The sequence below is a fragment of the Schistocerca piceifrons genome, chromosome 7, assembly GCF_021461385.2.
Source record: "Schistocerca piceifrons isolate TAMUIC-IGC-003096 chromosome 7, iqSchPice1.1, whole genome shotgun sequence".
Classification (NCBI taxonomy): Eukaryota; Metazoa; Arthropoda; class Insecta; order Orthoptera; family Acrididae; genus Schistocerca; species Schistocerca piceifrons.
Genome location: NC_060144.1, coordinates 572,529,124 through 572,601,212, shown reverse-complemented (window position 1 = coordinate 572,601,212; position 72,089 = coordinate 572,529,124).

Sequence of the window (72,089 nt, the reverse complement as noted above, 5' to 3'; positions counted from 1 at the left end):
ACGTCGAACAGATGTGCAGAACTATAGACCTATATCACTAACGTCGATCAGTTGTAGAATTCTGGAACACGTATTATGTTCGAGTGTAATGACTTTTCAGGAGACTAGAAATCTACTCTGTAGGAATCACCATGGGTTTCGAAAAAGACGGTCGTGTGAAACCCAGCTCGCGCTATTCGTCCACGAGACTCAGAGGGCCATAGACACGGGCTCCCAGGTAGATGCCATGTTTATTGACTTCCGCAAGGCGTTTGATACAGTTCCCCACAGTCGTTTAATGAACAAAGTAAGAGGATGTGGACTATCAGACAAATTGTGTGGTTGGATTGAAGAGTTCCTAGATAACAGAATGGAGCATGTCATTCTCAATGGAGAGAAGCCTTCCGAAATAAGAGTGATTTCAGGTGTGACGCAGGGGAGTGTCGCAGGACCGTTGCTATTCACAATATCTATAAGTGACCACGTGGATAACATCGGAAGTTCACAGAGGCTTTTGGCGGATGATGCTGTAGTATATCGATAGGTTGCTACGATGGAAAATTGTACTGAAATGCAGGAGGATCTGCAACGAATTGACGCACGGTGCAGGGAATGGCAATTGAATCTCAATGTAGACAAGTGTAATGTGCTGCAAATACACAGAAAGAAAGTTCCCTTATCGTTTAGCTACAATATAGCAGGTCAGCAACTAGAAGCAGTTAATTCCATAAATTATCTAGGAGTAGGCATTAGGAGCGTCCTAAAATAGAATGACCATATAAAATTAATCTTCGGTAAAGCAGATGCCAGACTGAGATTCATTGGAAGAATCCTAATGAAATGCAGGTCGAAAACAAAGGAGGTAGGTTACAGTACACTTTTTCGCCCACTGCTTGAATACGCTCACCGGTGTCGCATCCGTACCAGAAAAGGTCGATGGAAGATATAGAGAAGATCCAACGGAGAGCAGCGCGCTTCGTTACAGGATCATTTAGTAATTGTGAAAGCGTTACAGAGATGATAGATAAACTCCTGTGGAAGACTCTGCAGGAGAGACGTGGGGTAGCTCGGTACGGGCTTTTGTAGAAGTTTCGATAACATACCTTCACTGAGGAGTCAAGCAGTATATTGCTCCCTCCTACAAATATCTCGCGAGGAGACCATGAGGTTAAAATCAGAGAGATTAGAGCCCACACAGAGGCATGCCGACAATCTTTCTTTCCACGAGCAATACGAGACTGTAATAGAAGGAAGAACAGATAGAGGTACTCAAGGTACCCTCCACCACACACCGTCAGGTGGCTTGCGGAGTTTGGATGTAGATGTAGAAGGATAAAGAAGAGCGGAAACCTGGAAGTACTTCCAATGCTTGGCTACTTCAGGAAATACCCACATCAAGGAGAAAAATTTTACGTTCTCGTAATACTGACAAACAGGTTCTGAGGGGGCTGACGGATAAGTGCTATGAGACACGTGGGGGGTATCGATTTCTACCCCCGCTTGTACCTCTTTGGTTTCGTTCGCCGGCTGCGGCCTTCCTGACGCCTCGCCAGGGTGCAGATTTCGGGCTCCTTGAAGAGATTTTAACGGCACACGCGGCTCACTGCGGAGTCTTGTCCACCTGGCTGATCCACACGCTTCGAGGGCACGACGTGGATCAGCATCATTGGCAATCGGGACATGCCCAAATTACGTTTAAAATAGTTGTGAGACGGATCAGATTTTGGTACGCTCTAGTTCTATTATTACTCAACTAAATACGGATATGGTTTTTAAATGTCTATGCTTAGCGTAATGCTGGGTCTTGGTAGTGACGTGTACTGTATGCCTTCCATACTTATTCAGGTGCTAGCCACCGAATGCAATGCCCTTTAGACATGAGATAAACAAATTAATAACGATACTTGCAAATAAATCTGTTTGCGAACTTACACTAACGTTCCGTACAAGCGAGTATAATGCTCATTAGTCATCAATCAACAAATTTATTTATAATCTCTGGCAGTAAATACAAATGTTCTGAAGTATTGACCCTTCATTTGCAACCGAAACACCGTCACATTGAGACAACAAATTATCTGTGGAAACGACTGATTATATTTATCATTTGAAGCACGTGTAATCAGGATCAGTGGCAGGGCAACCAGGTTTGGAAATGTAAAGCAAGTCTGAGATAAACAGTTAAACACAGTATGCGTTTAACAATATTGATTTATTGACTCAATGTTCGACATGAGTCACAATGAAAACTCTTTCGTGCATGAGTGAAAGAGCAGACACTGTTGTCGAATTGCTACTGAACGAAATTCGCTGACAGCAAGCTGCTCGGCATCAGCTGTGCCAGGTAAGATCTACAACACAATTGTCACACATGAAAATTTATGCTGTACTGGGACTCTAAACCTGAATTCCCACTTGTCACTAGCGGTCAGCTGATTGAAAATGACTGAATAAGTTATTAGTGAAACTAACATTAATTGTTGTAAAATTTACAGCAAAGGGTGGCTCCACACAGGCTTAAGTACATAATGAACGTCCATTAACACTTTGAAGGATACGCCAAAACTATCTGAAAGGCTACTTGGGAAACGCGATAAGCTCGCTTAATTTGGGCAGTTTGCAGTTGTAAAGCAAATGGATACAAGATCCATAAAACAATAGAATTAATTAGGGAACACAAGATGCGTGGTAGATCACACAGATTGTGAGCTGTTTGGGAAGTGGACAGCGAAACACAAAGTGTGAAACTTACTACAAAATCATTATGCGCGCCGGATCGAAGCTGAACCAAACCTGGCAGCACCCCTCTCTCACAGCGAATGTACCATAAAACTTCGATTCTCTCCTCTCCAAAATGGAAAAATTACACGGAGAGAAAGACTTCTACCTTTTACCACAGTGATCAGCAAGAATATCCCTCTTGTACCTTCCCATCGGACTGGAAGCAGGGACTCATAAAACCACTACCAAAGAAGCAATCTGCCAAAGAACCCTTCGACTACATACCCATTTGCATTCTGTCAGCACTATCTAAGAATTTAGACAGGGGTTTCCAAACTTTTTAGTCCGCGGGCCACATTGACGAAGTTATAAGAGCCAAGATCTGCCTAGTGGAATTAAAGCACCCTAGCGCTCCATGATCACCGTAATGTAAGGCTAAAGGAAAGATGAAATCGCAAAAATCTAAGGTTGTGGGAATAGCTAGCACTGAAACGAACTACGATGTTTATTTAATTACATAATTTTGATTGGTGGACATACCTGATCGAAATTCTGGTGTATTTTATTCTGGTGGATTTCACCGACAAAAAAGTATGTCACTGCACATTCTTCATGAAAGCGTCCTGCAAAGTTAACGAAATGTCAAAATCATTGTTAGCAACACTATTACTGCAAGATGTAACAGAGCTAGAGTATGTCAACGCATTGTTATTTCAAGCAGCGCAACAATTAAGTTTAGTTATGTAGTGTTGTAGAGAGTAGCAGAGCCAGAGCATATATTTGATAGTTCAGTTGCGTGATTGTGTCTATGTTGCGCATAAAACATTAAAAAACTCTCCAAATTCAAGTTCAAACACTTTCTCATGAAATGAACACTGTTAAAACTTTGTAATTCTGATCAAAGTGCATAAATGCAAGAATGAATGATACGAGGGCTGTTCAGAAAGTAGGGAATGTTTAGGAATTGAAAAGAAAAAACTAAGTACGGGAAATACATTTTATTGTATACATCTGAAAGAGAGACTGACAACTACTTTTCCACATAGACACCAAACACACTGAGGCACTTATCATAGCGGTGGACAAGATTTGAAATATCTGCGTAGTAAAATTCTGCTGCCTGAGACTTCAGCCAGTGAGTCACGCCCGCATGGAGTTCCGCGTCGTCATCAAAGCGCTGCGTTGCAAGCCAGTTCTTCATCTTGAGAGACAAGTGGAAGTCGCTTGGTGCAAGATCGGGGCTGTAGGGCGGATGAGGGAAAATTTCCCGTTTGAATGAATTGTGGATTTCTTTAGTGCGGTTTGCCGTGTGAGGTCGGGCATTGTCGCGCAAAAACAGAATTTTGGACGTCAGCTTTCCTCGGCGTTTGTTTTGGACTGCTCTTCAGAGGCTGTACAAAGTTTGACAGTACCAGACAGAATTTGTGGTTGCTCTATGTTCGAGAAAATCAATAAGAAGCACACTTTGCGTATCCCAAAACACTGACGCCATCAACTTCCTTGCTGACAAGGTTTGCAAACATTTTCTTGGCTTTTTTTTTGGGGGGGGGGGGGGCCTGTGTGCCTCCACTCCATGGACTGTAATTTTGTCTCGCAATTGACGCGTTTCACCCAATTCTCGTCACCCGTTACGATTCGATCCAGTAATGAATCACCATGTTTGTGGTAGGCCTCCAGAAATGTCAACATTGCCCCCATTCGCTGTTCTCAATGGTGCTCTGTAAGCATTATGAGCAGCCATCGTCCACAAAATTTGTGGTAGCCTATCTTTTGAGTGACAATTTCAAACAACAGAGTCCCTGAAACTTGTGGAAAATAAAGCGAAAGTTCCGTTATCGTGAAGCGACGGTTTTCACGAATCGTTTCATCAACTTTTGTGATAAGATCGTCAATCACAATGCTTGGGTGTCCACTGTTCTCTTCGTGAACGTTGGTTCGGCCATTTTTAAACCGAATGCACCATTTCCGCACGGAACATTCGCTCATTACGTTGTTTCTGTGCACTCCGCACAGTTCACGATACATTTCTATAGGTTTTAGGTTTTTTCCCAACAAAACGTATTACAGACCGCACCTAACAATTGGAGGGATTTTCGATTGCAGCGCACATTTCAAATTCGAATATCGAAAAGAAAAAAACAGACGCGCAGAGACGTTCCTGCTGTCACGGATGAACGCCGTCTGAGCTGCCGAGCACGCACATACCGAAATGTACGCGATCGACGCGCGCCTAGCGGCGTCAGACGGAAACGTTCCCTACTTTCTGAATTGCCCTCATATTTTTCACTTCAAATCAATATCATTGATCTTCTAACTAACAATTTCACTGCTTTCAGGCAGCTTTTCAAGTAAGGCAAATTGCTTAAGAAAATTACTGCAGATTGGTTTAAAAATGCCCTGGAAGTGGAGTATTTCTCAAACTATAAAACTGAACGTTAAATACTATAACTCCAGTCATTAGATAGCAACATCTACAGGGTTGGATCCCCTCCTTCGAAAGCGTCAGATTGCAAAGCCTGGGCTACTCTCAGGGTGGAATCTCCGTCTTCGAAGATTGTGTATGTGTGTCTGTCTGTCTGTCTGTCTGCCCGCTGCTGTCGCTGTTCGTTCGTTCGTTCATCCGTCCGTCCGTCCGTCCGCCTGCTGGCTGTCCATCGCCGTCGTCGCAACCGTCGCCGCCGCCGCCGCCGCCGCCGCCTGCTGCTCGTCCGTCTGTTCGCCGCCGACGCCGACGGCGACGCCGCCTGCTGTTCGCCGCTGCCCATCGCCGACGCCGACGCCGCCTGCTGCACGTCCGTCTGTCCGTCGCCGTTCGTCTGCAATGAGTACTCCCACCTCCACCGTCATCTACACCTCCCCCTCCCCCTCTCCCACAGTCACTTCCTGGAGTGCCGCCTCTGCCCTCCCTCCTTCCACCTCCCCTTCCCTTCCTCCACTTACCAACCCCCCTATCTCCTCCCCTGCTGTATACCCACACCTCTACACCCTTCCTCCAGCCTCCACACCCTCAACAACTCCCACTACTACCCCCGCCCTCACGTACGCCTCTGTTGCCGCCTCTGCTGCCGCCCCTCAGGTGGTTGGCTTCCCCTCTCTCACCGACCCCGTCGCTTCGTCTTCTGCATCTCCCGCACGCATCACGTTGCGCCGAGCCACCATCGCCACCACTGAACCAGCTGCTTCTCCCGGTGCCTCCACTACGCCACAGGGATCTGCCACCCGCCACCTCCCTCTCCTCCCCGTCCCTCTCCCCTCCTCCCAGCCTCCAGTCTCCAAAAAACCCCAAAAGCGCGTCCTTACCGACTCTGCTCCCGCCACTTCCCACAAAAAATCAACGCCACCTCCCCCTCCCCCTGCCGTCACCATGGACACCACCCCTCCTCCTGCCACCCCTACCTTGGCTCCCACCCTCCACACCTTTGTCCTGTCCACTCCCGATCCTAAGTTCCTCGACGCTCGTACCCTCACCAAGGAAATACGAAAGTACTTACCTGGTGCTCCCATCTCCCAACTCATTCCCCGCAGGGACTCAGTCCTTATCAAGTCCCCGTCCCCATCATTTCACACAGACCTCCTGCGAAAACTCCCACGAGTTATGTTTGGCCCCCACGCCTCTCTGACACCTTTCCTTTCCGCTTCCACTCCTCGTCAGCCCCAGCCTCCCCGTCGCCCCCCCCCACCTACACCGCTGTGATCACCAAGCTCAGCCCGGTGATCACAGAGGATGAAGTGTTGGTAGAACTGAACTCCCACCCGGACTTGGAAATCCGCTCTGCTCGCCGTATCCACAATGCCTCTGGTCCCACCTACCTCATGCGGGTATTCTCAGAGTCCGCCCCGTCCATAGACCATCTCCTCACCCAGGGTGCCCTGATATACCACCGTCGCCACCCTGTTGAATCCTCCAAATCCCCTCCCCAATCCTACCGTTGCCAACGGTGCCTGATGTACAATGACCACCTGACTCCCAACTGCAAAAACCCCCCCACCTGTCCCCATTGCAAGGCCTCCCACTTTCTCAAGAACTGCCCCAACCTCGCTGCTCCTCCTTCCTGTAATACCTGCAATGGCCCCCATCCCACATACTCCCACAAGTGTAAAGCTAAACCCCCTCCAGCCACCCCTGAACTTACAGTCCCAGTTCGTCCCGTCGATCCTCCTGTCCATCCAAACAATTCCCTCCGTCCACCCCCCACGGCCGAGGACATCATCCAGTTCATTACCGTTGTACTCCAAAACATTCACCCTTTTCAGCGCCCGCACACCTTCCAACAAATATCCCTTGCTGCTCGCTCTGTTTTCCACCTGAACACCTTCGCCACTTACTCCCACAACCAAGCCCACTTCACCTTCACCCGCCTCAACACCCTAGTTTAAGTCTCTTCCCTTCCCTCTCTTCCCCCCCTCCTTCCCGTCATGGCGCGGCACGAGTCTCGCATCCTCTTCCAGAACATTCGCTCCTTCCGCTCCAACAAATACCTCCTCATGCACACCCTCTCCCACCACCAGGTCGACACCTTCCTCTTGAACGAAACCTTTCTCCAGCCCCACCATTCTATCCGCTCCTCCCCCTCTATCCTCCACCGCACTGATGCTCCTGGTCCTCGTGCGCAGGGTGGAGTCGCGATTGGCCACCTTAAGCATATCCCCGTCCGGTCACAACCTCTCCTCAATGACCCCACTGAACACCTTATCCTTAGCGTCTTCTTCCCCTCCCTCACCATTACCTGTGCCACCATCTATGTCCGCTCCACTGCTCCTCTTCCTTATGACTTCATCTCACACATTGACCACACCTTCTCCACCTATGTGATTGCCGCCGACCTCAACGTCCATAGCCGCACTCCTGCTGCCCTTCGGCGGTGGCATCAGTTCCTCTCCACAATCCAGGGTGACCTTGTTCCCATTCCCCAGCACACCCGACCCGAAAGTAACACCACCCCCGATGTTGTCATTGCCTCCGCCAACCTCCTTGGGCGTATCACTGTCGCCGTCCTTGACCCCACAGGTAGCGATCACCTCCCTGTCCTTCTCACCATAACGTCTGCAAACCGCCCCCCTCCAGCTCCGCAACCTGCACCCCCTCCCAAGGTCGTCCATGACTATCGCCGTGCCAACTGGGATGCCTACCGGGACTCCATCTCCGCCCAGGTCGAAAGCCACCCTCTTACCTATCGCCATCCTGACGACATCATCCGCGCCTCGTCCTTCCTTCAGACGGTAATTACTGACGCCGTGGAGGCCCATGTTCCTACTAAAACCATCCACCCACACCGTCCCACTCTCCCTCCGCGGGCTGTCCTCCTCCTCCGTGAATCCCGCCGCCTCTATCGCTCCTTCCTCCGCACTCGTGACAGCGATACACTCCAACGCCACCGGCAAATACAGCGACACGTACGGAACCTTATTACAGCAACGAAACGCCGGGACTGGCGCCGACCTGCACACGACTCAATGCCACCCTCCCTATCAACTCCTCCAAGTACTGGTCTGCCTTCCATCGTCTTACTGGTTCCCTTTCCGCTCCCCACTACCCCCTTCTCCATAACGATCGCCCCCTTCCAGACAACCTCAGTAAGGCCAACCACTTCGCTTCCCACCTTTCTGAGGTCTTCTCCATCCCCGATGATCCCCACTTTGATTATTCTCTTTTCCCCACCGTCATGGAACGTGCTGATACCTCAGTCGCTCCACTTGCTCCTAGTCTCCAGTACTTGGGGCAGTTGCCCCCCTCCGATGTCAACACTCCCGTCACAGCACAAGACATTAAACTTCTCCTCCAGTCCAAACGCAACACGGCCCCTGGTCACGACTGTGTCACCTACCGTCACCTTCGAGAAAGCCCCTATTCCTTCCTAACTGTCCTCGCCCATCTCTATAATGTCATCCTCTCTACTGGCTTCTACCCTGACCTGTGGAAGACCTCCCGCGTCCTCCTCTTCCTCAAACCCAACAAACCCCCTTCTGCCGCCTCTTCCTATCGTCCCATCTGCCTCACCTCCGTCTTCAGTAAGGTCTTTGAATCCATCCTCTCCCACCGTATCCATCGGCACCTTGCTCAACACCACCTCCTCCCCCTTACCCAGTGTGGCTTCCGACCCTCCTTCTCTGCTGACGACCAACTCCTCAACCTTGTTCACCTTCTGTCCCTCCAGCTCAACTCCCGTCGCTCTGCCATTTTTGTTTCCCTTGACCTCCAAAATGCCTATGACCGTGTATGGCATCCCGGTCTCCTCTTTAAACTCCAAACCTACGCCCTGCCTATCAATTTTGTCCGTCTGGTCGCTTCCTTCCTCTCGCACCGTCCTTCCTATGTCACCCTCCACAACACCAACTCCCGTATTTTTTATCCCACGGCTGGCGTCCCCCAGGGTTCTGTCCTCTCCCCTCTCCTTTATCTCTTGTATACAGCTGATATGCCCAAGCCACCCCCACCACTTCACCTTCTCCAATATGCTGATACACCGCCTTCCTGGCTCTCTATCCTACCCTTCAACGGTCTCAACGTACCCTCCAAACCCACCTTAACCAGTTCACCACTTGGTGTAACCAGTGGCTCCTCCGTCTGAACCCCTCCAAAACCCAGGCAATCATCATAGGCCGTACCACTCGCTCCTTTCGCCTCCAAGATTTCTACCTCACCCTTTATGGTCGTCCTATCCAACTCACCCCCACCCTGAAATACCTTGGCCTCACCCTTGACCGACACCTCACCTGGACCCCTCATCTCCTGACCATCCAGCAGAAAGCCCATTCCCGCCTCCGCCTGCTGAAACTCCTGTCCGGCCGGACATGGGGATTGCATCCTTCTACCATCCTCCACACCTACAAATCCCTCATCCGTCCTATCCTCTGTTATGCCAGCGTCGCCTGGATCTCCGCCCCCACCCGCTTTTACAAGGCTCTCCAAATCCTTGAACGCCATGCGCTCCGCCTTGCCTTCCGTATCCGCCTTCCTTCCCCCACACGGCTCCTGTATGAACTGATCCCCTTCCCCCACCTCCTCTTGTTCCTCCAACATCTCCGCATCCTTTACATTGTTCGCAGGGTTGATCCCCCCCACCCTCTGGTTTCCTCCTTCCTCTTCACCCCTCGCCCGTTGCCGCGCCTCTATCGCTGTATCCCTCCCTCTCTCCACCTCCACACCCTCCATCTCCTTCATCAGGGCAATTTCCAACGCCTCCCCCTCCCGGATGACGAACTTCGCCGTGACATATACCCTTCCTTCCAACTATAACCCGGCCTTGTTCCCCCCCCCCCTCCCCAGGGCTCCCTTCTCCTCTTTCCTCCTTCTCCCAGAGCGGATTTTCCTCCATCCCCCCCTCCCCTGAGACCCTGCACCCCATACTTGCCTCTCTTCTTCCCACATCCCTCCCTACCTGGCCCTCTTCCGAGCGCCCCCCATTCCCCTCCCCCATCTCTTCCCCTCCCTCCCTTCTTCAGGTCTCCCTCATCTCCTTGAACCTGGCGGATCCTCTGTATTGATCGTCATCAGTGTGCCACGTCAGTGTTGTGTTTCGTGCTGTTTCTCGTGTGCGTCCAGAGGTGTGATTTTAATTGTGTTCTGCCTTGAGGTTCGCCGTCAGTGTTACGTTGTGTGCTATGCCATCCGTCAACACCTTTATGCTCCAGTCATACTGTGCCTTGTGTTCTTTTAATCGTCGCAGAGTGTGGCTTTTTGTGTGTGCTACTTTTAAACAGTTTTTTTTCTCTCCATTTTACAGTTACCCCGTTATTTGTATATTGCCTTCCATGATGTTCTCCTCTTTTTATATCTCTGTTCGCCTTCTTCTCTCCTTTGCTGTTTTTAAATGTCTTCTATTGTTTTGTTCTATGTCTTTCGGCTGAAGAGCAGGGCATATGCTGCTGCCAGCCCACCCCGATGGGGAATTGAAATACGATAAAGAAAAAAAAAAAAAAATAGATAGCAATCAAAGCCATTTTTACAGCAGCCGAAGAAGTCCTTCCATAATAAATTAGGACACTCGGAATTAAATTCGCTAAGATAGGGCGACATTGTTTTGGGATAGGCAAAGTGTGCATCTTATTGATTTTCTCGAACATAGAGCAACCACAAATTCTGTCTGGTACTGTCAAACTTTGCACATGGAGACCAAGAGATGAATACACTAAACAGGTTCAGAAGGATATAGGCTGCAGTACGTATTGGGAGACGAAGAAGCTTGCACAGGATAGAGTAGCAAAAAAATGGTTCAAATGGCTCTGAGCACTATGGGACTTAACATCTGTGGTCATTAGTCCCCTAGAACGTAGAACTACTTAAAACTAACTAACCTAAGGACATCACACACATCCATGCCCGAGGCAGGATTCGAACCTGCGACCGTAGCAGTCGCGCGGTTCCGGACTGCGCGCCTAGAACCGCTAGACCACGGCGGCCGGCGATAGAGTAGCATGGAGAGCTGCATCAAACCAGTCTCAGGACTGAGGACCACAACAAGAACAAAGGGTTCCTGTCTAGGTTTGTGATTTGAGATAACCGCAGGTGTAAGACAGAGCAACAAAACGATTATTATTAAAATCAAACAAATTTCACAAATACCTGGTCCATTTACACAGTGCCAACTACAAAAAACTTAGCGGAAGGCCGGTGGCTATGGTAACGATATTTGCAGTGGTTGTTAACATCGCGGCTATGCAGTCATGGCGGTTTCATTTCTACAGTACCAAAAACCATGCCATGATAATGGTATCACCAAATCCAGCATCCGAGGTCCATACATACTACTTTTAAGCTCCTGCGCCTCAAAAGTCCAAGAGTATGAGCCACAGTGATCCGCTACTGCTATCGGGATGTTTACCACAGCACTGCTCAGCCCAGACTCTTTACCCGTCACAAAGGACGCGTTGCCACTCGCGCAACGACCACAACTTTATCACTTATCCAGCCACGGGGCTTACCCACAATTTTTACATTCAACCCAACTCTCTCTAACTATGGACCTAGTCATTTACAGTACATTATATAATAGTCATCCCAGTATTTATTTAAATTAACAAGCACAGCTTAAAGAACATTGTTCAAAAAGTTTAGATAACTGAAATATCTATACATAGTTAAAGAATTTCCGAGACAGATACAACACTCCACATAAGCAATAGTACTAACTGACATAGAAATATCGATAAATATACAAAACAGGTCGAAAATAGGTATTACAAAATCATTCACAGTAATTGCAAATATGGGGTTATTCATAAGTAAGTTAGTATCTTTGCACAAGTGCACTCTTACTGCATGATAATTCATTTTCATTAAATATTGTTTAAGTAATTATTTAGAAATGCTTCGTTCCCTGTTCAATTGAGGTGTCCACTAACACATGCGACTGACCACTTTTAAATTAGCACAACTTTTTAGTTGCACTTGCAATCAACAATAAATAAAGCTACTAGCAAAGTAGTAAACTGTTCATTAAATAAATATACAGGTATGAACAAATATGAGGTATTGCTGTGTGAATGTGGAGAGTATGATGATCTGACAAATTTTGTGTAATTAAAATGATATAAAAGGAATAATAAATCAATAAATGAAATACGTGCAAATACAAGGCTTTCAGGGGTGACAGCTACAATGCAATGCTCTCATCTGAGATTTCGTTTGTTGAAATCGCCTGAAGTGATTAAAAGTTGTTAATGAAGAGATTCGTTCTGTCACTGATTATTCGCTGTGAAATATTAATTTCTATAGATCTTGGCTTACTGAAATTATGGTTGTCTCCTTGTGTACGCCTTATTCATCGCTGATGTATGCAGATTTGCATTAATATTTGATAAATTATTACAGATTCTCAAAGAAGTGTGAGAAGCCATCCTTCAGTTAGTCTAACAATCGGAAATTTCTTTGAGCATTGCCTGTTATCTTAAGCATCGAAATTCACTGTGCAAGGAATTTCCCCGTTTCCAGACACGTGCTTCTTGTCTCTGCTCCTGTACTTATCTGGACCCATTGCCTAGCCTCACCTGCCGTGCCCTACCCTGAGCCCTTGGGCTTGATAGGATTCAACCATCAACAATTTCGTATTACGTCATGCCAATACTGGGCAGCCGATAACTAGCCTAAGTATGCATAACGTTACACTCCTCCACATAATGTGCCACATGAGCATTCTAAATTGGCTCATTAAGTAGAACAAAATTTGACACACTTCATGAAATAATGTTTAGATATATAATACAATAAACAGAATCTCTACTTGCATAGCAGGACAATAGTGTATCTTTTTGGTGGTGAATGAAAACTCCTAGGATATGTCACACACACACACACACACACACACACACAGGCCATTAAAATTGCTACACCAAGAAGAAATGCATTGGACAAATATATTAAAGTAGAAATGACATGTGATTACATTTTCACGCAATTTGGGTCCATGGATCCTGAAAAATCAGTACCCTGAACAACCACCTCTGGCCGTAATAACGGCCTTGATACGCCTGGGCGATGAGTCAAACAGAGCTTGGATAGAGTGTACAGGCACAGTTACCCATGCAGCTTCAACACGATACCACAGTTCATCAAGAGTAGTGACCGGCGTATTGTGACGAGCCAGTTGCTCGGCCACCATTGACCAGACGTTTTCAATTGGTGAGAGATCTGGAGAATGTGCTGTCCAGGGCAGCAGTCGAACATTTTCTGTATCCAGATAGGCCCGTACAGGACCTGCAACATGCACTCGTGCGTTATCCTGCTGAAATGTACGGTCTCGCGGGGATCGAATGAAGGATAGGGCCACGGGTCGTAACACCTCTAAAATGTAACGTCCACTGTTCAATGTGCCGTCAATGCGAACAAGAGGTGACCGAGACGTGTAACCAATGGCACCCCATACCATCACGCCGAGGATACGCCAGTATGGCGATGACGAATACACGCTTCCAATGTGCGTTCACCGCGATGTCGCCAGACACCGATGCGACCATTATGATGCTGTAAACAGAACCTGGATTCATCGGAAAAAATGACGTTTTGCCATTCGTGCACCCAGGTTCGTCGTTGAGTACACCATCGCAGGCGCTCCTGTCTGTGATACAGCGTCAAGGGTAAGCGCAGCCATGGTATCCGAGCTGATAGTCCATGTCGTCGAACTGTTCGTGCAGATGGTTGTTGTCTTGCAAACGTCCCCATATGTTGACTCAGGGATCGATACGAGGCTACACGATACGCTACAGTCATGCGGATAAGATACCTGTCATCTCGACTGCTAGTGATACGAGACCGTTGTGATCCAGCACGGCGTTCCGTATTACCCTCCTGATCCCAACGATTCCCTATTCTGCTAACTGTGATTGGATCTCGACCAACGCGAGCAGCAATGTCGCGACTGCTAACAGTCATTGGATCTCGACCAACGCGAGCGGCAATGTCGCGATACGATAAACCGCAATCGCGATAGGCTACAATCCGACCTTTATGAAAGTCGGAAACGTGATGGTACGCATTTCTCCTCCTTACACGAGGCATCACAACAACGTTTCACCAGGCAACGCCGGACAACTGCCGTTTGTGTATGAGAAATTGGTTTTAAACTTCCCTCATGTCAGCATGTTGTAGGTGTCGCCACCGGCGCCAACCTTGTGTGAATGCTCTGAGAAACTGATCATTTGCATATGACAGCATCTTATTCCTGTCGGCTAAATTTCGCGTCTGTAGCACGTCATCTTCGTGGTGTAGCAATTTTAATGGCCAGTAGTGTATTATCAGCGTCTTCTGAATGTAACACTATTTATGAAATTGCGGCATATCAATCAAATTCCAAAATAAAAACATGGATTTAAATGAACTCTCGAGTGATCTCTATCTTTTCAAAAGCTTTTAGCCCTTGTGCGCTCATCTGGCAGCGGTTTTATGCTTTCGCCATATCGTAACACTTCAGTTACCCAAACCCAGTACATGATTGTTGTTTTGGCTTCGAAGTTTACATGATTCACAGTCCAGCCTCCAGCCACCTCTGCGCAAATTAATGACGCCCTTGCCCAAGAACTGCAACGAAATATGCGTCAATGCGCAGTCACGGTCAGTGAAGAAGGACTACAGCTGTCTAAATACGGCTGTGGTTTAGCTACCAATAATCAGATGACTTTCCGAATCTCCGTAGATCAGGTACTGAACACTATCTCCATTGGAATCGATACATTCACAAACATAATGACAAGAAAAAGCTGATTTATAGCATAGGGAACCACTTGATTCAGCTCGTCATTTCAAATACCCTGTCCACGTTCCCACTAGAAAACACGTCCTTCGAGATATTGGCATTAAAAAGCACTCACCCACAGAAACGTTACGCAGTAAATGTCGCAGTAAACGTGTGGAGGAAAGCCAGAATAGAGGGAACATTAACTGGAAGAGATCAGAAGAGAAGAACTATGTATCTCCGCGCAGCAAAAGGTCACAGGGTCAGTCGCTCTGTGCATCTGATCGTACCTCTAGAGGTCGACCAGGGTAGGATGTTGCCGGAATGAGCTGCTTACTACGAGTGAGAGACTGTCTCTTTATTCTTCGGAGGAATATCTCTGACTTGTTGATGTTTTCGATATATGACGAGAAATATAGTTTGTAGTGTATCTAGTACACTCTGTCATTACAACATAACACACGTCGTGAGCCCTTGGCATTGAGATTCCTTTCTTCTGGCAAACCCTGTGAAACTTCCCAGCGTCGCATCAAAAAGTCCTTCCAGAACGACTTTAGAAGTAAGATGGGTTCTTATCAGGCTAAATAATCACAATCCGCATTATCATATTTTTCCAAATCAAGTTATATAAATTCGAGGTCAAAATTTCACAGAGTACGTCTCTTAGAACGGTTTTCCTCACACACTCTCTTCCCGTGCAGAACGTCCTGCACTGTCCACCTACAACTCTGCTGCAATACGCCTACTGAAGACTTTCTACCTCCGTTTCAGTGTTTCATGGAAAAGAGAGTTCTGCCACAGACCAAATGTATGGACAATAGCCCTACGTTTCATGCCATCAACACATGGCCAAAATGTGAACCCCATTTTTCACCGCCCAAGCATATATATTCCCTGCCCAGAGTAATCTCTTGGGGGTTTGTCGTTTCCAGGCCAGCGCTGTGGGGAGAGTGGTGGGGGACAGCTGACTGCTGCCTACAGAAACAGTTGACAGAGGGGTGCCTCAACACCAATCGTGTTGGCGCGGGACTGTGATCAGTTCCCGATCTCTTACACGCCATGACGGTGACCTTGACTACGCCTTGACTCTAGCACACTTACTTATCAGACAGGTGTCAAATTTAACATTCTCACCGACAGTGTACCTTGCTCCAATAAACTTGCTATGATTGTTCAGCACTCGTAATCTGATGGCGGGCCCCACAAGTTACGCGAGTTAACTCTTACTACAACAAAACTCGTAAATGTGCCAAAAAAAAAACAATGGACACACATATAAAACAACACATCCCTTCAAAAGACATGTAAAGTATGTGCAGTAACCACAAAATACTCTGAAGTGACAAAAGTTCAAAAATGGTTCAAATGGCTCTGAGCACTATGGGACTTAACATCTGAGGTCATCAGTCCCCTAGAACTTAGAACTATGTAAACCTAACTAACCTAAGGACATCACACACATCCATGCCCGAGGCAGGATTCGAACCTGCGACCGAAGCGGTCGCGCGGTTCCAGACTGTAGCGCCTAGAACCGCTCGGCCACCCCTTCCGGCTGTGACAAAAGTCATGGAGTACCTTGTAACCTCCCCCTTCCTAATCGGCCTACTGGATTGCGAGATAACTGATCGCGATCACATATGCCTGACGAAATCTTCTGTAAGGCTATCATTACCGAAGGAAAATAACACCGGTTAGTTGGAGGAAAGTGTAAGAACGACCCTTCTGAAGGGAGAACCTATTCTGAACCTAGCCTAAACACTGACGATAATTTTGAAACGGGTGGAATACACCGCAGTCGTTCATGAACCACGAAATATTTACTACAAAAATTACTGATCATACAAAGAATATGAATTGAACGTGTGTGAGTTCCTAAGGGACCAAACTGCTGAGATCATTCGTCCATAGACTTACACACTACTTAAACTAACTCAATCTAACCTATGCTAAGAACAAGACACACACCCATGCCCAAGGTAGGATTCGTACCTCCGGCGGGAGGGGACGCGCAATCCGTGACATGGCGCCTCAAACCGCTCGGCCACTCCGCGCGGCATAATGCAAAGAAAACACCCATTATTTAGATAGGGGGATTATTAAATGGTCGCCAGCCCGTTAGGGTAAATAATTTCCATAATCTTAAGAACGGCAACGGCAAAGTAATTTATGCAAATAATCACTGGCGTGGGAACAGAAGGTTGCCACGCTTTTCCACAGCACAAGAGTTCACGAAAAAATAAAAGAATCAGAAAGCACTGAGTTTGTAGTTACGTTTTCTGAACTACTAAATTTTGAAAATAAAGGTAAATGCATTTACTGGTTAAATAGATGTAACTACAATTTTTTCTGCATAAAAGATTACTTTCAGTAACCTCAGAATAACGTATTGTAAAATTTTGAAAGACGCAAGCAATTTACTTTTGATTATTGAAAAATTGAATTGAATTTACTTCAAGCAAGCGAGCAACTGCTTTAAATTTTAAAATAACAACAATAAAATACGTACCAAGCCAGCAGAAGTCACTCGCTATGCTAGAAACAAAATAAGTGAAATTGCACACTCTTAATTTTTTCTGTATCTTCAGGCATTAGCTTTTCCAGTGAAATTTTACGTTACTTTAAGCGAATGACGTTAATATTCGAAACTGCAAATTAGTTAAACCTCTGTAATGAAGTATAAGAGCCGGCCGGGGTGGCAGAACGGTTCTAGGCGCTACAGTCTGGAACTGCGCGACCGCTCCGGTCGCAAGTTCGAATCCTGCTTCGGGCATGGGTGTGTGTGATGTCCTTAGATTAGTTAGGTTCAAGTGGTTCTAAGTTCTAGGGGACTGATGACCTCAGACGTTAAGTCCCATAGTGCTCAGAGCCATTTGAACCATTTTTGAAAAACAAGACTGAACAGATACTGAAGCAGCAAATTTGTATTGTAACTGACCATCACCAAACAAACAAAAATGGCAGTAAATAGTTAATCAGTTTTCATGTTCTTACGACACTCGGTGATTGCATGGAAAGTAAAGGGGTCCTGCTTGGTAATAATGTCTGAGGACAATGACAACACAGCTGCACTACAAGTTTTCACTACTGCAGGTTCTTATTCAAGTTAGTCATACCCTGTGAAAGAAATGTTACTGGGCAATGCCTCTATAATACTATATCTGTCACTTTACGGTCTTACAATGTTGTAGCTGTGTGGACGACGAGAAAGTAGCCGACGACAATACTGAGCTGCCGCTGGTTGAGAACCCCGAGTCGCCTCCAGAGCCACGGATAGATATGGGACAGGCAACAGTTGGAACTGCAGCTTCCTCCGCCTGTCCACTCCTTCAGTGCTCTCAATACTCGTGGCTTAACGAATCAGGCGCGCCTACACTGGCGCGGGCGTAGCTGCACACCACGTCTTCGGGAGAAGCCAACAAACACTTCCGCACTCTTTCGTGCCTCCTCTCTTCTGGTGGCGCGACAGAGACTCTCCATACGCAAAAGCAAACAACGGCGCAGCTACTGCCATTTCGTCGTTGCTATCGATACATTTAAATAAAGTTCCCTTGGCTATCACACGGTAATTTACACTACTGGCCATTGCTACACCAAGGAAAAAATGCAGATGATAAATGGCTGTTCATTGGACAAATGTATTATACTAGAACTGACATGTGATTACATTTTCACGCTATTTGGGTGAATAGGTCCTCAGAAATGAGTACCCAGAACAACCACCTCTGGTCGTAATAACGGCCTTGATACGCCTGGGCATTGAGTCAAACAGAACTTGGATGGCGTGTACAGGTACAGCTGCCCATGCAGCTTCAACACGATACCACAGTTCATCAAGAGTAGTGACTGGCGTATTGTGACGAGCCAGTTGCTCGGCCACCAATGACCAGATGATTTCATTTGGTGAGAGATCTGCATAATGTGCTGGTCAGGGCAGCTGTCGAACATTTTCTGTATCCGGAAAGGCCCGTACAGGACCTGCAACATGCACTCGTGCGTTATCCTGCTGAAATGTAGGGTCTCGCGGGGATCGAATGAAGGATAGAGGCACGGGTCGTAACACATCTGAAATGTAACGTCCACTGTTCAAAGTGCCGTCAATGCGAACAAAAGGTGACCGAGACGTGTAACCAATGGCACCCCATACCATCACGTCGGGTGATACGCCAGTATGGCGATGACGAATACACGCTTCCAATGAGCGTTCACCGCGATGTCGCCAAACACAGATGCGACCATCGTGATGCTGTAAACAGAAACTGGATTCATCCGAAACAATGACGTTTTGCCATTCGTGCACCCAGGTTCGCCGTCGAGTACACCACCGCAGGCGCTTCTGTCTGTGATGCAGCGTCCAGGGTAACCGCAGCCATGGTCTCCGAGCTGATAGTCCATGCTGCTGCAAATGTCGTCGAAATGTTCGTGCAGATGGTTGTTGTCTTGCAAACGTCCCCATCTGTTGACTCAGGGATCGAGACGTGGCTGCACGATCCGTTACAGCCATGCGGATAAGATGTCTGTCATCTCAACCGCTAGTGATACGAGGCAGTTTTGATCCAGCACGGCGTTCCGTATTACCCCCCTTAACCCACCGATTCCATATTCTGCTAACAGTGATTGGATCTCGACCAACGCGAGCAGCATTGTCACGATAGGATAAACCGCAATCGCGATAGGCTACAATCCGACCTTTAGCAAAGTCGGAAACGTGATGGTACGCATTTCTCCTCCTTGAACGAGGCATCACAACAACGTTTCACCAGGGAACGCCGGTCGACTGCTGTTTGTGTATCAGAAATCGGTTGGAAACTTTCCTCATGTCAGCACGTTGTAGATGTCGTCACCGGCGCGAATCTTGTGTGAATGCTCTGAAAAGCGAATCATCTGCATATCACAGCATCTTCGTCCTGTCAGTTAAATTTCGCGTCTGTAGCACGTCATCTTCTTGGTGTAGCATTTTTGATGGCCAGTAGTGTACAATATTTTCATCATACTTACAATCAGTTATATACGGTCAGAAATAAATACACTACTACATTGATTACGTATTAAATATAGTATCTGTAATAAAGCTTACAGATACACAATCAGAAGTACACTACAAGTTATCAACGGATATTATACGACGAAAAAGTTTGGTTGCTGCAGAAAGTAGTTGATCTGCATTTACAGTGTCACAATCTACTAATATCATGTCGTACCTTCTTTTGTCCGGCACACACAGCAACTCGATGTGCCCCTGACTCAACAAGTCGATGGAAGTTCCCTGCGGAAATACTGGGCCAAGCTGCCTCTATAGTCGTCCATAATTGTGGAAGTATTGCCGGTGAAGGAGTCTGTGCACGAATTGCCCTCGCCATTATGTCCCATAAATGTTCGATGGGTTTCACGCCAGACGCTCGGATAGTCCAGAATGATCTTCAAACCAGTAGCGAACAATAAGGACCCGGTGACATGGCGTATTGTTATGCAAAAGATTCCATCGTTGTTTGTGAACATGAAGACAATGAATGGCTGCAAATAGTCCCGAAGTAACTGAACAATGACGGATTCAATTGGACCGAAGGACACAGTCAATTCCATGCAAATACAGCCCACACGGTTATGGAGGCACCACCAGCTTGCACAGTGTCTTGCTGACCATTCGGGTCCATGGCTTTCTGTGGTCTGTGCTACACTGGAACCCTACCATCAGCTCTTAACAACTGAAATCGCGACTCATCTGAGCAGACTACGGTTCTCCAGTCATCTATTGTCCAACCGATATAGTCACGAGACCAGGAGAGCCGCAGATGGTGATATCGTGCTTTCAGCAAAGGCACTCGCAACGGTCTTCTGTTGCCATAGCCAGTTAACGCCAAATTCGCCGTACCGTCCTAACGGATACGTCCGTCGTACGTCCCACATTGAATCCCGTGCTTATTTCACGCAGTACTCCCTGTCTCTTACCACCGACAGTTCTACGCAAACGCCGCTGCTCTCAGTCGCTAAGTGAAGGCCTTCGACCACTGCGTTGTCCTTGTGGTAATGCCTGATATTTCGCATTCTCGGCACACCCTTGACTCTGGGGCTCTCGAAATACTGAATTCCCTAACGAATTACGAAATGAAATGTCCCAAGCGTGTAGCTCTAACTACCACTCCACGTTCGGAGTCTGTTAATTCCCGTCGTGGGGCCGTAATCACGTCGGAAACCTTTTCACATGAATCACCTGAGTACACATCACAGCTCCACCAAGTCACTGCCGCACTGCCCTATTATAACTTGTGTACGTGGTTCTACCGCCATCTGTACATGTGTATATCACTATTCCATGACTTTTGTCACCGGATTGTAGGTTAAAAGCTAAAGTACTGGTGGTTAATAATAAGACTACGGGATGATAAAGAAATCAGCAGTGCTACTGTAAATTCTGACACATTTCACTGAAACAACATTTATTAAAGAGATAAAATAAACATAATTACAGTCGGAACTGTTTGTCCGTTTTTAATAACTTAGACTCAGGGATAGAGTGCGAGACAGAGACAGTTTCACGTTGTACCTTATCTGTTTGTGGTTGGTCCGATGTGACGTCATTGGCGAATTGCTAGTTTTAGCAGTGTAATTAAAGTGTCTCCATCAATGGTGTTATTACAGCAAATATGTCCTCTTCCTGGGTACATGTTTCCCCTGGCAGTAATTTTATCCTTTATCGCATTCCTTTTATCACAGACTGGTCGAATTATTACCGTATAGATCCATAGTATGACTAAAAGGTTCCAAGCGGACACGTTTCATATACAACTTTGTAAGATGGGCAGACACAGCCACTGTAATTCGTGTAAACTGACCTTGAATAAAACCACAAATAGATGTTAATTGATCATTTATTCACACGACCGGTTTTGGCTGGATTAAACCAGCATCTTCGGGTGGTACTACGTAGAAAGTTAAGCATTATTGCCATCTACGAAATAAAAAATTAGGGACAGCCAATAAAAATACATCTAAATGAAGAGGGGAAGTTCTCAGCAAATAGTAACGGGAAGATCATTGCGACGAAGAATGCATTATGTGAGGCATTATGGCAAAGAGAACCGCACTTGCCGCCCGGGATTAGCCGAGCGGTTTGGGGCGCTGCAGTAGTGGACTGTGCGGCTGGTTCCGGCGGAGGTTCGAGTCCTCCCTCGGCCATGGGTGTGTGTGTTTGTCCATAGGATAATTTAGGTTAAGTAGTGTGTAAGCTTAGGGACTGATAACCTTAGCAGTTAAGTCCCATAAGATTTCACACACATTTGAACATTTTCTGAACCGTACTTATATATAATAAATATGATGGAAATGTAAAACAAGAAGCATAAAATAAGCTCCATGAGTAGTGTGTCTCTGCAAGTATCCTAACTCATTAACAAACCCATTGTACAAAGAAAATAAATCGAGTAGGAAAAAATTATACAACTTTAAAAATCTGGAAGTGACAATTTAATTGAATTTCATAAATTGAATTTAGATCTAGAATTGAAAGTATGATGAAAGACCTCACCTCAAAACAGAACTGTTTCTATGTACCTCCAGACTGCTCATTTTAAATTCTGCCCCAGAGTTTGTAGCCTTACCAATATAGTCTTTCATGAAGTGAAATCGGCTTGTTGGATAAGAGTAGCTGTCACAATAACCCCACTGTGATGTCGTAGCACCTGAAAAGTAATACAGTTTCGTACATTGTTTCAGCATTGTGCTGCTACAGTACAGTGAAGTTGAAACTGTTATCAACATGCATATGCATGATTCAGTTGTTGGAGATAGATGTTCTGAAGCCCAGATTTCGAAATCTATTAATGATAAGCTGGACCACAACCAGACATTAATTGTATAAGCTGATAACGGGAAGGCAGTCGTTATAATTGAGAAGGGTAATGTTGAAAATGTGGAGCAGCTTTTTACATTTAATAACACTGTCAACCGTAGATTTGATGCAGCCTCCAGGTACGTAGCAAGTCTAAATAATGTGTTTGATTTCATTGGTTTTTTAAAATGGATTTAATAAAAAGCAGCAACTACCGATTCACGCAACTATCCCTACATTACAGTTCACTATAAGCCTTCCTACCGATCCCCACCCGATCCGATCCATTGTTAATTCTGGGTAATTGGGTGGGGGTTGGGCAGGGGCAGGGAAGTTGAGTGTCGTGTTGAGAAGGCACTGGATGTGGTTGTTGTTGTGGTCTTCAGTCCTGATACTGGTTTGATGCAGCTCTCCATGCTACTCTATCCTGTGCAAGCTTCTTCATCTCCCACTACCTACTACAACCTACATCCTTCTGAATCTCCTTCCTGTATTCATCTTTTGTTCTCCCTCTACGATTTTTACCCTCCACTCTGCCCTCCAGTAGTAAATTGGTGATCCCTTGATGCCTCAGAAGATGTCCTACCAACCGATCCCTTCTTCTAGTCAAGTTGTGCCACAAACTCCTCTTCTCCCCAATTCTATTCAATACCTCCTCATTAGTTATGTGATCTACGCAGAATTCTTCTGTAGCACCACATTTCGAAAGCTTCTATACTCTTCTTGTCTAAACTATTTATCGTCCATGTTTCACTTCCATACATGGCTACACTCCATACAAATACTTTCAGAAACGACTTCCTGACACTTAAATCTATACTCGATGTTACCAAATTTCTCTTCTTCAGAAACGCTTTCCTTGCCATTGCCAGTCTACATTTTATATCCTCTCTACTTCGACCATTATCATTTCTTTTGCTCCCCAAATAGCAAAACTCCTTCACTACTTTAAGTGTCTCATTTCCTAATCCAATTCCCTCAGCATCATCCGACTTAATTCGACTACATTCCATTATCCTTGTTTTGCTTTTGTTGATATTCATCTTATACCCTCCTTTCAAGACACTGTCCATTCCGTTCAACTGCTCTTCTAAGTCCTTTGTTGTCTCTGACAGAATTACGATGTCATCGGCGAACCTCAAAGTTTTTATGGATTTTAATTCCTACTCCGAATTTTTCTGTTGTTTCTTTTATTGCTTGCTCAAAATACAGATTGAATAACATCAGGGAGAGGCTACAACCCTGTCTCACTCCCTTCCCAACCACTGCTTCCCTTTCATGCCCCTCGACTCTTATAACTGCTATCTGGTTTCTGTACAAATTGTAAATGGATAAGTACTTTAATACATACTACAAATATCCTGTTGTTTTTTGTGTGCGTAACAGGACCGAGCTGTTGCGAAACTACATGTAGTGAAAGTCATGGGCAGTACATGTGTCATGTCGTGTGATGTACAGTAAGTTTTAAGCATCATTTTCAGTAAGTTGTGGATTTATGTGACAGACCAAAAGAATAATTACATGATGTCATCTCCATACTAAGTATAGTATTTCTGTTTAACTATTTCAGGTTTCCGAATTATTCTTACGCAAAAATATGATGTGGAAATAGGATCTCCCTTCGATTTCCTTTGGCTAACATTTTTATGACTAATTCACTGTAAAAAGCTTGTTGTAGTGCAGATACGTTGTAACCTCCCAGCAAAAAATAGTAAAAAGTCAACGATAATAAAAATGTGCCAGAATGTTAACTCCCCACAAAATATCGTTAAGGAATGAAGATTGATCATTAACCCACAATAGAATTAATTAGATAATGAACCATGAATCGTATGTAACATCTCAACAGAGATAATTAAACCTGATAAATTTTTTTAAGGGCAGCAGCGCTGACCTTCGGCCCTGTATTCAGAATTAAAAAAAGCAAAAGAATTGTTACCTCAATAAAAAAAAACTGCCTCTATATCTGCTCTTAATTGTAGCTTCTACTACACAGCTGCGTGCAATGATGGCTTATATTTAATTTGATTCTTGGAGGAAACGCATAAGAAATATTCTTTAAATTGAAATGAATGTTTTTCTTTAAAAGAGTTCCTTTGTAAAAAATTATTATTGGGGCATTTTTTGAACAAATTAATTACAATTAACATACATTATTACATTTGCGCAATGCTGCTTCATTACCTTCTATAACAATATACATCGTCCCGAACCGTGACCAGAGTCGCGACAAGAGCACGCCGCCGACGCATGCCGACGCCTGCTCAGTACAATCGTCCACTCGCTACTACTGTCGACTGACTACTACCTCTCCCGACTCGCTACATACAACTGTTCCTGCCGACTCGCTACGTGCTACTGTTCCTGCCGACTCACTACACGCTATTGTTCCTGCCGACTCACTACACGCTACTGTTGTCGTCTCGCGCGGTCAAGCGCAGACTAGCAACGACAAATAACTCTCTGGTCAGAGATTCTGTCATGCCTCGCCATCGCTGGTAATGAATACATACGTGTTTCATAACCCTCCACTGGGGGGGGGGGGGGGGGGGGGGCAAAAATTTGGCAGCGATGATGAGTCATTTGGACTTGCCATGAGCAACAAATTTTTCTTAACTAACTAACCTTACAATCACAGAATATACAGATATATAGAGGTGTAGAACATGAAGTAAATATAGTGCACATGCACCGAGTACAGGACATATCAGGCAATGACAAAATATATATACAATGAGTACAAAACATATTAACAAATGACATAAGTGCACACGCACTGAAAAATTCTTCAGCATTTCACAACAAATAAACATAATGATCACATTGACAAATGACATAAGTGCACATACACTGTAGTTCAGAACATATGAGCAAATAAACCAAAAGTATCTGCAATGACTAGAAATCATTTTATAAAAATGACAAAAGTGCACACGCACTGTAGTTCACAACATATCAACAAATCACAAAAAATGTATAGGTCATGAATACAAATCATGTTAGCAAAAAAATGATTTTCACTAAGTTACAAGAATTAGGATAGGAAAGGGAAGGATTGCATCATGGTAGTAGCGCTTTAGGTTGCACGCAGCAGCTGCACTGAAAGTCCATATCTTTCTACAGAAGCACAACACCAAGTGAGACAATCTGAAATTCTATTCCCAGAAGTATTAATCAGCGTAGCCAAGACACTGAAATGTCATAGTAATATTCCATGTTATCATTTTGGCAGTACATTAGGTTCACCAAACAGTGGGACCATGATAGCATCTCCATCGTTCAAGGTGGTGGACAGCATGTCATGTCAACACCACGTTCTTGTAAGGTACACCAACGTAGAATTAGTGCACAAACCAAATATAGTGCTCCATGATCATGAGGATATACAGGACAATCGGATATTGCAATAATTCCAGGTAATTAGATCAAAAGGTGAAGGACATTAAGTGACATACTAGTCTTCATTGAGAATTACACTAGTAGTTGGTGGCACTCATTGCCTAGTTATTGAACATTTCTGTACCATGTATGTAGTATTACAGAATAATGTTCATGCGTCGTTGTACAGAGAACATTGGCACTCATTGCCTAATTATAAACCATCAGAAGTCATCATTGAAAACAGGAGCTAATAAATGACATAGTATTACATAATAATATTCATGAATTGTTTTTACAGAGAATATTGGCACTCATTGCCTAATTATAAATCATCAAAAGTCATCATTGAAAACAAGAGGTAATAAATGACATAGTATTACAGAATAATGTTCATAATTAATCTAATTATAGTACTCATTGGCATTCATTGCCCAGTTACAAAGCATTATATATATATATATATATATATATATATATATATATATATATATATATATATTGAATATATATATTGAATATATATATTTGCTAGCAATGCATTGCGTTGGGTAATTACTGGAGAATGAAAATATTTGCTTTTGAGTTGTTGTTGCAAATAAAGATGTGAAACGTCATTTGTCATGAGTCAGCTGTAGCAAGTTTATGAAACAAGTAGAGTATATGTAATCACATTCATAAATGACATAGGTTTAATGAACAACTGCTTATAGCACATTAATTTCATAAATAATTTCTCCTGCAAAATATACAAAAATGGATTATAAAACTGAAAGAAAAAACTCATTTTATGCTGAAAAGTTGTGAACTTCGAATTAACAGTTAGTGAGATGTGTATAAAAAATGTGTTCCCTAGCTGTCCTTTCCAAAACCTTCAGTCATCATACTATGCAATATAACACATACTGTCAAAACGAACTGCAACAAATACTAAAATAACTACATAGCATAAATACATAACTTCAACATTATCCTAATCTGTAAAGAAAAAACTTCATTATCCATCACTTCATTATCTATATTATCATAACTCCATTATTATCATCACCTGTAAAGAAAAACTTCATTATCCATAGTAGCATATTCTTCATCATTATTCATCACCATTTATTATCATCTGCAAAAAAAAAAAAAAAATCACTTCATTACTCATTACACAACTATTCCTTATTTCTAGCATATTTCATCCTTAAAACTAAAATGTATAGTTCTGTTTGACAGCCTGCCTCAATTTTCATCACCATTCATTATCATCTGCAAAGAAAAAAAAAAATTATCACTTCATTACTCATTACACAACTATTCCTTATTTCTAGCATATTTCATCACTAAAACAAAAATGTGTAGTTTTGTTTGACAGCCTGCCTCAATCGCCTTGTATTCTGAAAGAAAAAATTAGTTAAGACTGCTATTCTACGATGTGTATAGTATATTCTTGTCAATGCTTGTTAATCCTGATCCATTTACTCTTCCTCACGAGGTTTTTGCATCTTCTTTCGTTCATTCCGAAGGTGAAATTCCAATTTCTGTTTAATTTATTTCTTTTACACGTTATTTATTTCTGAAAATGATGAACAAAGATTAATGTCTTGCATTTAAATCATATACTCACTAAATTAAAATTGGTTTATAGTAACATAATTGAGCATACAACATAGCATGACAGAAAACGTAATATGTGAAAAACATACATAGTGTTCAGAGGCAAAAATGTACCCAGTGTATCACAATGTAGCAGCAAAAAAAGGTAAAGTAGTCACGATGTTGAGATATCACAAGGCAAAATGTCAAAGTCAACTGGTGTTTGCTATATCTTAACTATTTCATAATGCATACAAACAAAACAGGAAAACAATCGTACATACATAAAAAAATGATGACAAGAAATGTGACCTTTGTGTTTAGCTTGTATGTTGTGTAGTTAATAGAGGCGAGAATTAAAGACTTTAATGGAGAGAGAATTTAATAAAATGAATATGTCACTAGATAAAATCGCATACTTATTCATAAGATACGTAAGTTTATCTGAAAAAATGTGCACGGTCTGATGTGTAACGACAAGAAAAGCGACCTGCTAACCTTACCTTGCCAGGCACTTGCCAAGAAAAAATATGATAATCATCAGTAAGTAGTCATGTGAATATAATTGCATACGTGATCATAAAAATTAGCAAATGGCATTACAGCATGTTAAATCATAAAGTATCTTCATTCAATAAAAGGTCTGATATTCGATAAATGGTGGTTTCCTTTGGATTTTCTGCTTCTCAAAGTTTCGACGTGTACAACACTGGGGTGAGGAAAGCTGCGAATCCGATATGGACCTGCGTATAGGAGTTCATATTTACTGCACCTACCTTTTGCTCTGTTGGATAAATAGTGTGTATGTACTAATATCTTCTGCCCAATATGAAAGTCACGGCGTGTACAAACCCGTTTTTGCTGTCTTCTCCGGCGCTCTGCGGCACGTTTGATGTTGTTCAGCTCAATGTCAATTATTTCACGGTGTCGTAGTCGACGAGATGTAGGAAAGTTTACTAATTCTTTAATTTTGTTAGGTGGTTCAACATTTTTCAGTATAACGGACGGAGATAGCAAAGTGGATTCATTTGGTATGGAATTAATTACATCTTGGAATGAGAGTATGTGTGTGTCCCAATCAATATGTCTTTTATGGCAGTATATTCGACACAGTTTATCAATTTCTTTCATTAATCGTTCACAAGGATTCGAAGAAGCATGGTACCTGGATACATAGATCGGAGAAATGTTTCTAGCTCGTAACATACGTGTCCATATAGCAGATCGAAACTGTGATCCATTGGCGGAAATTACTTTCAATACATGCCCTACATGAAATAGAAAATGTTTTACAAATGCTTTCGAAACAGTTTTAGCAGTAGCTTTGCGTAACAGAGTGAAGGTAACAAATTTTGAAGTTAGTTCAACAGCGACAAAGATGTAGCAAAAACCTCTATTAGTTCAGGGAATCGGACCAAAAATGTCTACAGTGGCCATGTGTCTCAGTTTAACAGGTACAATGGGATGTAATGGAGGAATATGTGAAGTCGTATCTGATTTAGCTTTCTGGCAGATTTTGCATGACGCTAAAACTCGTCGTATACGTTTCTCAATGTTGGTAAAATAACAGTTCTGTCTCAATATAAGAAAATCTGGAATTGTTATCTAATTTTTGATTAAGGTTGTCATGTCTTTCATTAAGTTGTTTGAAATTTTCATTAAGGTTGTCTTGTTTTTCATTAACTTGTTTGATCTGTTCACTAAGTTGTTTGTGATTGTCGTCTTGTCTTTCATTCTGTTGTTTAGAATTTTCATTAAGTTGTTGTTTGAAATCTTCACTCTGTTGTTTGGAATTGTTGTCTAGGTTTTTATTAAGTTGTTTGAATTTTTCATCAAATTGTTGTAGCAATAGTGCCATAATTTGATCCAAGCCAATATTACCTACTCTATTCTCTGTGCTGTTTGATGGCGTACCTGCAAATGTCACGTTTTGTGTGACCATTTGGTCATTCTGTGATTCACAGAAAGGTTTGCCCATCGGACGCGCACTGTTAGTCACTACCTCGGAAATAAATAAATCCGACGCATTCTGATTACACTGTTCGTTTTCATTAAATATATCTGTCCGATCCTCACGTAAATCCAGCAAAACCGGATGTGTTAAGCTGGGCAGCGCTCTTTGCAACAGAACGCCCGCGTCATTAATTGTCATTAAATTAACAAAGGACACAATTGAATTCGTCTGTTCATCACTAGGATCAAAATCATTATTAGTGGTCGGTACGCACTGATTGTCAGTAAACGAAGGATTGTCATCATTGCACTGCGTGTCGCAAGTACTATCGTTCAAGTTATTTAAGTCGGTTATTTCACACACTATACATCGCGATGTACTATTAACAGTTTTTCGCGGCATTTTTTTCTCAAAACAAATTAATCACAAATGAAATAAGCACAATGCAAAAAGCAACAAACACAAATACAACAAAGAGCAACAAATTGCCGATGATCTGTGGAAGAAAGATTGACAAATTAGAAAATGGATTGCGCCAAATGCTAATTATATTAAGTAAATAAGAGCAGTTATATGACTACTTCTCAGAAGATTCACAAAGAAATACGATCCTGGCCGGATGTCGCCAAGTGTAACCTCCCAAAAAAAAATAGTAAAAAGCCAACGATAATAAAAATGTGCCAGAATGTTAACTCCCCACAAAATATCGTTAAGGAACGAAGATTCATCATTAACCCACAATAGAATTAATTTGATAATGAACCATGAACCGTATGTAACATCTCAACAGAAATAATTAAACCTCATAAATTTTATAAGGGCTGCAGCGCTGACCTTCGGCCCTGTATTCAGAATAAAAAAAAGCAAAAGAATTGTTACCTCAATAAAAAAACTGCATCTATATCTGCTCTTAATTGTAGCTTCTACTACACAGCTTCGTGCAATGTGGGCTTATATTTAATTTGATTCTTGGAGGAAATGCATAAGAAATATTCTTTAAATTGAAATGAATGTTTTTGTTTAAAAGAGTTACTTTATAAAAAAATTATTATTGGGGCATTTTTTGAACAAATTAATTACAATTAACATACATTATTACATTTGCGCAATGCTGCTTCATTACCTTCTATAGCAATATACATCGTCCCGAACCGTGACCAGAGTCGCGACAAGAGCACGCCGCCGACGCATGCCGACGCCCGCTCAGTACAATCGTCCACTCGCTACTACTGTCGACTGACTACTACCTCTCCCGACTCGCTACATACAACAACTGTTCCTGCCGACTCGCTACGTGCTACTGTTCCTGCCGACTCACTACACGCAACTGTTGTCGTCTCGCGCGGTCAAGCGCAGACTAGCAACGACAAATAACTCTCTGGTCAGAGATTCAGTCATGCCTCGCCATCGCTGGTAATGAATACATACGTGTTTCAACGTCAATGACGTTTTGCTGGTCGACAACAGCAATAGGGATAACAGCGTCAGGTTTTTGCATGAATTAAACAGCCTGCACCTGAAGATTCAGTTTACCATGTACTACAGTGCGTCAGGTTCACTTCTGTACGGAAACCTGATGATCACATTTTAGGATTCCATTATCACTTTTGAAGAAAACCTACATCCACTCATACAGAAATGCACCACACTTCAAACCATCCTTTCAAGTATAACATTCCCTCATTTAGAGCAATTCTAACAAGGATGTACGTCATGGATGCATGACATGTTCTTATTTCGCTTGCGGCCATTCATTAAGTTGCAAATAATATGAGATCTTTAAGGTATTGTTGCATAGCAAAATAGCATTAGAGACAAGAATAAAATTTCTGAGATTTTTGAAATGACATCCAGGCTTAGTGCGCCGACCTGGTCGCAAGGGCTTTCTAATGTATAAATACACTTGAGACACTGGAACACAAACGAGAAAGGAGCACATTGCCAGAGATTGTGTGTGAGAGAGCGCCAGGAACACCTGATTTTCCACCATGACATTGGAAAACGTGTGTAATGATACTCTGTTAATGGGGTAGTGTCGAGTAACTACCCCTAGAGACTATGGGGGATCATCTTTCAGACTGCAGATCTTCCATAAAAGAACGCTCTGGAAAGAATTATTAGTCCAGCAGAGAACGCTGACTGGCCCGAAAACAGGAGCAGATCTGGTCACTCGCATAGCGGAATCTCGTCACTGACCACGATGTAAGATTCCCCTCCCTTCCACTCAGTGCTCAGAGTCTGATCATCCCATCTGCATCACTGATGCCAAGGGATATCAGGTTGCGCTAGTGGCAGGATGACCTGTTGGTAGATGACAAAGTGTTTCCAACCGCTGCCAGTTTGGAGTCTACCTCTACACGTCCACAGACATCCGACTTGGGGGGAGGAATTTCAACTCTGCGAACTGCCATTCCTGCTTGTCGCAACTTTGACTCACTGAATATGAGGGCCAGGCTGAGATTCTGTGGATGATGAGCTAATCTGACTGCAAGGTATTCGATCAGGGAGCAGGGTGACTGGTACTGACAGTCCTTCTCAGTGTGTGTACTGCCCTTCCAGGCGTACACTGGGACCACCCCTCAGGCTGACCGCCATGTCGCTCTTCAAGCTTCTGCTCAGTTGCCATCAAGTATGCTGGTTTATGGAACATTGGAGGGGGGGGGGGGGGGTTGCTGGATTAAGTGCAACTACGAATTGATTGACGTCCAGTCACGCTAGGCTGTGTCATCACGCCAACTGGCACTCCGTCCTGCTCGAAGCCGCAGAACTGGCCATGGGCAACGCCAGGGGCTATGATCCTATGGTCGTAGATTATATTACGGTAGCTGATGCGCCACTCAGTACGTTCCTGCGACATAGATACAGCTGAGGAGATGACTGAATCACTGTAAAACTCTAATCAGTAAATGATTTCATGCTGTACCATTGACACCTTGGGCATGACGCAGGTCCTCCCCACTGCCTCCCCTCTCGACTGCCCTGAATCCTCGTGGTGGGTCACAAACTGTAAACCCCTACACTACATTAGTTTGTGCAGTTCAGTCAGATGCAAACGGTTTGATTGTAAGAACGACGATCACCCATATGCGCAATCTCACTGCTGTTCTCAACATTCACACACTTAGCAGTATTTCAGCAGTATAACCTTTTCCATCACAAACAATGTAGGAAAAGACAGACTGCTACCGACCGTAAAGCAGATATGCTAAGTTGCAGACAGGCGCGATTAAAAGACATTCACATATAGCTTTCGGCCACAGCCTTCGTCAGTAAAGAGGACACACACAACATTCACACACACACACACAAGCGAGCACACCTAACGAACTCCAGCATCTCGGGCCGGAATCCCCATCATAACGTACATTTGAAAATATAGTTCAATGTCGAAAACCTAAAAGATCTGCCGTAAAGTTTCGTTTGTTTTTGTCCATCGTGGTAGCAGCATGATTCACTACCAACGTTCATATAAGCCACCCCACTGCACACACACTAACAGTCACAGTTCGACTGCCGCTATCGATATCGCTCTCTCCTCACAGGTTATACAACACTCCTGCGTATGAAATTTAATTTTACACAGCGCAGTTAACAAAATCATTTCAGAGAAGTCAAAGAGAACTTAAAATTTTGCGCACAGGCAGTTCCATTTCCTTTCGAACAGCAGAAAAATCTTGTTTTTTCTTATGGGGATTCAATTTTCTGTTATCTTTATTAGAGGTTAATTTAATATCTTGTACAAACTCGGAGCTGTGATAATTGAGTACTTCTGGATTTTTGTATCGGACACAATCAATGAAATTTAATAAAATCTGCAATATTGAGACTCATTGCTCAGAAAATATTGAAATTAAAATTCCCAAAATATTAAGACAATATTGCATAGTTCGAGGTGGTATTCATGTGGCATTTTTAGAACTTAAATTTCATATTGATTTGCATGAATTTTCATATTTTTTCTGTAAAGCGCAATATTATATGGAATAAAAGTTATGCCATATTGTTCAGCATTTGATTTAGAAACAAAATTAATTAACTTTTTGTGGTACGTTCAATGGAAAGTTGTAGGAAAAATAAAAAGGTGAATAAAAACAGCGGCAACACCTATAAAGCATGACGATGAGGTTCATAATCATGTGATGTTTGTGTTTCACTGTAATCCATCTCAACCTAAGTACAGCGTGAGCTTAAATACTTATTATCTATTTTTTTTTCTCATTTGAGACAAGAGGCTACATAAAACTTAAAATTGACATCAGTTTGTAATGCAAAGAGGTTGAAGCCTATGTAAGTTTAGTCTTTATGGAAATTGTGTTTAAACTTAATGCATGAATGAAGGTTTTTAAAAGTTGTATTTATTATTTTTATGTTATGGTTATATACCTCCATCAACAACGGATATTCATCTTGAAAATGGCTAGTAGTTCACTGAAATGCAAAGTAAAGTTCAAGAGCTACACGGCAGAAAATTTGTCGTGTTCGGAAATTAACGCAAACTTTATTGAATTGTAATTACAAAACTAGCAAACAATTAAGAGAGAACTTATGAAAGTTGTTTTCTTTTACAGTAACTGTTCACATGTAAAAAATATTAAAGTTTTAAAAAAAATACGAGGTCACGGCATCAATTTTCACATTTTCCCGTCCAGTTTGAAATGGAATAGCCCATATTGAATTAATAAGTGATTCATGTACCGATATAAATAAAGCAATGCATAGTCACATTTTATACGATGGACCAAATAAAAAAACTATCAACGATATCTAAGACATATATACGAGGTGTGACTTTAAGGCAATGAGACTGATGTGAAAAAAAAATGTTGCTTACCGTTTTAGTCAATTTTAGTGTTGTCTCTTTCTAAATAGTTCCCTTCTGATTGCACACACTTTTTCCAGCACTGCTGCCATTGATGGTAACATTTCTAGAACTCATCTTCTGTAATATCCTCCAAGACCCTCGTCGCAGCTTTTTGGACATCTTGTGTTATTTGAAAATGGTATCCTTTGACCGCCGTTTTGACTCTTGGAAATAGAAAAAAGTCGCATTGAGCGATATCTGGTGAATAAGGTGGCTATGGTAGTACTGAAATTTGTTTTGAGGTTAAAAATTGCTGTAATGACAGAGCAGTATGTGATGTCGCGTTATCGTGATGCAGAATCTAATCATCAGCAATGCTGGCAAGGATACGAAGAAGTCTTTTGCAGAGCCTTTCTAAAGTTTCTTTGTAGTAATATTGGTTAACTGTTTGTCCAGGAGGCACCCACTCTTTATGAAAAATTCACTTGGAATCAAAGAAGCACACAAGCATGCATTTCACTTTTGACTTTGACATGCGAGCCTTTTTTGGTCTGGGTTATCTCTTTGAACACCATAGCGAAATTTGGCGTTTTGTCTCTGGATCGTACTGAGAAAAACAACTTTCATCACCAGTGATAGCATGGTTCAAAAAATGGCTCTGAGCACTATGGGACTAAACTGCTGTGGTCATCAGTCCCCTAGAACTTAGAACTACTTAAACCTAACTAACCTAAGGACATCACACACGTCCATGCCCGAGGCAGGATTCGAACCTGCGACCGTAGTGGTCACGCGGTTCCAGACTGTAGCACCTAGAACCACTCGGCCACTCTGGCCGGCAGTGACAACATGGCTCAACAATTCTGGATTGATTTCCGTTTGCTCTAACAGATCGTCTGCCACATTTTTCCGTGTTTCTCGCTGTTGGGGTGTGAGATTTTTGTGGATCATTTTTGCACAAATATTTCTCATTCCAAGATATTCAGTTATTATTAGACCAACCGTTTCTCGATTGATGTTCAGTTCTTCTGCAATCATTTTCATGGATAATCTTTGATCAGGTCGCACAAGTTCAGGCACCATGGCCAAGTTGACATCCGTCCGTGAGATTGATGGTCGTCCACTGCGGACTTCATCTTCAACATTCATTTTGCCTTCACTAAACATTTTATGCCAACGAAAAATTTGAGCTCTTGACATAACCTCCTCCCCAAAAGCCTTCTGAAGCTTACCGTAAGTTGTCGTCGAGTTTTCACCCAATTTAACGCAAAAAGTAATGGCATACCGTTGCACAATACTATGAAGTTCCATTTCCGCGACGAGAGACACAAACACGTGCTAACTTATTACAGCACAACTCACGACTGAGCAGTTGCATCGATGTGCCGCTTGGACTAGAAGCAGCTTATAGACTAAGATCATAGATATGGTGCCTACGCAATCCTGCACGGTTGCCACATCTTGCAAAGAAAATCAGTCTCATTACTTTATTGTCGAACCTCGTACAACGTAAAAGGAAGGAAAAGAAAGAAGAAAAACTTATCCATCAGAATTAACAATATCTTCACAATCGATTTAGCATTTGTTGACACTAAGCCTGTGTTCTTGTAACTGCGAAAGTTCTCGTGATCGTAAGCATTCTGTGGCAATGGGGCTCCTATTTACTGAAAGGCTGTGTTTTTAACGAGCTTACATGGCAGGCGTGTTTGGAAAACTTCTTTGCTGCTTGCCGGGCACGTAGGATCCTAAGTTCCTCTCTCAGTTCAGACATGACGACACAGAACATGTACTGTTCTCAGAAACGAGACGACATTTCAGTGTTTCCAGAAAATGGTTCTAGTTTGATTGGCGGTACCTTGACGGAGCGCGTGTGTGGTGTGCGTGTGGCTACGTGTAGCCTATCGTGTTTGACGGGGTACGTGAAGCGTTGTCTGTTATTCAGACGTGAACTGCGCGAGCGCTCAGAATACTGCGTACAGCTGTAGTCGGATGTAAAATCAGGTTTCTCTGCGGTTAGTATGAGCAACGCTGGTCCTCCGTTAGTGCCAAAGTTGGGCGTCCTGTTGAACCCCCCCCCCCCCCCCCCCCCCCCCCCAGAGCGCGATGACTTTGGGCAACACGCGGGACTGTTTAATTCAGAAAGTTGTTCACCACTTGTTTGTTCGCTGGACTGGACGTGATGGCAGATTCTAACAGCGCTGTCTGCCTGTCCGTGCACTCCCACAGTCGAAGAGAGACGAGAAGAAAAATGGTTCAAATGGCTCTGCGCATTATGGGACTTAACTTCTGAGGTCATCAGTCCCCTAGAACTTTGAACTACTTAAACGTAACTAATGTAGGGACATCACACACATCCATGCCCGAGACAGGATTCGAACCGGCGACCGTAGCGGTCGCCCGTCTCCAGACAGTAGCGCCTAGAACCGCTCGGCCACTCTGGCCGGCAGACGATGAAAGGTGGCTACACCGAGTCACAGCGCCAGAGATTGCGCCAAAGGGTATGACTGCGCCGACTCCACTGGGCAGTAGTAATTCTGCCGCCTCCACTGGCAGTTGTAGTTCTGAGGTTGCCGTGGGCAGTGCTTGTTGAGAGGATGTCGATAGCAGTAGTAATTGAGGTCATGTCGTGTGCAGTTGTTCTGCTAGACGAGACAGCAGATGCTGTTCGATTGGGGATATTGTAATGAATACAGTGTATTTTTCGTCAATATATATGAAGGTAACAAAAAATTTTTTATTTTAAATTTCTTAAATAATAATGCCTCTTGGTCACAGGTTCAGTCAACAAAGCATCTGGCTTGTGTTCGTGTATTAGACTGTAATTCTGGTTTCTATGTGCAATTATAGTATTTCTGGTTTTTTTTAATTACTTCATTGTAAATTGTGTTTAAAATATCTTGTCGTATTGAGGAAGAACCGTGCCAGATGGGTACGCTGAATCACACTTCCACACACAGAACAGTTACACTTGTGCTTTGTTGTTTCGTAGCTTTTGTAGTTGCTAGGGACTTAATTAATCAATTGTGTTAACAGAACTTTCCTTTCATTCTTTATTGTTATTCTATGCAGTCAGATTGCATACTAATACTACTCAGGGGCAACCGGTTACGAGACTTCGTAACCGGACATACAGCTACTAAAAGTTATTTGCATTATATTTAATTAAGCCCCCATGCAACGAGAAGAAATGTTGCAGGGAATATCCACTTGATTTTGCTCGTATGGCGGATTCCAGTACAAAAAAAAACGGTTTAGGCAACATTGAGAACATACTACCATTAAAGCTACGTTGTATTACCTTCAAAGGAAGAGCGTACAAAAGCGTAATACAAATTCAAAAAACTGTATACTAATCACAGTGTTATCACTCACACATCTCTTTTACAGCTCACGTCGCAAATGCTGCGTGGGAACAACGACTACCGGTAATAATCCGTCTGGGCTCGAATCTAATTTTACCGCCGCTGTCGTGATCACAAATGAATGGAATTCTCTGGCTAATAATGTTCCCTTGGCCTCACATCTATCTGCGTCGCTATCGATAAGAACAGAAGGAAACCGCTGACGAACGACAGGGAGCACGAACGGCAGCGCGGTCGATGGCACGTGTATAAGGGGGAGTTAAAGAACGCACGCCACAACGGGGCTATCGAATGATTCCATTAAAAACTAGTAATCACACGCGTGAATGCACTTGTCTCACTGGGAGACTAGACGGTCGTTTTCTCTTACGTATAACACAGTCGGATGCTTCAGGATCCACAACCTCCTCCACTCTCGCACTCCCATGTTCGACGTAAACCGATGTCCACGCAAGTAATTCTTCAGACTGACAAAGGGGTGAAAACTACGCGGTGAAATGTAAGAGCTGTACGGAAGATGAGGCAGTGTTTCCCAACCAAATACCAGCGAGGGGGCGGGGGTTATCCTGCTACAAGATGACTCCGTCCGACAGCTTTTCTGGGAGTTTCGACTTCACGACGCAGCTGCTGCAAAGTGTGTTCATAGTGCTGCGAATCGATTGTGGTTCCATTCCCGAGAAAGTAGACGATCTGAGCGCCTCTGTGGTCGGAGAAGAAGGTCATTATGATCTTACCGGAACATGTGTGAAGAGCTTTCAATTACTTTGGCGGGTGAGATGTTTCCACTGATGACGGTACCGATTTCCCTCGGCCTCGAAATGGTGGTGACCCGAAGAAACGACATGCATGTAAGTCGGTTTCAGTCGGACGAGAAAGTACAGCAGGCGATGCGATTGTGGATCCGTGAGGAGCCGACCGTGTTATGCGCAATAGAAATTGATTGTCTATTCTCCCAGTGGGATCAACGCCGTAAGGGGAACGTACGCGAAAGCGACCAAAATTGTGAACATATTTTATTGGATCTTCCTTCAGTAAATGGTACTGAAATTTCAGTTCCTGAATATTACGTTCCATTTCCACTCCTATGAGTGACAAAAATAATAGATAACAATGGGCACCTTTGAGACTAATTTCAAACTTTTGTGTCACAGTGGGAGGCAATATCGGGTTTCTAATTACCATAATTTCTATTTCAATTTAAATTGTGTTGAATAGTGTGCTTCAAACGCCTTGAGAAAAGCAACACAACTTATATCATTCTCAGAATTACTATAATTTCTATTTCAATTAAAATTGTGTTGCATAGTGTGCTTCAAATGCCTTGAGAAAAGCGACACAACTTATATCATTCTCAGCATCTGTGGTGGAACATGTAAGTTGGATAGCTTAAATAATGTTCATGATACATTTAATCAGCAGGTTTTATTTTGCCCACTCTGTATATTCACACACTCTTAGTGGCCAGAAGTCATAAGAATACACTACGTCGAAAGTCGGTCGTCAGTTCTTGAATATCATGTTGTACGCCTCTCTCCGTACAGTTCTGGTAGAGATGGGATCACACAATAAAATCGGCGACGATCTCGCTCACGTGAGACGTCTATCACGAAGTGTGGTTCCGCGCAGGAAATGTAGCGTCTTTTTTAACAGACATTTGTCTCATGTGCGGCGGTTTACGCTAGTGGGACAGTTGGCTCAGAGACACGGAAGATCCACCCTCGGAACTTGTGGCCTCAGAAACTCAAATTCTTGTGTGCCATGATCTGTGAGTCTTTCACAGATTATCATCCGACGATATGGCGCAATTTGCACCGCACAGTTGTCTGTAGCCGACTGGTCAGGTATCCCGCCCTAGGCAAGGTCTATACGCAACATCCTAGCTTTATGCAGTACATGGTTCGTCTTCAAACCGGACAATCCTCTCAATGGCTTTTGGACATATAATTGACTACGTAAGAGTTTTAGACTTCTTTTTCTTTGCTACAAACTGTTACAATGTGTTTGTCCGAGCTTATGAAGGATGCAGACATGAGTAATGATTGTGGCTGACTCTGTTCGTGTTCTGTATAACTATTTCAGTAGTTTTCAACAGTCACTCTAGCGAATTATTCCTTTTTTCAAATACAGATTCCTGTTAGTTTTGTGTAATATTTGATCCTGTCTGATTCATGTTGTGAGCACATGGCTCCGAAGTGTGTTATGTGCATCAACAAGCCCATACTAACTGATCAGTTCATATTATTTATTACACGTTTAAGGGAACACTCTTTGTACTTCTCGTTCTCTGCCGCTAATGTCACTCACTGAAGCCTCACGGCATTTTCCGCCAATTCATAATTGAGAATTTTGCAATGGTATTTTCCTGTTTCGGTATTTTTCATACAACCAAGGGAATGTTCCAGAACACATTGGTCTGAACAGGGCAGTGGAAGCCATTTTTACGTTATTCCTTACGCCAGGAAAATATCATGTATATAAATCGAAACATATACTTCCACATCACGCTCCACAAGCCACCTAACGGGGTATGGCGGAGGGTAGTTCTGATACCTATAAGTGATCCCTCCCTTCCCTCTCTTCCCTCTGCCAGAAAGCCTGGGGATATATATATCCGCAGCTCGTGGTCCCGCGGTCGAGTTCTCGCTTCCCGAGCACGGGGTTCGGGGTTCGATTCCCGGCGGGGTCAGGGATATTCACCTGCCTCGAGATGACTGGGTGTTTGTGTTTTGCTCATCATTTCATCATCATTCATGCGAGTAGCAAAATTGGGCTGAGAAAAGGTTGGGAATTTGTACGGGCGGTGATAATCGCGCAGTTGAGCTCCCCCACAATCCCAACATCATCATCATCTCGACTAGCACGTTTATGCTTCCCTTTACTACTTATTTCAACAAAAAAATAAGTATTTTCATGATTCTGGTTATTAATAGTCACTCGGGACAAAGACTTACTATGAAATGACAGGGACAGGAGTAAAGCGTGTAACTGCAGATGTACAGCTTTTGGCCATCTCCCACATACAGCTGTCTAACCCTGTTTCTTCGTATATGTTGTTACGAAGTTTTCATGAGGTTTTCTGACGAGTTGTTCTTCATCATTATTTAATTTACATAACATATATCCGTTTAATAGGAGACGAGCTGACACTACATTATTTTTTAATTTGTTACCATAATGTACCGTGTGGACGAGTTGTTTTGAACTTTTATGTATGTGATTTGTTGTTAGCGATGCTTATTGCAATATTCTTCTAATTATATTGTACTTTATATTTGATACTATTGTGAGCGTGGGGTTGATCTGTTATTCTGCGCCAGCTGGAGTGGCCGTGCGGTTCTAGGCGCTACAGTCTGGAACCGAGCGATCGCTACGGTCGCAGGTTCGAATCCTGCCTCGGGCATGGATGTGTGTGATGTCCTTAGGTTAGTTAGGTTTAAGTAGTTCTAAGTTCTAGGGGACTGATGACCTCAGATGTTAAGTCCCATAGTGCTCAGAGCCATTTGAACCATTTTTTGTTATTCTGTCTGACGGATTAATCTGAGATGTACCCTTTACCCTGTGGCTTGTGCAAGATGCAATTTCCACCCCCACACTACTACAGAAGTCAGACAGACGCTCCTAACGTTCTAAAGAGAAATGCCTGAAAAACGTTCAGCAGTAAATATCTTCTGGAGTCGTCCGCTGTAGAGAAATGACACAAAAATTAATAAAAATTCTTACGTAACTAGTGGGATACTTGGCTACTGGAGTTGTGGTAGTTAGTGTAATAAAAACATTAAACTAACGAAAGTTATAATTTATTTTGCAAAAATTCTGAAATATCACAATGGCACTTTTAGTTATGAATTGAACAAGTTATATCCTCATTGTTTTCGGAATGTGAAGTTACCTCTCGAGGATAGGATTCACTGATGTAATTTCTATACAAAGTTTAAGATGGTTGTTGACTTGGCAGAATGGCTGAGAGGCGCGCCTACTCAACTTCAATAATTATCCTTTAGAATGTTGCTAGGTACGGTCGAGGCTGTCGCATGTGAAATTCAGTGAAGTGTACTGTTGTGGAGGAAATATGGGGCTCGCAATAGCTGTAGCGCACAATACCGTAAGCTGCGATGACTGCTGTCTGCGCCACTCGCTGCTAACAAATAAGATAACTCTCGTTCTATCTGGATTGACCTTCGCCAATCAAACTCTCCCTACGCCTTGATGAAGTCAAGGATTTCTATCCGCCCCTACTCTAACTATTGGCGTGGTACACCGGTCAGATAACCAGTCCACCGCGATGCCACTCAAAATTCGTTCGCACGCGTTTAACTATAACTCTGTCCATTTACACCGCACAATAAGTGTGGCGGCCAACACAGTGAACCACACTTAATCGCAAGGACTCAATATAGAGTAGCACTTCGATTCGCTCTTGACAGAGGTGCTCTCCCAGTGAAGTACTGAGGAGAGACTTGTTCCTCGCTCCAAGAGCGACAACAGAACGGCGCCTCTGTACACCAGACGTGAAGGGGTACATCTTTCGGTCTCTTCCATTATTGCTTTAGCTAAAGGAGTCAGAAATATCGTCTGCCAATCAGCATTGCTCTTCTAAAACGGGAGAATGACGTTTCGTTTAAGGCGACCAATCCGGAAACCTGTAGCATTGGCATTTGGCGTTTGCTGTTTCCCTGTTGAAATCTCTGAAACTACATGGTATGTGTAAAGAATGTGTAGGCTGGCCGCTCCCACACGATGTAGCGGAATTTGCTTTTAAGCCGAACATGGGGTTGTTCCCCCCTTTCACTCAGGCCCACGCTGTCTGCTACATAGGCGGTCACTGGCCAACATAGGCTGGGTAATCCTCTGAAAGGACCAGCGTCCCGTGGTGTGGTTTCTCTCCCGAACTATAAGCTTCTGTGACCGTCGTGTCTGGAATGTATGTGTGTATGCCAGCCCCGAGTATTTCAACCACGGTGCGCTTACTTGTTAACTGCATATCGTTTACATGAATTCATACATCATTGACTTTATCTTATCGAGTTTGGGTTCGAATGAAGCGTGTTGATGTGCGGAACATGATTACGAGGGCAGAATATGTAAGCATTGAAGGTCAGGAGACCATGATGTCTTACACTATGTAGATACACTCAGTGGCGGATTTAAAAATTTTGCGCCTAGGCACACCATATTATATGCGCCCCCCCCCCCCAAAAAAAAACATGTTTTAAATAGTAACTATTAACCAACCACTTCACAGTTGACTTTTTGGGTGGGAGTGCTGTGAGGTGCTTCTGTACTCTGCTATTCATTGTCCCGGACAACGCGTCAGCAGTCTAGTCGCACTCAGTTAAAATGTAATATGGTTCCTAAACGGCACTTAGTGTGCGACAGTGGATAAACCGAACTTAAAACCGCATTGTGGTAACACATTCTTCTGTCGAAAGACAACAGAAACGAACACAAGGAAAATAATTTTTCTTTTATGGCCTAAAAATTCAGCAGAGCGTGTAGGAGACAGAGGATTTTTGTTATATATTCACTTTTAATATGTTCTTTTACACGAAACTGTCGAAAATGAAAATAAAAAAGTTGTGTTACGATTTAAAAGATGAAGAGAGGGTGTCATGTATTAGAAATTAAGATGTACTTTCACAGAGATCCATTCAAAATTAAAATTAGGCTGTCGTTTTACAATCTACTAACTTGAGTGTGTAGCAGATAAAACAAAACTCTTTTGGTATTAATACGTGAAACTATAAGGAAGCGTAAGAAATGAAAAAGAGATAGAGATTTCGGTGTACAACCTAATAACTAAATACAGACGAAAAAACAAAGAATTTGTTATTACATAATTTTACAGACTAGTGTGGGAAAATCAAAATTGTTTTATAATCTAATAGTTAACATGTAAAGCAAATAGGGTTTGTGTAGCTAGATGCTGCATAAGTGTACACAACTTTTAATCCATGTAAGGGCTGAACAGTTTTGTACTCCAGCTACTAGTCTCACCATAGCTCTTTCTAACGGTATTAGCAAAGCTTTTACGTATTTATCGACAGAACTGAATACGTTATATATTAACACTTTTTCATCTGAGCGTACTCTCCGATAACGTGTATTTCCGCGATAACTATACATTTCAGCAGACGCCAAGAATACACATCAGTTGTAATACACTACAGTAACACTATGACTTGACTGTACAGCGCCGAGCGGCCTGGGTGAATTGGGTATTGTTTAGTATTGTCGTGAGGCTTCCGTCACGTCTGCCCGTAAACGAGGTTTAGTTCCGTGTTCTGCCATCGGCAATTGCAAAACAAACAGGTAATACGTAGTTTGTAAATCCAATGAATGTGCTCCAAGTTGTAATAAAAATCACAATATAATGTTAAGTTTTGAAAACTAATATGAATAAATAAACAACTCACCAGTCAGCAAATTTTGCGTCTGGTTTGACGGTAGAAAACTCGTTGATTATATCTTCATAGTTCAGAGGTAGTCAGTTAGGAGGTCGGTTTCGATGCGAAGAATGGACAAGGCGTTCGATCTCTCCTCAGACAACGTAGAACGTAGGTGCGATTTCAGTCTTTTAAGAGCGGAAAACTGAAGTGTAACGACGTACGTTTTGTATAAATGATTTTCTTTTGACGTATACCCATGTGCAGACTTCGTCACCTACGTCAGTTACAAAACACTTCAAAATTATTTAAATTATTTTTAAAGTTGTCTCCGAATGGTTCTTGAACGAAACTGTAATTAAAACATCATCATTTGAGTCTTATGCGCAGAATTACGTCACTTAGTCCACTTTGTAGGGAAGCAGCCTACTCACGCTGTAGTAAATTCACATCAGTTTCCATTGTGTGCCAGCAAGTCTGCTGTAACTAGCTCTGACGTCATAAATGTTGCGCAATACCTTAAAAATCAAGCAAATGAACTAAAACTTTTCTAGCATGTCAGAAATAATACTAAATTAATGTGTGTTAAATATCAGTTCGATAACTTCAGCCATTTCCGAGATTTGGACGTTTTTCTGGAAAAATCATTGGCGCAACAGAACAGAGCTAGAGACTTCAAAATTTATATTTAGATTCATCTTTCATAATGATTTAATAAAAACAGTACTTTGGATTTCACATATTAAGATTTTAGTGGAAATTCATGATTTTCTGGTTTTCGTCTCAAAACTGAAGGAAGCAAGATAGATTAAGTAGGCTAGTAAATAAGGCTAGGTTGTTTAGATTTAAATAGGTTGGAGGTCCGCTATGATTATGAAGATGTGTAAAGTTTCTTTTTAATACCTATAAAATTATAGCGATAGCGGATCTCAACAGGGCCAGTTCAGAGCTCATCTAGTGCGTGCAGGGCAATTAAATTAATTCTCTCGCCTAAAGTATTTAACTTAGCCACGTCAAAATTTTATTATCAATACTTACCTGCGTGCTGAATGCACGTTTAAATTAAGAGATTCTTCGGCCATCAGCCAAAGAAGCTATAAATTATTATGTAACTTGAAGTGGTGCGTTACTAGCCCAGCGGCTAGTCGGGAGAGCGGATTTAATCAGGCGTTCCCTCAGCCGTCCGCACCGCGGCTTTATATATAAGAACACTACGCGAGGAAGGAAGGCCCCAGTTCTCTCCAGACGCTGAATGACACGCCATCTGTGTCGGGAGCCGCGTCGCATCAGTGTCACTGCTACAAACAGCCTCGGGTGCCGTATTAAGTTACTAGAGATACGCGGAACCATGAAAACATTTAAAACATTTCATGTGAAGTGTTAATTCTGGAAGGATTTTCATTATCTAGCTTCAGTTTGCGTATTGTCGTATTTTCACGTGCCGTCGCGGGACAGTCATTCTACCAAAAATTTAGCGTGGCGTTTGATGAAATACTCTCATCAAATTATGGCGAGCATTCTTTTTAACATTTGATTCGGACATTTATAGTTGCATCAGCGCATTAGACTCTGAACTGTTCTGTTAGTTAGATTGTAGGGATACTTGTGGTTTTTATTAGTGAATTTCAGAATATACTCAACTATTTTGGAAAACCGTTTTTGATTAGAAATCCCGGACAATCTCCTAATTCCTCAGAGCTATAAGCTGCAGCTATAAGAACATTCTCAGGTAAAGTGGGCACTAGGATATCTATTTACTGGCTCCAAGTTTTATTAAATCACTTTCTGGGGGTCACGGAGTAAATAGAGAGCCAGTGTTGAGAACGGCAAAAGACAGCAATAACAACATTCTAAAAGCTAGAAACTGATTCAACACGCAAGCGTTTATACAACAGTAGATTTATTCTTATTCCAACGCATCCGCCGCCCCACATATGGTGCATCGGCCGGGAAATCAACTAAGTGAAAGTGATTTTTAACTTTTCGGATTCGCGAGTGAAATGCGACACGCAACTGAGTATAGAACAGTGAAAGTGTTACGTGTGCATGTGGACGACGCAATTGGATTAACAACGCATCTGGATTAACGGAGCTGGCACTGAGTCTAGCGGTGCTGCCGGCATCGCGAGAAGCCAGTCTCGCCGCACCGCAGTCGTCCGCTGGAGCAGCCGACGCAGAGCCTGCAATTGCGGGCCACGCTAACACAAAGCAGCCGTCGTAGAGCCGTGTGCAGTTCACCGTGCCACGTCGCATCAGGAATCCTGGTACGCCGCGCCGGCAACGCCATACGTCGTGCAGAAGGAACTAAGTTAAGTGAAAAGCTGTTAAAAATTTTACTAACCTGCACTAAAAGACTGTCGGCGATGGAACCGCCAAAAGAAACTGAGTTTAAACTTAAATTAGAACCTATGTCTGTTGAGGGAACTGTAAATCCAGACAACGGTTCAGGTGTAAATATACATGAAAGTAGTAATGTTAAAGTGAAAAATGAAGTATTGTCTCCTGACAGTAGTGTGCGAAGGGGCAATGATTCAATAATAGAGACCCCTGTAGTAAAGCGGAAAGTAGAAATTGTAAATTTATTGGATGATAGTTTCTCTAATGAATTAATAATGAAACAGTCATCAGGGATGGTAGAGTTTAAGAAGGAGAAGTTAGAGATGACTAATCAATCAGAAGTTTCATTTAATTTTGATGATTCGGGTATTGGAGCTAGTTTTATGTCACCTGAGTGTGATAAAAAGCCAGCTCGTGAGCAACCCAAAGATGCTGGGGCTGTGGATCTAAATGTTATATTACAAGCAATGTCAGCCAGTAATGCTAGAATGAATGCTGAATTAAAGTTTGAATTAACTGAGGTCAAAAACAGTAATGCTGAATTAAAGTCTGAGATTGTGGCCAGCCAAACAAATTTTAATAAACGATTGGAGGTAATGGACGATACCTTCAAGGCTGGTTGCAATAAGTTGAAAGAGGATCTAGACAGTTTGAATTATAAAATTGATTGCAATCATGAGGATATTAAGAAAGAGGTTGCTCAACAATTTTCTGAAATGTATAAGACAATAAAATCCGAAGTCGCTGAGGTTCGCAAAGACTTCCAAATGGAAGATGCGAAGCTGGAGCACAAGTTAACAGAAAAGATCGAGGCGGAGTCTGAACTGTGCTCAGATAGATTTAAAGATGTTAATATAAAAGTAAACATATGTCAAGCAGAAGTAGAAGCAATCAAAACTGACACTACTCATATTGTGCAAAGAGTAGATAATGTTGAAATGAAAGTAGAAAATATAAGTACTAACATTGCTAACATTGAGAGTAAAGTAGCTTCAGTAACTTCTGGTAATGGTAATGTACAACAAGTTGTAGCTGCAAACGCCGCTTTTATCGGGTGTCAGCAGTTCTTGCGGTTCGATCCAGATAAAAATATCCACCCGCTAGATTTCTGGAACGATTTTGAAGATGTGATTCCACCAACTTGGTCTGAGCGAGAGAAAATCTCATTTATTAGAAGCCATTTAGCAGGTGACGCCATGCGTTGGTCAGCTGATGTTATGTTGAAATGTAAAACTTTAGCGGAATTTAAAACAGCTTTTATTAATGAATATTGGTCTAGCAATAAGCAAAATGAAGTGTTGATCGAATTTTGGAGTGGAAAACGCTTCAATGCAGGCAAGGAATCTATTAAAGAGTTTGCTAGGTCATGGATTTCACGTTTGTCACATTTGGCGGAAAAGCTAAAACCAGAAATGATTATACTAGGTCTGGAAGCCAAACTGCCATGGTACTGGCAAACTAGAATTATATCGCCCCTAGAGACAATCTGGATCGTTTCATTTAAAATTTGGAACGTGTAGAACGTGTTGCTGCCAATGAGGAGCAAGCACGTAATAACCGTAATGCCAATAATAATAATAGTAATTTTAGGAACGAGCAAAATGGCAATGTAAACATCAGAACAGTAGGTGTTCGTCATCTTAAGAGAGATAGGAATTGGGGAAATAATTATCAGAACCAACAATGGCGTCCAAGGGATAATAATTTTGTTCCAAACAGAAATATGCATGTAAACAACAGTACGGAAAGTAAGGCTATGCCAGCTAACTATAATGAAAATAAAGGAAACAGTAGTAGACCTAGGCAGGAAAACTAGTTCCCGTCTATGAGGACACTGGCGCTCACCAGGCGGTTACTTTTCCTAAGCCAGTAGTTAAGGGAATTGGTAAGACAGATCAGAATACTCAGACTGAACATGTGGAGGAAGAGTCGGTAGCACCTAAGGATACAACAGAAATATTAGATCACTCACAGTATTTGATAGATACCGTGTTAGAGACGCTTTCTAAGTGGGAAGAGAAAGAGAAGGCGCAGCAGTGTAACAGTAGGGAAGAGCTACAAAATACTGAATGGTCAGGTGAAGAAGCAGAAGAAATTCATGCTTATATTTACGATGAGGATGATGTGCTCTTATCTAAAGTGCCTGTGCAGGATGTTGATAATGTACTAATAGATTTAGAACAGGAGATAAGTGGGAATGTAGAGGGTAGGCAGTTTGGGGTCGATGAGCCCAGTAGCTGTGACCAGTTGTCACTTGAGAAGGAAACCGACGATAATGGTGAAAGTGGTTTAGCTGTAACTAATGTTATGCCCGGTCTGGAGGCGCAGAATCGCTCAGACTACAGTAATTTGGGTCATGTTCAGCAAACTAAATGTAATGAAGTCGTGCGGTGTTTCGATTTAAAATTAATAGACCGACTGGAAAAGGCAGCTGAAAATGTAATTCAGGAAACCCCTACACACTGTGACCTAAATGTAATGAAGACAGATGTTGATCACTTTAGTTGGAGACAAATCCAAAAGGAACTATTAGATGAATTTGAGGAACCACCTCTACAACCTAGAATAAGCCACCCTATAATAATAGTGAATATGTTGGGTATCAATGTACGTTGTCTCTTAGACAGTGGAAGTGAGGTGAGTGCAATATCTCAGTCCTTCTTTGATGCATTACCTGGTAAAGACAAGCTTACAGTAATGAGGGTATCAGGACTAAGAATAATTGGTGCTACTGGCAAGGTGTCAAAAACAGTAAAGCAAGAAGCTTTGCTACCCTTTAACATAAATGGTAATGTAATTGATCATCCATGTTTAATTGTAAACAATCTCAGTATTGAGGTTTTAATTGGCATAGATTTCTTGTCAAAATATCAGAGTGTTGTTGACTTTGAAAGAAGCCAGTTAAAAATGGTCTTGCCAATAACCGGAGTAATTATAGTACCTTTTAGTGATAAATATGTAGTAACTGATCATGAAACTTGGGAGCTGCCTATACGAGTTCTGAAAAACAGGAGGTATTGGGACGAGGATGTTAATCTTAGTACAAGTAAGCTAAACACAGAAGAAGAAGAAGCAATTATTTTGGACAAAATAGAAGCTAAATTGCAGGAAATAGGTAGGATTTCAGGCAATCAAAAGGAAGAACTGAGACAGGTTCTAAAAAGACATCATAAAGTATTTTCAGATCGACCTGGCAGATTCCTAGGTAGCCACTGAATGCTGTAGGGAGGAGGTTGTTCTTTAACCTCTACACAGTGTGGCAGCTGTGCAGTCCCAGCTGTGTGAGATCTTCTTTCCCTTTCAGGTCTCACTCATTCTTCCTCTTTCCTGTCCTCAAAAATTTCGACCTCTACTTTCCAACACACAATTTTCCGGTATGATTATCACGTCAATAATAAGCTAATGAATGCTGTAGGGAGGAGGTTGTTCTGTAACCTCTACACAGTGTGGCAGCTGTGCAGTCCCAGCTGTGTGAGATCTTCTTTCCCATTTCAGATCTCACTCATTCTTCCTCTTTCCTATCCACCTAAAATTTCTAACTCTTCTTTACAGCATTAAGCCAATGAATGCTGTAGGGAGGAGGTTGTTCTGTAACCTCTACACAGTGTGGCAGCTGTGCAGTCCCAGCTGTGTGAGATCTTCTTTCCTTTTCAGGTCTCACTCACTCTTCATCTTTCCTGTCCACCTAAAATTTCTAACTCTTCTTTACAGCATTAAACTAATGAATGCTGTAGGGACGAGGTTGTTCTGTAACCTCTACACAGTGTGGCAGCTGTGCAGTCCCAGCTGTGTGAGATCTTCATTCCCTTTCAGGTCTCACTCATTCTTCATCTTTCCTATCTACAAAAATTTCGACGTCTTCTTCCAACACATAAAATTTTCCGTTATGGTTACCAAGCCAACAATTAAGCTAATGAATGCTGTACGGAGGAGGTTGTTCTGTAACCTCTACACAGTGTGGCAGCTGTGCAGTCCCAGCTGTGTGAGATCTTCTTTCCCATTTCAGATCTCACTCATTCTTCCTCTTTCCTATCCACCTAAAATTTCTAACTCTTCTTTACAGCATTAAGCCAATGAATGCTGTAGGGAGGAGGTTGTTCTGTAACCTCTACACAGTGTGGCAGCTGTGCAGTCCCAGCTGTGTGAGATCTTCTTTCCTTTTCAGATCTCACTCACTCTTCCTCTTTCCTGTCCACAAAAATTTCGACCTCTTCTTTCCAGACATGAAAATTTTCTGTCATGACTATCAAGCCATGAGTTATGTAACCATTCTATCTACCGATTAGTGACAAAAGAAAATACCTAATGTGACAAACCTAATGGTGACAAACAATAGGGAAGTATGAAGTAATTAAGATACCAATGTATTTGAGTAACAATTATGTATAGTACACTGGTAATATAGTAAGTACAAAGTGTTGTTTTATTGGAAATGGTCCACCAACAGTAATTTAAAAAGATATATGAATTCATGTACAAGCAGGATCTGAAGTGGTAGTGAAACCTAGTGTATGCATTAGAGCTAACTAAGAAATAGTAAAAGAGATTGCTTAGTGTTAGGAAAAATTTGCAGATAAGTTGTAAGATTAAACTCACCTGGTGTAGCAAGGAAAGGCAGTGTAATAGAATTGAGCAGTGTTTGTGGTTGAGACGTGAAGGACACGTCCCTGAAGTATTTATAAGGTTGGAGCTGGCCATTATTTTAGTGTAGTGTGTGACAGGATACACCTACACGTATTGAGGTTATGAGTTGGAGGCGTGAATGCGACCATAGGTACCCTTATGTTGGATGAGACAGAGCAGCTCATGGTGTCCTATAGGTTTAAGGAATTTAGCATTACGCTCGTCCATAATTACTTGATGCACTTTAGTGGTAGGTCCGAGAGAGACTACCTGAGGTTTCAGCGTCCGATCGAGTGGAAATGGATTGCCACGTGAGCAAACTAATCAGCTGCAGTACACTATGAATATGAAATAAATGTGCTATCCTATGCTTTAAATATTAATAGAGTGAGTGTTAAATAAGTACATACACTAGCAAAGTAAATAAATAACATACTGACAGACGTGAAATATTAGTTTAGCTCAGCATAAATACACTTCAAAGTAAGTAAGTACGTAATTGCAGATGTGGAACTGACAACAGCAGAGGACCAATAAGTGGATTTAGTAGTCAACTAAACGTAGTGTGTTTTGAACACTCAAAACTGTACTATTACCAAAAGTTACTCACATGTACAAAGAAGCTGAGAAAACAACCACTAATCATACTCATACTATCTCTAAGAATAAGGTAATCAGAGATGAGTCAGTTAAGTGCTTAAAATACAAATGTATCAGGAATGTACCGAGCATTGGTTCAGTGTTCCGGACCAGAAATAATAAATTCAGATTAAATATGATTTATGATTGTATGCCTTAGGAGCATAGATTTTCTCTGGTACGTGACTAACGGCGTTTTGAGCCATTTGTTTACCGATTTTATGACAGTTAAGTAACCGTAAGAGTAAAATTGAGAAAGGTTCTGTTAACTTTGTTCCAGCAACATACTGAAGGATAAAATGTAGATATCCCCATTTCATTGTGACCCACCCTTAGATATTAAGTGAACAGAGTCTGAGGCACTCTTTTTGTTTGTCCTACAGGACAAACCAGATAATGGCAGCCTGGTAGCTGCGTGAAAGCGTGGAGTGACTTGGACACAACTCACAGTGACCCCTCCCCTTTCCCCCATGTAATTTAGAGTGAACGTGAAGGACGCACACCATAGCAACTTCCCCTCCTCTACCCTTATGAATGGAAGTGTAGGACGCCAGCCAAAGCGGCTACAACCACGTGTGTAAAAATTATTTGTGGAATTTTCTTTCAGGTTTAGAAAAGACTGCTAAGAGATAATCATCTGTTTATGTGTCATGTTATTTTCTTTGAATTTGTGTATGTAAAAATGTATTTAATGGATCTAAGATTTTCATAATTTTTCAATTTGTATGTGTTTGTTTGTCTAAGGCAATATGTATGCCAAAATATTTCATTGACTTTGCTTAAAATTTTCAGTAATGACATTGGTTAAAAGGTAGTGAACATGCCTACAATTTAAATAATTAATGTAGGTAATCAGTTTTCTTTAATGTTTCTACAGGTTTATATTTCAATTTAGATTTTTCATAGGGAGTTAAACTGTACTCTTGCTTCCCTTTTTGTAATTAAATTTTTTTTTCATTCATTAACATTCATAAACAAAAAAATTTAAGTAGAGGGTGATGTAGGGAAGCAGCCTACTCACGCTGTAGTAAATTCACATCAGTTTCCATTGTGTGCCAGCAAGTCTGCTGTAACTAGCTCTGACGTCATAAATGTTGCGCAATACCTTAAAAATCAAGCAAATGAACTAAAACTTTTCTAGCATGTCAGAAATAATACTAAATTAATGTGTGTTAAATATCAGTTCGATAACTTCAGCCATTTCCGAGATTTGGACGTTTTTCTGGAAAAATCATTGGCGCAACAGAACAGAGCTAGAGACTTCAAAATTTATATTTAGATTCATCTTTCATAATGATTTAATAAAAACAGTACTTTGGATTTCACATATTAAGATTTTAGTGGAAATTCATGATTTTTCTGGTTTTCGTCTCAAAACTGAAGGAAGCAAGATAGATTAAGTAGGCTAGTAAATAAGGCTAGGTTGTTTAGATTTAAATAGGTTGGAGGTCCGCTATGATTATGAAGATGTGTAAAGTTTCTTTTTAATACCTATAAAATTATAGCGATAGCGGATCTCAACAGGGCCAGTTCAGAGCTCATCTAGTGCGTGCAGGGCAATTAAATTAATTCTCTCGCCTAAAGTATTTAACTTAGCCACGTCAAAATTTTATTATCAATACTTACCTGCGTGCTGAATGCACGTTTAAATTAAGAGATTCTTCGGCCATCAGCCAAAGAAGCTATAAATTATTATGTAACTTGAAGTGGTGCGTTACTAGCCCAGCGGCTAGTCGGGAGAGCGGATTTAATCAGGCGTTCCCTCAGCCGTCCGCACCGCGGCTTTATATATAAGAACACTACGTGAGGAAGGAAGGCCCCAGTTCTCTCCAGACGCTGAATGACACGCCATCTGTGTCGGGAGCCGCGTCGCATCAGTGTCACTGCTACAAACAGCCTCGGGTGCCGTATTAAGTTACTAGAGATACGCGGAACCATGAAAACATTTAAAACATTTCATGTGAAGTGTTAATTCTGGAAGGATTTTCATTATCTAGCTTCAGTTTGCGTATTGTCGTATTTTCACGTGCCGTCGCGGGACAGTCATTCTACCAAAAATTTAGCGTGGCGTTTGATGAAATACTCTCATCAAATTATGGCGAGCATTCTTTTTAACATTTGATTCGGACATTTATAGTTGCATCAGCGCATTAGACTCTGAACTGTTCTGTTAGTTAGATTGTAGGGATACTTGTGGTTTTTATTAGTGAATTTCAGAATATACTCAACTATTTTGGAAAACCGTTTTTGATTAGAAATCCCGGACAATCTCCTAATTCCTCAGAGCTATAAGCTGCAGCTATAAGATCATTCTCAGGTAAAGTGGGCACTAGGATATCTATTTACTGGCTCCAAGTTTTATTAAATCACTTTCTGGGGGTCACGGAGTAAATAGAGAGCCAGTGTTGAGAACGGCAAAAGACAGCAATAACAACATTCTAAAAGCTAGAAACTGATTCAACACGCAAGCGTTTATACAACAGTAGATTTATTCTTATTCCAACGCATCCGCCGCCCCACAACTTGATTTGCGCAAACTTTTTCAATTTAGATGTTGTTTGTTTCTTCACAGAAATTATATTACTGCAAGTTATCTGCTTTAATAAATATTAAAACAACATTGGATAAACTTTTAAGACTCAAACTCGCGGTGAGCGTTGTCAAAAATTAATAATCTTGTCAAATAAATCTTCCTTAATATAATTCTTCGTAAATAAATTCTCGGAACACGTATTTAAACTTTCGTAGTATACGCTAGTTTATTATCTTCATATATACTACATATAGACGTGAACATGAGCCTTGACAAGATAGGACTGAACATTTACTACATGATTAAACTTTCTATGACGTCATTGTTGTAGAAACGTTACAAATTCTAATTTTTTTAGTTATTAGAAGCACGACACAACAACTCGGTTTCAGGATCTTCTGTTGCTCGTTGGCTGTCGACCCGCGACGCATAGTGGCCAGCAATTTTCTCTCTGGTCCCGGCAGTGAAGATGCTGTCTCCGTTCGTTGCGCCGCCCTCTCCGTACATGAAACATAAAAATAAATACAAAACCTTAGATAATTCACAAACATTACAAATATTACAAAATACATATATAAAACACTAAATTAAGCTTATATTCACCTGTAAACTGGGCTGACACTGGTGGATGGGTGACGCTTCAATTTCGCGTCCCACTACAAAAGGAGCGTTCTACTGAACAATTTGTAATTGCCATACATAGAAATATTCTAAGAGCAATGTCAACATTCCGAAACCCGGATTGCAATCTCTCCTTTCGTAAAAATTTACTGATTTCGACTGGTATATCACTAATCACAGAAAATTTCAAAAGTTCTGAGAAATGTACACATTCACTAGGGAAAGAAGGCTCCAAATCTGTGTCATATGACGCTTGTAGTTTTGCTGCACGTTGGCAATATCGGCAGGTGGACTGTTCTTAAGGTTACTGAAAACTGTGAAGGAGTCCAACAGTGTTCTATAGCTTTCCTTCCTCCTCACTAAATCGGCGTACAAGTTGTCGACTACCGCGAAAAATGTTTCGACTCTAAATTTTTCACTCTCAGTCAGAAAAACTTGTTCAGAGTCCGCTTCTTCATCATAAAGTATGCTTTCTCGTGATCTTTTGTAGATGCATTCAGAGTCTATATCAATCACAATCTCCAGGATTTATTTTCATAGTAGTCGTACATGCCACTAATAGATGCTATAAATCCTACAAGTGATTCATATATTTCATGCACTACTTTAATATCAATATTTACACTTTGCAATTTACGATTTACACTGTTAAATCTCTGGAGTATGTCCTTCCAAACTGTCATCATGAATAATGTTTCTAGTCTGGTGAGCTGATTCAATAAAGCTGAAGCCTCATTTCGCACAAGTTGATTTTCAAACGTACTACTGGCAACATGTGTGAGGGACTTGATAATGTCCTCCCAGTTTTCTTATAGTCTTACACACGCTTCCTGTCTAGCTGACCAACATGTTTTTGATGAAATTTTTACCGTTTTGCTTCCTGGTTTCATAAAAGAAAGAAGTTCATCCCATCGTTGAAGCAGTGAAAAAATTATAAAGGTTTTGCACTATATTGAAAGATGAACGTGCTTCCCGACAACAGCTTGCAGCACTGGTGCCGACTAAATTCAAAGAATGAGCTGCACAAGGCACATAATGCGCTTTCGGGTTTCTTTCTTCAATGCGTGCCTGTAGACCAGTGTAGGTTCCTGGCATATTGCTTGCATTGTCATATGACTGGCCTCAGCAGTCAGCAATATCAATGGAACTTGTAGACAGGACTTTTAGTACGGCCTCAGTTAAGTTTTCGGTCTTGTGTCGCAGGTTTGGTAAAAAGAAGGAAACGTTAAACAGGTTCACCCTTCCGCATCTACATCTACATCCATACTCCGCAAGCCACCTGACGGTTAATATGTTAATATGAAAGATAACTGATCAATATTTGAAATGTCCACAGTAGAATCTACAATTACAGAGAAATATTTAGCCTGTTTTATTTCGCTTATAATGATTCTTTTTATTCGTTCAGAAAGAAGCTGTATTATTTCAACACAGGTTGTTGAAGAAAGATAACTTCTATGTACCTACCCTGGATTTCCATATCGTTCAATGTGTTCTGCGAGAAAAGGATCAAACTCGGCTATAAGCTCAAGAGACATCATAAATTGACCATTATGTAATGAATGGAATCTTTCAACGTGCCCACGTAAGGGGAAGCACACGACTTGTTAGCTTCTTCACTACTGCAAACAACCTATTCTACACACTGCGCCAGTACATTTTTTCTGTCTCGACTTGTGACTAGAAATGGTTATCTATTGTTCCAAGCGGATTTTTTCTAGTTAAGAGTGATAACTCAGAATTTTAGTGTTCAAGTGAATTCTCATGATAAGATAAAATATTGGAAACATTTTTTCCAGTCTGCAATAGCATTAGTAGCAGTCCCGGCCTTACCTCCTTACAATTTACATCCTGCACAAAAAACAGCACCGGTGCTGCAGGAGTATACTAGAAAATCACGTAAAGTTTATTCACCATTTGAAAGTTTACGGTAAAATACATTTTTGTTCAAATATCTCGTTTTATCGCCTATTGATCTTTTTTGTAATTAGAGATCACCGTTATAATTTTGATTAGTGCAAGTTTGTAAGAGAATGTCGATTGTTGGTTCGTTGACACACCATTCTGCATGATCATCACTAACGAGGTTACTTCTTTTCGTAACGTCTGACTTTTCTCCATTTCTAACTTTTATTTCATCTGTATTTACTTCTTTTACAACAGCTGCAGTGCCAGAAACATCATCCGTACTACTTGAACTCGAAGTCGAACCAGCAACATTTTTTGCGAAAAATTTATATACTCTGGCAACCGTTTTTAGTACACTGCCTTCCAGTTCTCACCTTTCCATCGATAATTTCCGAAATGTCGCCCCGCTTAATTCTGCACGTTTGCTTTTTTCACCGTTATTCATGTTAAGGCACTTGCAAAATAAATTGTCAACCAACAAGCAAAAAAAAATTTAAAGGAAAGAAAGAAAGACTGTATCCAGTTCCAATCTTATTACACCGCACACGAGCACAAAGATTTTTCCTTTAAACAAAGCGCGATGAACTGACCAACTCGGATTTCTCGACGTAACTGTACTATGAAAGATCGACAATGCAGAACAATTACATTGCTGCCTGTTTCTCTGTTGTCAGTGAACAGCAGAAGCACACCTGCCGGCTGGAATTCGTCTTGCAAAGAAAACGGGACAGTCCCTTTTTAGGTTTCTGTTTGCCGCATCGTCGGAATTTTAGCTATAACGCAAAAATGTTCTGAAAATTCTTGACACTGTCTTACTAATTGAAAAAGCCCATAATTTTTGCAATTTCTTGCAGCGAGGTGTGCTGGATCGACTCTTATCTCTTTTACTCTTATAACATTTATTGCGGTTTCTTTGGGCAGAGAAGACAGACTACAAAGTTTATGTAGTATCATTGGCAGTTGATGCGTTGCGATATCATTTGTGTGAACACTGTTCTTATGTCCACACTCAAATGCACCTTTTGTTCCAACATTGAATAAAAATTACCTTTTCTGCAAGGAAAAAAGTTAGTTACGATATTTAATATAAAATTTGCAATTCCACGTGCTATTTGATACCACAGGGTGGGAACTCTGATACCGTGCAGTCTGCAGCACAATAAATGAGACAAACGAAGGGTGGTTTCTTCTTCTTTTTTCGCCAAAAGAGTAACTAAGTAAATAAATAAATACAATTTTTAAACTGTTGTGAAGTGTATTTCACACATTAATAGATATTCTGATTACGTTATTTTCGTATAAACATGTTTAAAAATCTAAAACATTCCCAATGTCAACATGTTTTGTTAAACAGGTTCCATTAAATCACAGCCCAGATATTGAATACCACAGAGCTTTCACATTACTTACAGTAATGGAGCGCTGACTTAATAGTTCCTCGCAACTTCTACAAGAAATTTAAGAAGTGGAGTCGGGTTCTACATACTGAGGTTCACACACGTTACAGTATTTAAGAAACTGCTGATTAGTTTATCATACACTACTGGCCACTAAAATTGCTGGACCAAGAAGAAATGCATTTGATAAATGGGTATTCATTGGACAAATATATTATACCAGGCTAACATGTGAATACATTTTCACGCAATTTGGGTGCATAGATCCTGAGAAATCAGTACCCAGAACAACCACCTCTCGCCGTAATAACGACCTTGATACGCCTGAGCATTGAGTCAAACAGAACTCGGATGGCGTGTACAGGTACAGCTGCCCATGCAGCTTCAACACGACCCCACAGTTCATGAAGAGTAGTGACTGGCGTATTATGATGAGCCAGTTGCTCGGCCACCATTGAACAGACGTTTTCAATTGGAGGGAGAACTGGAGAATGTACTAGCCAGGGTAGCAGTCGAACATTTTCTGTATCCAGAAAGGCCCGTACAGGACCTGCAACAAGCGATCGTGCATTATCCTGCTCTAGCGTAGGGTTTCGCAGGGATCGAATGAAGGGTAGAGCCACGGGCCGTAACACATGTGAAATGTAACGTCCACTGTTCAAAGTGCCGTCAGTGCGAACAAGAGGTGACCGAAACGTGTAACCAATAGCACCCCGTACCATCACGCTGGGTGATACGCCAGTATGGTGATGACGAATACACGCTTCCAACGTGCATTCACCGCGATGTCGCCGAACACGGATGCGACCATCATTCGTGCACCCAGGTTCGTCGCAGAGTACACCATCGCAGGCGCTCCTGTCTGTGATGCAGCGTCAAGGGTAACCGCAGCCATGGTCTCCGAGCTGATAGTCCATACTGCTGCAAACGTCGTCGAACTGTTGGTGTAGATGGTTGTTGTCTTGCAAACGTCCCCATCTGTTGACTCAGGGATCGAGACGTGGCTGCACGATCCGTTACAGTCGTGCGGATAAGTTGTCTGTCATCTCTACTGCTAGTGATACGGGGCCGTTGGGATCCAGCACGGCCTTACGTATTACCCTCCTGAACCCATATATTCCATATTCTGGGAACAGTGATTTGTTCTCGACCAAGGCGAGCAGCAATGTCGCGATACAACAAACCGCACTCACGATAGGCTACAATCCGACCTTTATCAAAGTCGTATACGTGATGTTACGCATTTCTGCACCTTACACGAGGCATCACAACAACGTTTCACCTGGCAACGCCAGTCAACTGCTGTTTGTGTATGAGAAATCGTTTGAAAACTTTCCTCACGTCAGCATGTTGTAGGTGTCGCCACCGGCGCCAACCTTGTGTGAATGCTCTGACAAGCTAATCATTTGCATATCACAGCATCTTCTTCCTGTTGGTTAAATTTCGCTTCTGTAGCACGTCATCTTCGTGGTGTAGCAAGTTTAATGGCCAATAGAGTAGCTTTTCAGTGATCTTGGTATTTGCACGGTAAAAATAACATAGGTTTAAATGGAAGCCGACAACATTCTGGAAATAATAACGTTCCATACATTGTACTGTAGATTGCTGTCCTGACAGCTTTCTTCAAAATATTTTGCACAGTCATGAAGATGATATCAGACAGAAACCCAATGTTGAATATCCATTCTATCATCAAGGAAAAGCTCTATTTCCAAGCCTGTATTGTCGAATTTCGTTCTTGTGGCTTATTCAAACTAGCAATTTGTTTAACAATATTGAAAATTTTTGGTCGTTTGTAAGCGCTGCTATTTTAAAACGTAAAATGTTAAAATGAGTTTACAGCCATAAATGCCGCCCCCCTTAAGTTGCCACCCCTAGGCCTGTGCCTAGTGGCCCTACGTGTAAATCCGCCACTGGATACACTCGTTAATGGCCTCGTGGACCGAAACTTTCCGTGGTTTAAAATAAAAAGGAAATTGCAGCTAGCGCTGTCATTTTATTACAAACCATTACCGTAACTGCGTAATCGTTATCAAGACGTTCCACATGCCGGACAAGAAATATTAATAGTGCTCCCTTTGTTTTTGATATTACCAATTCGTTCCGTCCCGTTGCATCCACACAGCCGTACGGGACGGTGGGTCGTGTGTTGTGAATCGAATGGCCGTCGATGTGATCACTGGGCATAAGAAATGCATTTCTGTCTTGGCTGCACGAGACAAGTGTGACGCGTAGTCTTCACCAACCGACGACCGACCAGAATTATCCCGCTTGCCCATGACGTTGCCCCACTGAGTGTGTATATGCTAATTTGTTTGGATACAGTATGATGCTGACTCGACAGCACTCTTCAAAATTTTGAAGGTAGCAGGGCGAAACCATCCAACACCGTAATTAACAGAGCAATGAAACTTCTAAAATCATTAAGCTCACGTATTGTTGATAGAATATCAAACACAATTCTGGAAAGTTGTTGCAGCTTGATAAGCAATGTCCTGGCAAAGAAATTTTTTTCAGAGACGTTAAAAGATGCAATTGTTAAACCTCTTGATCAGAAATGTGTCAAGACAGACTTAAACATTTATCATCCAACTTCATTGCTGACATCTATTTCCAAAATACTCGAGAGCTATCCCACACTTAAGTAAAATCGAGTTATTTATCACAAGTGTCGGTTCCAGAAGGGTTGCTGGACTGAGGAAGATATTTATACATTCACTCATCAGATACTACAACTGTTATGAAATAGAATATCCCCAGATGGCATTTTTTGTGATCTTTAAAAGGCAGTGATAGTGTAGATCATGTTACTCTGCAACAGAGTCCCGAGTTTTTGGAATTTATGTTTTTAAACAAAAATGGTTTAACCATAATTAACAAACAAATTTGAAATGATACGCTGAACAATTCAAAAAACGGAAGGCTAGAAAACTTCAGTGACTCGGGAGAAATCACGAATGGGGTCCTAGTGGATTCGATTTTGGGCCCACACCTATTCCATATTTGTGAGTCACCTTCCACTTAACATTCAAGATGCAGAATTGGCACATTTTGGAGATGATTCTAGTGTTACAATAAATCCCAATGCAGATTTTAAGTGATAGTTTCCACGAAATTATGAAGGTTCTCATAAAACGGACTCTTCCTAAATTTGAAATAAAAACATATTATATAGGCTGATTCAGCTGTCCCTAAAGATGTTGTTTTATCCTAACCGCAGGTCAATATCTGGCCTTCAAAACCACGGTGCGAAATTTTCATTTTCGATCGCTCCCCGCAAACTATTAGTCCTGCAGAAAATATTAGCACCATATTTTTGTACGAAATTTAATGTAGTTTACTTTTGTATAGGGATGCGTTGTCGCTGGATGTCATATTTCTCGAGTTATTGAAAAACAACTTTGAAAAGTGATCTTCAAATGCACTTCCACTCGCACATTCACCCGCTACCAGTCAGAATTTCTAATGCACTGTTTGTGGCACTCCATCTATCACTGCAGAGGAATTTCCGACCAATGAACTGTTCCCGATATTCGACCTTTTCTGGGCTCTATTGACGGGGCTATTACGCTATCACCATCCACGGCTGTTGACATTGGTAATTTAATCGTGCCATATGGACAATCACACCAACCGTGTGATTGGATTGAAGAGTTCCTAGATAACAGAACGCAGCATGTCATTCTCAATGGAGAGAAGTCTTCCGTAGTAAGATTGATTTCAGGTGTGCCGCAGGGGAGTGCCGTAGGACCGTTGCTATTCACAATATGTATATAAATGACCTTGTCGATAACATCAGAACTTCACTGAGGCTTTCTGCGGATGATGCTGTAGTATATCGAGAGGTTGTAACAATGGAAAACTGTACTGAAATGCGGGAGGATCTGCAACGAATTGACGCATGGTGCAGGGAATGGCAATTTAATCTCAATGTAGACAAGTGTAATGTGCTGCGAATACATAGAAAGAAAGATCCTTTATCATTTAGCTACAATATAGCAGGTCAGATTCTGGAAGCAGTTAATTCCATAAATTATGTGGGAATAGGCATTAGGAGTGATCTAAAATGCAATGACCATATAAAATTAATTGTCGGTAAAGCAGATGCCAGACTGAGATTCATTGGAAGAATCCTAAGGAAATGCAATCCGAAAACAAAGGAAGTAGGTTACAGGAAGCGTGCTCGCCCACTGCTTGAATACTGCTCAGCAGTGTGGGATCCGTACCAGATAGGGTTGATAGAAGAGATAGAGAAGATCCAACGGAGAGCAGCGCGCTTCGTTACAGGATCATTTAGTAATCGCGAAAGCGTTACGGAGATGATAGATAAACTCCAGTGGAAGACTCTGCAGGAGAGACGCTTAGTAGCTCGCTGCGGGCTTTTGTTAAAGTTTCGAGAACATACCTTCACCGAAGAGTCAAGCAGTATATTGCTCCCTCCTACGTATATCTCGCGAAGAGACCATGAGGATAAAAGCAGAGAGATTAGAGCCCACACGAAGGCCTACCGACAATCTTTCTTCCACGAACAATACGAGACTGGGATAGAAGGGAGAACCGATAGAGGTACTCAAGGTAACCTCCGCCACACACCGCCAGGTGGCTTGCGGAGTATAGATGTAGGTGTAGATGTAATGAAAGACAAACGGCTTTTGCAAACGTTACGCTACTCCTAATTAAACTTACAATCCGATCCAGACTTAACCCTTATAAAAACAGTAGCCGCGTATTCAGAAGGCCTGACGAATATAACGATCTAGTTGTTTATTTTATGATCTTAAAGTTCACACCATTTTAGGTAAAATTTACACAAACAGATTTAGAATTTTTAAATGTTTGGCTAAGACGATGGCTTAATAAGTCCGGTCAATCAAGACAATAAATGTCGAATATGGGAAACAACTGGTGCAGGCTAAAATTTTTGTACAGTTGTAGGAGAGAGTTCCACGAACAACATACTTGAAATCCTGACCGTCGAAAAGTATGGCCTGTAGCGAAAATGTATCACAATACAAAATTTAACGACTTTAAATATCCAACAAAAACGTCCTGTCCGTTTTTGCTGTCGGACTATGCGCTTAGCGAACGAGAGAATATGAAAATCTAGCGCATGGTTGTTGAACGTCAGATATAACATTGCGGGCACCATAAATGACTTCGTCAGAGGTACCCAAATCACCTTATTTCCAGTTCGATACAAAAACAAATGAAATCGACAATTTATTCAGCACATGAGCAAAAGTTAGTAAATAATACAGAATGCTCCCAAAATTTAGGCTTAGATGCTTATGAAAAGTCGAACTGGAAGAAGCGTATTACTGAGTTTCTCAGAGAGTTAAGATCACCTACTCTTGCTGTTCTTATAATTGCTAATCTGGGAGAATAAATTAATTAACTGCATTTCATTTTTCGTGCATTTCTACTTAGGAATAATTTTCTGCGGTGACTTACTACCTAAAAATAAAATATTGATTGTACAAAAGACAGCAGTAGCTATGTGTTGTTCACCCACAGACGTGATACACTGAGGTGACAAAGTCATGGGATAGCGGTACGCACAAATAAAGATGGCGGTACTATCGCGTACACAAGGTAAAAAAGGGCAGTGCATTGGCGGAGTTGTCCTTTGTACTCAGAGTTTTCAAGTCAAAATGTTTCCGACGTGATTATGCTGCACGACGGGAGTTAAAAGACTTTAATGCGGAATGGTGGTTGGAGCTAGACGCATGCGACATTCTATTTCGGAAATCGTCAGGGAATTCAATATTCCACACTCACACTGTCGTGAGTGTGCCGAGAATACCAAACTTTAGGTATTACGCTTCACGACGTACAACGCAGTGACTGAAGGCTTTTACTTAGCTACCGAGAACAGCGGCGTTTGTGTATAGTCGTCAGTGCTAACAAACAAGCAATGCTGCGTGAAGTAACCACAGAAATCACAGTGGAACATACGACGAACGTATCCGCTAGGACAGCAAGGCGAAGATGGCGTTAGTGCGCTATGGCAGCAGACGACCGACATGGCTGTCTTTGCTAGCACCACGACATCGCCTGCACCGCCTCTCCTGCACTCGTGCCTGCATCAGTTGAACCCTAGGCGACTAGAAAACCGTCGCCTTGTCATATGAGTCCCGATTTCAGTTGGTATGAGCTGATGGTAGCGTTGGAGCGTGGCACAGACGCCGCGAAGCCAACAAGCCTTGTCAACAAGGCGCTGTGATAGGTGTTGCCGGCCGGGGTGGCCGAGCGGTTCTAGGCGCTCCAGTCTGAAGCCACGGGACCGCTACGGTCGAAGGTTCGAATCCTGCCTCGGGTATGATGCCCTTATGTTAGTTAGGTTTAAATAGTTCTAAGCTCTAGGGGGACTGATGACCTCAGAAGTTAAGTCCCATAGTGCTCAGGGCCATTTATTTGTGATAGGTGTTGGTGTCTCCATAATGGCGTGGCCTGTGTATGCAGAAAATGGACGGCGTCCACTGGTCCAACTGAACCGGTAATTCAAAGGAAATGGTTATCTTCGGCCATCTGGAGACCTTAAATGAAACAAAAGGTTTACTGTTACCAGTCACAGTGACTGGTTCAAATGGTTCAAATGGCTCTGAGCACTATGGGACTTAACTTCTGAGGTCATCAGTCCCCTAGAACTTAGAACTACTTAAACCTAACTAACCGAAGGACGTCACACACATCCATGCCCGAGGCAGGATTCGAACCTTCGACCGTAGCAGTGCGCGGTTCCAGACTCTAGCGCCTAGAGGCGCTCGGCCAGCGACTGCTAACAGTAAACTTGTTGCTTCATTTAACCCTTTCGTGGGCAAAATTATTGAGCATTTTTTTTAATGAGTGGAGAGCAGATAGTAGTTAACAGATAGGTATATTTATCATACAGAATATCAGATTTGCTCCAACTGTGAAAGTGAGGTCACGCAACGAGGTGGGAAGTATTCTTCCCACTGCCCTTGCTTAGAGTTAAATGACAAAAACAACTTTTTCAATATATGTCATATTTATTCGATAAATTTACTTCTCTTGTTACAATGATTGTTCACAATTACTTGCCATCAAATTTTCTGAAACATGGGTCTATGCAAAGTGGTATTTGACAGTATGTACAAACACAGCGAGTGCTCTTTTCCGCAGCTTTGGTACTACAATGACGGCACGTCCAGTAGGTTTCTCCTAAAATCGGTTGATGCTCCCCTACAGCCACATGACGAAAATCTTCACGTGTTTTACCTCTTTTTGCCAGAAAGAGAGGTTTTCGTCCATACCTTTTTTGGGATGAGAAGTCAGCGATCATTTGTCTGGCTAGATGGATCGTGTATGTGAGCTGATCATGATGTCCACTTTCTCCTTTACTTATTTTCCACAGGATAAAACTGTTCACTGCAGCAGCGTCCAAATAAAATGTTCTGTGCCACGATTTTACAGAACGTCTGCCAGTAGCATACTTTTCTGGTAACTGATCAAACTTATCGACACCACCCATTATTTTGTTGTATTCTGCCACAACTTCAGGACAAGAAATCTCTGTACTAGTACCATCCTTGTTTTTCATTTTCACTGTGGCTGTTTCTCATTGGTCATGAATTGAGGACAGGAAAGTGACTGGATGGCTATCCATCCATTTTACTGCAGAAATGGCTCCTTTTGTTTCAAACTGGAATTTTCCTCGTTCCAATTTTATGTTTCCCTTCATAAATTTGGGTAAATCAAAAGTATTTACGTTATACTATAGCTTTGAGTAAAAAAATCACAAAATGTCACGCAAACAGCACTGAAAGGCTCCTCTACAGAGCAACACTCAGCTATACAATGCCTCTGCGCGAAGGTACAATAAAAACGGCGGGAACTTCCGATTGGAAGAAGTACCCTATACTGTGCACTAGGTGGTAGCACCGTACAGAGGTGGGAGCTGTGAATCCCACGGGAATAGGAGCGAGTTCACTGTAGTGGGTTAATCTCAATAACAGTCACGGTAAAACCAAATCTAAAATGTTCGCATCTAAAGTTAATCTTCCCAGTCAGGCAATCAAGGCTATTTTCGAGTACGGAAACAGTGCAGAAAAGCTCGAAATGACGACACAACATATTCACTTCAACAACAGTGACTGGTAACAATAAACTTGTTGTTTCACTTGATGTCAATAACAGTCACGGTAAAGCCAAACCTAAAATGTTTGCATTTAATGTTCATTTGGAGACCGATTGCCGCCATTCGTGGATTTCATTTTCCCACACATAACACTGAGTCACAGTTGTTGGCGACTGGTTTGAAGAATATTCTGGGCAGATCAGGCGAATGATATGGCCACTCATATGGCCCAACATGAAACCCAGCGATCAATTATGGGACACAATCGAGAGGTCAGTTCGTGCACAAAATCTTGCACCGGCAACACTTTCGTAATTATGCACGGCTGTAGAGGTTGCATGGCTCAATAGTTCTGCCGGGGATTTCCAACGAATTGTTGAGATCCTCCCACGTGGAGTTTCTGCACTACGCTGCGAAAAAGGAGGTCCGACATTGTATTTGGAGTTACAACTAAACCTTTGTCACCTCATTGAATAGGTATCTCTTGAAGGAGCCAATCAATTTATCTGCCCCCGTCACAATACACGTATTTACTAATTAACTTCGTCGTAAATAATTCATCACAAATTGTGCATATATAAAAGAAAAAAATGACCTTTAGTGCCCATTATTAAAGCTTTCAGTGGCTTACAAAGAGGTTCAAAACGCAACAACAAAATTCTTTGACCATTTGTGCAATAACATAAAATCTCTGTCAGGTAGCGAAGCAAGCTTTAAATTTAATCGTGAATCATTTTACCTGGACAATTCTTTCAGCTCCATGGACAGATTCTGTTTGGAAACTGATACCTAAGAAAAAATTGTTTTCAAGTATAGCTGCGTGAGCAGAACTAAAAAAAATAATGTGTACATTAATTTTACCCTTAACTTGTTTAAATACCCCGTATACTGACTTGTTCCTCATCATTTCCGTAAAAGAATCGATCAAATGATCTGTGCAACATATAACTATCATAATAACTAACGAGGATCAAGTTTATTTACAACTTGACTGAAAAGAGATTGCTGTTATAAGAGTCATAGGACATTGAAGTGAAATAGGTGTGGAGACGGGAAGAGGCAGATTTTTAGCCTATTCTCAGTGTTATTTAATTTATTCACTTAGTAAGCAGTAAAAGAAAACAAGAGCAAGGGGGAAAATGAGTTAATGTTCAGAGAGAAGAAATACAACTTAAAGGTTTGCATATGACAGACCAATTTGGTCAGACATAGTAAATGACTTGGAAGAGCACTGAATGGAATGAATTGTGTCTTGAAATGCACTACAAGACGAACATCAACAAAAGCAGAACAAGGATAATGGAATGCTACGCAATTAAATCAGGCGATTCTGACGAAGTTAGGTTAGAAAATTAAACACTAAAAGTTGTAGATGAGTTCTGCTATTTGTGCAGAAAAATATTCAATTATAGTCGAAGTAAGAATGATATAAATTGGAGACTACCAACAACAAGAAAAGCGTAAGTGGAAAAGGGATATTTGTTTACATCTAATACACATTTAAGTGTCAGGAAGTTCTGAAGGTATTTGTCTGGAGTATAGACATGTATGGAAGTGGAATGTCAACAACAAACAGTTTAAACAAAAAGAGCATATAGGCTTTTTAAATGTGGTGTCACAGAAGAATGATGAATGATATTGGGAGAGATCAAGTAATTAATGAGCAGGTTCGGAGCAGAATTGGGGAGACAAGGAATGTGTGGCAAAAAATGACTAAAAGAAGGGATCGGTTGATGGGACACATTCTGTGATATCAGCGAATCAAAAAGTTTGATACTGGACGGAAGTGTGGCGGGTGGGGGAGTAAAAATCGTAGAGGGAGACCAACAGATGAATACAGTAAGCAGATTCAGAAGGATGTAAGCTGCAGTAGTTATTCGGAGGCGAAGAGGCTCGAACAGGACAGAGTAGCATGGAGAGCAGCATCAAAACAGTCTTCCGCCTGAAGACCACAACAACAACGGCTCGAGTTGTACTGATGACAACGGACAACTATCCTCAAGCAAACCTTGTGTTAATTGGAACTTCACGACCAATGTTAGCAACTCTCATTCATCACCAATCAGTTATCCATTGGAATACATTTGAAGGGTTACAAGCCATCTGGCTTGCCTCCTTTCATTGATAAGCTAACGCTACATGCTCCTTGTCGCGGCCGATTTAAAGGCTACCACCTAGCAAGTGTGGTGTCTGGCAGTGACACCACATTAAGTGTATCATTATTTGGTCTTAATGAGTGTGTGAGAATCTAACGATTTCGAAGTTTACACTTGCAGTGTTTTGGTCATTAATACGAGATCAAAAATATTTATATTGGGGAAAACGATAAACGGTTTAAAAATAGGTAACTCCACAGAGTACATTGGCGTTCCAGCAGACTCGGATCACCACGTGAACTCGCTCAAAATGTGGGACGTTGTCGGATTCAGTAGACGAATGCAAGAAGCATTCAGCTCCTGACAGGCTCGTTTACTTGCCGAAACCGATTAAAGACAGCCTTGCCACCGTGTGGCTTCCAATCGCTCATTGAACACGTAGTTGTTGTTGTTGTTGTTGTTGTTGTGATCTTCAGTCCTGAGACTGGTTTGACGCAGGATGCTACTCTATCCTGTGCAAGCCTCTTCATCTCCCAGTACCTACTGCTGCCTACATCCTTCTGAATCTGCTTAGTGTATTCATCTCCTGGTCTCCCTCTACGATTTTTACCCTCCACGCTGCCCTCCAGTACCAAATTGGTGATCCGTTGATGCCTCAGAACATGCCCTACCAACCGATCCCTTCTTCTAATCAAGTTGTGCCACAAAATTCTCTTCTCCCAAATCCTATTCAATACCTCTTCATTAGTGATGTGATCTACCCACCTAATCTTCTGCATTCTTCTGTAGCACCATATTTCGAAAGTTTCTATTCCCTTGCTGTCTAAAGTATTTATCGTCCATGTTTCGCTTCCATACATGGCTACACTCCATACAAATACTTTCAGAAACGACTTCCTGACACTTAAATCAAAACTCGATGTTAACAAATTTCTCTTCTTCAGAAACGCTTTCCTTGCCATTGCCAGTCTACATTTTATGTCCTCTCTACTTCGACCATTATCAGTTATTTTGCTCCCCAAATAGAGAACTGCCTCACTACTTTAAGTGTGTCATTTCCTAACCTAATTCCCTCAGCATCACCCGATTTAATTCGACTACATTCCATTATCTTCGTTTTGCTTTTGTTGATGTTCATCTTATACCCTCCCTTCAAGACAGTGTCCATTCCGTTCATCTGCTCTTCCAAGTCCTTTGCTGTCTCTGACAGAATTACAATGTCGTCGGCAAACCTCATAATTTTTTTTTCTTGTCCATGGATTTTAATACACACTCCGAACTTTTCTTTTGTTTCCTTTACTGCTTGCTCAATATACAGATTGAATAACATCGGGGGAAGGCTACAACCCTGTCTCACTTCCTTCCCAACCACTGCTTCCCTTTCATGTCCCCCGACTCTTATAACTGCCATCTGGTTTCTGTACAAATTGTAAATAGCCTTTCGCTCCCTGTATTTATGTGTGTATTGAACATAGCGAGTCCAAGGTTGGTAGTGGCATGACACTTCGTAGCTCAGAGAAAGAGAAAGGACGACTTTACTAAATTTCTTTGCAGAAAGGAGCCTGAAGCCCCCCCCGCGATCACGCGCGGATCGCGAGATTTGTGGCGCAATCGCTCGCAGGGGGAAGCGGCCGGCGTCGCTATCTGGCTCTTATTAACGTGAGTAATACACGTCGTTAGAACTAATGCCGGCGCCGGCCGCCAGGAGCGCCACCAGTCGCCGGGCCGCCCCTTTCATTTCCTGTGCCCGCCGAGCGCCCAGGGCCGGCCGCTGGAAATGGAAACGTCGCGCCGGATTTACTGGCGCCAGCCGGGCGCGCGCCAGTCGCGCTCGCACCTGGCGACGCGACGCGCCGCCCACCGCACATAAATCCCCGCGGCGAGCGTCTTCCGCCCTCCTCGCGGACGCGCGCAGTCCACAAATCCTCTGGTAATCGTTGCCCTAATGGGGTGTCAGACGCGCGCGCACCTCCGTTATCACTGCGGTTCTGCAGGCGCGACTCCCCGCATGAAATGTGGCGCCCGCCGCCAGGTGGCGAGTTTTCATAAGCGTTCAACACGTTGAGTGCTTTGCTTCCAGGATTCAGCCAACCTGTTGTTGTTGTTGCTGCGGCCTCCAGTCCGAAGACCGACTTTGCTTGTGGTGTGCGTACTGAAAGACCTTCGGTACGCACACCATCAGATTATTTGACTTGTAGCTCTAACGAAGTAGGCGAGTGTCAGCAATATGTCTCGTGGTCTTATCGTGGCGTGTTTATCCTCTGCCATTAGGTCAGACGATAGAAATGCCACTTGCACACTTCGGGTAGCAGACTGATGGTGACCAACATTAAACAGAACTTGATTAATTTTCACACAAGCATAAACATAAGTTACTTTGATTCTGGATGCTATTTACAACTGACAATCTGAAGTTCCTTTGGTCTTGGTACGTTAATCTTATCCTCACACATATCTCTGATACTTGACAAAAGTGTCTATACATTTATCTTCATGGATATGTACAGGAATATGGTAATCTTACAAGGCGCAGACTGAAACTTGACTATAGACTGCTACAGACAAATGCAGACTGGTGCAGACAAATGCAGACAAATGCAGGCTGACTAATCGGAGGTCTGTACACTCATTATAATACCTCGCGCGTTCAGGTATCACTGCGTGTTTTCCGTGAAGAGAAAAGGTTCTACGTTAGCAGCAATCTCATTGGCTGTGATACATATTAATACGCAGATCAGCGGAAGCAGAATTTGGTCCGTCTCTAAGGCAGCGCCATCTCGTAGTGCGGAGACAGACGAGCGCTGCGCCTGCACTGTTGTGCTTAGCGGAGCGTGCTCTAGTGAGAAAGATGGTACGCGCTGACTACGCGGAACTATGTACACAACATTGCTACAACTATAGACATTGCCGGCCGTAGTGGTTAAGCTGTTAAAGGCGCTACAGTCTGGAACCGCGTGACTGCTACGGTTGCAGGTTTGACCCTGCCTCGGGCATGGATGTGTGTAATGTCCTTAGGTTAGTTAGGTTTAAGTAGTTCTAAGTTCTAGGGGACTGACGACCTTAGAAGTTAAGTCCCATAGTGCTCAGAGCCATTTGAACCATTATTGAACTCTAGACATTGCCTTGTCAAGTCTCTGCCAAACTATTCAACAATACATCCATGTGAACAGGCGTCATGTCTCTGTAACGAAGGTAGTCATCACACGCATGTGCTGTGACACTGGACTCAGAGGTAAGCCAGTTCGTATCTTGATGGTGGAAAATTCTGTTTGCCAGTGTCTAGCCTACAGGGAGAGAAGAATTGGTGATATAAAGTTCCTAATCACCAGTTTTTGAGCCAATGTCCTGGATAAACTTTCAAATCTTTGAATCTTATAACACTGTTGTGTAGTGGTCGCAGGTTCGAATCCTGCCTCGGGCATGGATATGTGTGATGTCCTTAGGTTGGTTAAGGTTTAAGTAGTTCTAAGTTCTAGGGGACTGATGACCTCAGAAGTTAAGTCGCATAGTGCTGAGAGCCATTTGAACCATTTGTAGTGGTCAGGGATGAAGAGCCGCTGTTATGCAGCTTTTGGTTGAAGTGGTGGGTCGTAGGGAGGGATCAGTCGATGGTTGCTCAGGAAAACAGTGTCAGAAAGAGAAATTTCACTGCAGAAAACATGTAAGGAAAACAGATCAATTTCATA